General features: G+C 60.3%; 8 long non-coding RNA genes across 8 annotated transcripts in view; all 8 read left to right on the plus strand.

The window, feature by feature from the left end:
* LOC142359805 (uncharacterized) overlaps positions 1 to 671 on the plus strand; it is a 1,822-nt gene extending 1,151 nt beyond the window's left edge. The window contains exon 2 of the long non-coding RNA XR_012762640.1: positions 1 to 671. This exon is cut by the window's left edge and continues 42 nt beyond it. This is a non-coding gene — a long non-coding RNA (uncharacterized LOC142359805).
* Positions 672 to 12,851: 12,180 nt separating this feature from the next.
* LOC142359809 (uncharacterized) lies at positions 12,852 to 14,673 on the plus strand. Its single transcript, XR_012762644.1, has 2 exons — positions 12,852 to 13,288; positions 13,961 to 14,673. It is a non-coding gene; the product is annotated as an uncharacterized LOC142359809 (long non-coding RNA).
* Positions 14,674 to 19,852: 5,179 nt separating this feature from the next.
* Positions 19,853 to 21,674, plus strand: LOC142359808 (uncharacterized). Its single transcript, XR_012762643.1, has 2 exons — positions 19,853 to 20,289; positions 20,962 to 21,674. It is a non-coding gene; the product is annotated as an uncharacterized LOC142359808 (long non-coding RNA).
* A 5,177-nt stretch (positions 21,675 to 26,851) lies between these two features.
* Positions 26,852 to 28,673, plus strand: LOC142359806 (uncharacterized). Its single transcript, XR_012762641.1, has 2 exons — positions 26,852 to 27,288; positions 27,961 to 28,673. It is a non-coding gene; the product is annotated as an uncharacterized LOC142359806 (long non-coding RNA).
* A 12,175-nt stretch (positions 28,674 to 40,848) lies between these two features.
* On the plus strand, positions 40,849 to 42,670 carry LOC142359802 (uncharacterized). The gene is made up of 2 exons (XR_012762637.1): positions 40,849 to 41,285; positions 41,958 to 42,670. It is a non-coding gene; the product is annotated as an uncharacterized LOC142359802 (long non-coding RNA).
* Positions 42,671 to 47,849: 5,179 nt separating this feature from the next.
* On the plus strand, positions 47,850 to 49,671 carry LOC142359801 (uncharacterized). The gene is made up of 2 exons (XR_012762636.1): positions 47,850 to 48,286; positions 48,959 to 49,671. It is a non-coding gene; the product is annotated as an uncharacterized LOC142359801 (long non-coding RNA).
* Positions 49,672 to 54,850: 5,179 nt separating this feature from the next.
* Positions 54,851 to 56,672, plus strand: LOC142359800 (uncharacterized). The gene is made up of 2 exons (XR_012762635.1): positions 54,851 to 55,287; positions 55,960 to 56,672. It is a non-coding gene; the product is annotated as an uncharacterized LOC142359800 (long non-coding RNA).
* Positions 56,673 to 61,793: 5,121 nt separating this feature from the next.
* LOC142359811 (uncharacterized) lies at positions 61,794 to 63,599 on the plus strand. Its single transcript, XR_012762646.1, has 2 exons — positions 61,794 to 62,214; positions 62,887 to 63,599. It is a non-coding gene; the product is annotated as an uncharacterized LOC142359811 (long non-coding RNA).
* The last annotated feature ends 1,962 nt before the right edge of the window (positions 63,600 to 65,561 follow it).

Below are 65,561 nucleotides of genomic sequence, written 5' to 3' on the forward strand. Positions count from 1 at the left end.
CAGCGCATCGCTCTGGGAGCCGACTGACCGAGTGTTCCCCGCTGGAGCAACGGGCGCAGCTGCAGGAAGGAGTGCCGAGGTGTCGGAGGGGCAGAGGGAGCGTCGGGGGCCCCGAGCCCTGGAGCAAGAGCGGCTCCCGGGACTGGCTGGGTGCATGACAACAAACACCTGCGGTCCCTTTTGCCCTCCCGGCTGCGTTTGTGCTTGGTTTGCACGGGACGAGGGGCTGTGCCAGAGCGCAGGGGAGGAGGGGACAGGGTGTGGGGCTGGGGCAACGTCCCCCTGTTCCTGCTGTGCTCCAGCTGTGGGCCGGGGGAGCCCCAGGTGCAGGCAGCGGGGCTGATGGTGATGGCCCCTCCCTCTGCCGGTGGAGGGCCCGGTGCTGCCGTGCCCCGGGTGGCTGTGGAGGGGCCAGTGAGAGCCAAGGTGTCACCAAAAATCCGGGAACAAAACCTCGTAACACCAACGTAGTGTTAAAAGGCAGGCATTCTTTATTGCAGCGCTGGATGCACGGGGGATAATTCCACCAAACGTGCATACCTCATACCTTTTCCGTGCAGTTTATACAGATCAAAAATACACATATTTTATTCATGCATATTCAGTATTACTCTCTTTGGCGATTGGTGTAAACTTTCCTCGCTTCTTACGTAAATGGTTGCGCAGACTCAGTTACCCTCTTCTATTTTTTCTTTTTGAGTAGGTGATATTACTTGAGTAGGGGGTCAGTGAATCGGTGGTCGCGATCTCCCCCTGCCAGAATCACCTTTTACCTGCTGGGCTCGCAATCTTGGCAAACCTGGTCAGTTTCTTCAGTCCGTTTCACAGAACCACACTCTTGACAAAAACACAATTACCCACTATGGTTAACGTTAATGGTTACCTAGAGACTAGGCCCTCTGTTCCCAGACCTAATGTCCAGGTGGGTAGGGCTGTGCCAGGAACATAGCAGCACTGTTCATGTTTACGGTCAACTGATTCTTTCACCCTGGTTACAGAGGGAGGAGCAGAGCCGTGGGCGGGCTGCGGCTGCAGCGAGGGAGAAGGTGAGCGCGGGGCGGGCGGGGCGGTCGATGGAGCGGCGGGTCCCGGGGAAAGCCCCGAGGCGGGCGGGGGTACCTGCCGAGTGGGGTCCGTGTGGGAGGCAAGGAGCGGCGGGGGTCCGGCGCCGTTTCGGGCACGGTGTCCCCGCAAGCCGAGGCCCGCAGCTCCCGCGGCGTGCTGGGAGCTGTAGTGCTGGGGCGCGGGGCTCGCCGTTGGCCGCGCTGCTCCCCGGGGCATGCCGGGAGGTGTAGTCTTCCGGCTGCCGGGCGGCCGAGCCGTGCTGGCCAGGGCATGCCGGGAGGTGTCGTTTTCAGGGACTCGGCTGCCGGGCAGCCGCAGTGCTCTCGGGCATGTGCGGGGAGGCATTGCCCTTGGTCCCGCCACAGCCTCCGCTGCGCGGGACGAAGGGTAGTTCTGTGGCCGGTTCCGTGTGTTTTTCTGCAGCCTTCCCGCTGCGCCCGGTGCCCAGAAAGCGGTGCGGCCGCGCCTGGAGAGCGCGTGCCGCAGGGCTCGCTGCTGCCACCCGGTGAGCAAAGTGCGGTACTGCTGCTCGGGTGGCGCCAATGCGCGGTGTCGGCGTCCGTCCGAGCTCGCTGCTGCCACCCGGTGACCAAAGTTGGGTACTGCGGCTCTGGTGGCGTTCATGCGCGGTGGCGCCGTGCCCAAGAGCTCGCTGCTGCCACCGGGTGACGAAAGTGCGGTACTGCCGCTCGAGTGGCGGAGGTGCTGTGCGCGCTGGGAGGAGCCGTGCCCTGTGTGTCCGGCGCTGCAATAAAAAATGCCTGCCCGCTTGCTGAAATGCTACAACGGCTTCAGAGAGTCTTTGTGTTTGCCCAAGGACGGCATCGTGGGCTCCAGCCGTGGGCCGGGGCCGGGGGAGCCCCAGGTGCGGGCAGCGGGGCTGATGGCGACGGCCCCTCCCTCTGCCGGTGGAGGGCCCGGTGCTGCCGTGCCCCGGGTGGCCGTGGAGGGGCCGGTGCGAGCCGAGGGAGGAGTGGAGCTTTAGCCGGGCTGCGGCTGCAGCGAGGGAGAAGGTGAGCGCGGGGTTGGGGGGGGTGGATGGATGGATCGGCGGGTCCCGGAGAAAAGCCCCCGGCAGGGCGGGGTCCGTGTCGGGGAAAAGGAGCGGCGGGGGTGCGGCGCCGTGTCGGAGCCGCCAGTCGGGGGCTGCCCGGAGCGGGAGGCGCGCGGCAGGGCGCTGCCCGGAGCCGTACCGGGGTGCCGCCCCGTGCCGGCGGCGCGGACTGCCCGGAGCCGGAGCCGCGGAGCGCCGCCGCGCCGTACGCGCTGTCGCCGCCCCCTGGCCGCAATGCAATACTGCAGCCCGGCGTTCGGCGCAGGGTCTGGCCCCTCCGGCGCGCCGTCGGCGCGTGGCGCATGCGCGGTGCGGCGGAGCAGCATGGCGGCACTCTGGTGGCGGGTGCAGGGGAGCAGAGAGGCCAGCGGTGAGGCGCGGGCTCCCTTCCGGCGGGTGCGGGGTTGCGTGGTAGCTGCCCGCGGGTGGTGGGACGGGCAGCTTGGAGCCGCCCGCTGCGGCAGGCTGCTGGTGCGCTGGAGGCGAGCCGAGTGCGGGCAGCCCCGGGGCCAGAGGCGGGAGGTGACGGAAGGGAAGAGGGGAAGGAGGCGGGCACCCCCGCAACTCGGCAGAGCTCCCCCGGCCTCGCTCGCCCCGCGCAGCCGCCGCCAGCTCCAGCACGTCTCCTGAAGCCTGTCCCGGAGCCCCCAGCCTCCCCCAGGGCCCGTGGTGCGCGCGGCACGCTGGCCTTCGAGTGTGCCTCAGTCTCCCTTAACGCGGTCGCCGCTGCTTCTTTCTGTGTGGCAGGGGCCGCGCTGAGGACGCGTTTGTCCGTTCGTGCCCTGGGGATGCCGTTGTCTGCGCCCGCTCCGGGCTTGTGTGGGCTGTGTGTGCCGGGCCTCGCTGTCCTGTCGGCATGGGGGTGAAAAGGGAGAGGCGGAGCACTGAGTGGCTGCGGCCAGGAGGTGGCGTGGCTGAAGCTGGAGAGTCCGGAGGAGGCTGAAGAAGAAGAAGAAGAAATGGAAGGCCACCTGGCTGGCAGCTGCCTGGTGCCGCAAGCAGGAGAAAGCCTGCCTCTCTCTGCAGGTGAGGAAGGCTCCCTCTTGGTAGCCCGCAGCAGGCCAGGCTGCCAGCGTGCCCCGCAGGGTCTGTATGTGTCACCAGCAGCGCTGTACGGTTGTGGAGCGCGCGAGCGAGTGAGCGAGGCTACGTGCCTAGGGAGCCTCGTCTCCTAAGAGGTGCAAGACATGCGCGTTTTCTCTTAGGTGGAGGACAGCCAAGCGACCAGAGTTACGGAAGAGGAAGGGAGGAGAGCAGGAGAGAGAAGCATCTGAAGCGGCAGAGTCTCTCGGCAGTGCTGAGAGCGAGAGCTGCGGTGAGTGCCGGGCCCTCGGGGCCCTGTCGCCCCTCTTCTGTGTCCCGAGCTGTCCCCTGGATCCTTCTCTCTGCCATGCTGCTGTGATTTTTTTTTTTTTTTTTCCCCTGGCTTTTGTTTTCCTTTCCCTGTACTTCCCGTCTTCTGTCTGTGTTTGTGTCCTGCTCCCTGTCCCTGTTTTTCTCCCTCCAGAATTTCTCTAGCCGGCTCCCTGTCTGTATTTCTCTGTCGTGCTGCCTGTCCGGTCATTTCTTGCTATACGTCCCACAGAATCACAGAATGGTAGGGGTTGGAAGGGACCTCTGGGGATCATCTAGTCAAACCCCCCTGCCGAAGCAGGGTCGCCTACAGCAGGCTGCACAGGACCTTGTCCCTGTTCAGCCGGCTCTCCCTTTTTGCCTTTCTCTCCTTCTCTGTCCTGCTTCATGGCCCTTTCTTCTCTTTCTCTCCCTCTCTGTTCTCCAGCCCCTTGCTGGTTTGCTTTGGGGTTTCCCTGCACCACCCCCCCCCCCCCGCCCCCTTCTTGGTCTCTTTGTATAGATCTGACCCTTTCTTTGTTTCTCAGTCCCTTTTTTCCTGTTCACTGTCCTTTTTCTCTCTCTGTGTGTCCTGCACTCCGTTGCCACCTTTGTCTCTCCTTTCTTCTTCATGTCTTCTCCCTGCCCCCATCTCTCTCTCCCTCTTTCGCACTTGCTGGCCCTACATTTTTGTGCTCCGGTCTCTGCAAGGCTCCTCGTCCCTGTTTTTCTTGATTTCTCTACCTCTCTGGCGTTTTCTTTCGACCCTTCTTTCTCTCTGAGCTCCTTAGTCTTCTCCCTTGTCTTATTTTCCTCTTCCTAGTGCTCTGCCCTGCTCCCCATCGCTTATTTTCTCTCTCCGTTTCTCTGCCCTGCTCCCCTTCCCTCTCTTTCTTTCTCCGTCCCCCTCTGCTGCTCCACAGCAGTTTTTCCTTTCTCCAGCTCTCTGACCTGCTCCCCGCCCACCCAGGTTGACAGTCCCAGGTTTTGTTCTGCGTCTCCATCCTGCCGCTCTCCTGATCTATCTTTCTGTGCCCTGCTCTTTCTGTCTCTTTTCCTGTGTACCTGCTGCGTTTTTTCTCCATCTCTGTTCAGCTCCCTGTCCCTTTCCTTTTTCCTCTTGCTGTTTTTTCTGCCTTTCTCTCTCTGCGCCATTCGCTCTCCCAGCCTTTCTTTCTCTATCCCCCTGTGCAGCTAGCTGTCCCTTCTTTCCTTTCTCTCTTCCTTGGTATTTTTTTCTTTCTCCATATCTCTCTCCCACTGCCCGTCACAGTTGTTCCCCCCCCCCCCCCCCCAATGCTGTCCTGCTCTCTGTCCCTTTTCTCTCTCTGTCATTCTGTCCTGCTCCCTGTGTCTGTTTTTTAATTCCTCCCTCAATGTCTCTCAGCCCGGTGCTGTTTTTTCCCTTCTTCTCTGCTGCCCAGCTGAGGCTTTTCCCCCTCCGTCTCTGTCCTGCTCCCCCATCTCTTATTTTTGCCTGTCTTTCACTTTATCCTGCCTCCCTGTCCCCTTTTGCTCTCTCAGTGTCACCTTGTCCCTCTCCCTGTCCCTGTCTTTCTCTGACAATCTGTCCTGCTCCTTGTCCTTCTCTTTCGCTTCTCTATTATTCCCCATCCTTCTTCTGGCCTTTCTTCTTTCTCTTTCTTTTCTACTGGTCCAGTACCTCTTTTTCTACCGCTGTCCTGCTCCCTGGCCCTTGTTTCTTCTCGCTGTCCCTCTGTCTTGCTTCCTGTCCCCGGTTTATCTGTCTCTCTTTCTCTGTCCTGCTGCCTGTCTGGTCATATCTTGCTGTACCTCCCTGTCCAGCCGGCTCTCCCTTTTTGCCTTTCTCTCCTTCTCTGTCCTGCTTCCCGGCCCGTTCTTCTCTCCCTCTGTCCTCTAGCCCCTTGCTGGTTTGTGTTGGGCTTCCAACCCTAACCACCCCCTTCTTCGTCTGACTCTTTCTTTGTTTCTTAGTACCTTTTTTCCTGTTCCCTGTCCTTCTTCTCTCTCTGTCAGTGTGTCCTGCACTCCGTGGGACGGGGGTGGGAGGCTGAAAAAGGGTGGGAAGCTGGGGGGGGGGAGTGGAGGCTGGAAAGAGGTAGGAGGTTGCAGAGGGGGTGGGAAGCTGAATTAAGTAGAGGCCAAGCAAAATGGGAGGTAGGAGGCTGCCGAGGAGGGGGGAGTAGAGGTCAGAAAAATAGGAGGCTGGAAAGGGGTGGGAGGCTGCAGAGGGGTGGGAGGCCAGGGGCAAGAGTAGAGGCCAGAAAAAAAAGGAGGCCGGAAAGGGGTGGGAGGCTGCAGAGGGGTGGGAGGCCGGGGACGAGAGTAGAGGCCAGAAAAAAAAAGGAGGCCGGAAAAGGGCGGGAGGCTGTAGAGGGGGGGGAGGCCGAGGGCGAGAGTAGAGGCCAGGAAAAAAAAAAGGAGGCCAGAAAGGGGTGGGAGACCAGGGGCGAGAGTAGTGGCCAGAAAAACAGGAGGCTGGAAAGGGATGGGAGGCTGGGGGGTGTAAATAGAGGCCAGAAAGGCCCTCTTCTTCTGGCTTCTTCCCTGTCTTTGTCTCTCTTTCCTGCCTTGTTTATTCCTCTGATTCCCGTTCTCTCTCGATCTGTGTGTTCTGCTTCCCACTCATCATATTGTCTCATTTTCTCTGTCCTGTTCCTGCATATAGTGTGCAGTGAGGCTTCTTGTCTAGGAAGCCGCGTCTCGTATGAGCTCTAAGACACGCACGTGCATTTTGTCTCAGGTGGAGGAGAGCCAAACGATTGGAGTTACGGAAGAAGAAGGGAAGAGAGAAGGAGAGAGAAGCATCTGAAGTGTCAAAGTCTCCCGGCAGCACCGAGAGTGAGAGCTGCGGTGAGTCCTGGGCCCTCGGGGCCCTGTCACCCCTCTTCTGCATCCTGGGCCCTCCCCTGGCTTCCTCTCTTTCCCACGCTGCTACGATTAGTTTTTTTTTCTGCTCTTGTGTACCTTCTTTCTCCATCTGTCTCTGACTTGTCCCCATCTTTTAGGTCCTCCCTCTTTCTGCCCTGCAGCCCGTGGCATTTTTTTCCTTCTTCCCCTCTTTCTGTTCAGCTCCCGGTTACTAGTTCTGCTTTCCTTCTACTCTGTAGCCTGTCAGTACTTTTGCTGTCTTTGGTGCTTTCTGTCTGGCTCCCTGTCCCTTGATTCGAGGCCTTCCTTCTCGGCTCCGTAGCACGTCACAGATCTACTGCTTTCTCCGTGTCTGTTCTATTCTATTTCCTCATCTCTCTTTGTCCAGGTCCCTGCCACTATTCTTTTTTGCACTGTCGTGCTGCGGGGTTTTTTTTTTTTGCTTCTCCTTCCTGCTCCCCATTCTTCATTTTCGGTCTCTGTCCTGCTCCTTCTTCTTTCTGCTGCTGCTCTTCCTGTCTCCATGCTACTTCTTTCTTCATCTCTGTGGGACTCCCTGTCCCCATCCTTCTCTCGCTGTCCCTTTCCCTGCTTCGTGCTTTCTCGTTGCACCGCCGCTGTCCAGCCATCTGTCACTTTTCTCCTCTCTTGTAGTGGCCTGCACCCTGCTCCTCATTTTTGGCACCCTCTGCCGAGCAGCGCATCGCTCTGGGAGCCGACTGACCGAGTGTTCCCCGCTGGAGCAACGGGCGCAGCTGCAGGAAGGAGTGCCGAGGTGTCGGAGGGGCAGAGGGAGCGTCGGGGGCCCCGAGCCCTGGAGCAAGAGCGGCTCCCGGGACTGGCTGGGTGCATGACAACAAACACCTGCGGTCCCTTTTGCCCTGCCGGCTGCGTTTGTGCTTGGTTTGCACGGGACGAGGGGCTGTGCCAGAGCGCAGGGGAGGAGGGGACAGGGTGTGGGGCTGGGGCAACGTCCCCCTGTTCCTGCTGTGCTCCAGCTGTGGGCCGGGGGAGCCCCAGGTGCAGGCAGCGGGGCTGATGGTGATGGCCCCTCCCTCTGCCGGTGGAGGGCCCGGTGCTGCCGTGCCCCGGGTGGCTGTGGAGGGGCCAGTGAGAGCCAAGGTGTCACCAAAAATCCGGGAACAAAACCTCGTAACACCAACGTAGTGTTAAAAGGCAGGCATTCTTTATTGCAGCGCTGGATGCACGGGGGATAATTCCACCAAACGTGCATACCTCATACCTTTTCCGTGCAGTTTATACAGATCAAAAATACACATATTTTATTCATGCATATTCAGTATTACTCTCTTTGGCGATTGGTGTAAACTTTCCTCGCTTCTTACGTAAATGGTTGCGCAGACTCAGTTACCCTCTTCTATTTTTTCTTTTTGAGTAGGTGATATTACTTGAGTAGGGGGTCAGTGAATCGGTGGTCGCGATCTCCCCCTGCCAGAATCACCTTTTACCTGCTGGGCTCGCAATCTTGGCAAACCTGGTCAGTTTCTTCAGTCCGTTTCACAGAACCACACTCTTGACAAAAACACAATTACCCACTATGGTTAACGTTAATGGTTACCTAGAGACTAGGCCCTCTGTTCCCAGACCTAATGTCCAGGTGGGTAGGGCTGTGCCAGGAACATAGCAGCACTGTTCATGTTTACGGTCAACTGATTCTTTCACCCTGGTTACAGAGGGAGGAGCAGAGCCGTGGGCGGGCTGCGGCTGCAGCGAGGGAGAAGGTGAGCGCGGGGCGGGCGGGGCGGTCGATGGAGCGGCGGGTCCCGGGGAAAGCCCCGAGGCGGGCGGGGGTACCTGCCGAGTGGGGTCCGTGTGGGAGGCAAGGAGCGGCGGGGGTCCGGCGCCGTTTCGGGCACGGTGTCCCCGCAAGCCGAGGCCCGCAGCTCCCGCGGCGTGCTGGGAGCTGTAGTGCTGGGGCGCGGGGCTCGCGGTTGGCCGCGCTGCTCCCCGGGGCATGCCGGGAGGTGTAGTCTTCCGGCTGCCGGGCGGCCGAGCCGTGCTGGCCAGGGCATGCCGGGAGGTGTCGTTTTCAGGGACTCGGCTGCCGGGCAGCCGCAGTGCTCTCGGGCATGTGCGGGGAGGCATTGCCCTTGGTCCCGCCACAGCCTCCGCTGCGCGGGACGAAGGGTAGTTCTGTGGCCGGTTCCGTGTGTTTTTCTGCAGCCTTCCCGCTGCGCCCGGTGCCCAGAAAGCGGTGCGGCCGCGCCTGGAGAGCGCGTGCCGCAGGGCTCGCTGCTGCCACCCGGTGAGCAAAGTGCGGTACTGCTGCTCGGGTGGCGCCAATGCGCGGTGTCGGCGTCCGTCCGAGCTCGCTGCTGCCACCCGGTGACCAAAGTTGGGTACTGCGGCTCTGGTGGCGTTCATGCGCGGTGGCGCCGTGCCCAAGAGCTCGCTGCTGCCACCGGGTGACGAAAATGCGGTACTGCCGCTCGAGTGGCGGAGGTGCTGTGCGCGCTGGGAGGAGCCGTGCCCTGTGTGTCCGGCGCTGCAATAAAAAATGCCTGCCCGCTTGCTGAAATGCTACAACGGCTTCAGAGAGTCTTTGTGTTTGCCCAAGGACGGCATCGTGGGCTCCAGCCGTGGGCCGGGGCCGGGGGAGCCCCAGGTGCGGGCAGCGGGGCTGATGGCGACGGCCTCTCCCTCTGCCGGTGGAGGGCCCGGTGCTGCCGTGCCCCGGGTGGCCGTGGAGGGGCCGGTGCGAGCCGAGGGAGGAGTGGAGCTTTAGCCGGGCTGCGGCTGCAGCGAGGGAGAAGGTGAGCGCGGGGTTGGGGGGGGTGGATGGATGGATCGGCGGGTCCCGGAGAAAAGCCCCCGGCAGGGCGGGGTCCGTGTCGGGGAAAAGGAGCGGCGGGGGTGCGGCGCCGTGTCGGAGCCGCCAGTCGGGGGCTGCCCGGAGCGGGAGGCGCGCGGCAGGGCGCTGCCCGGAGCCGTACCGGGGTGCCGCCCCGTGCCGGCGGCGCGGACTGCCCGGAGCCGGAGCCGCGGAGCGCCGCCGCGCCGTACGCGCTGTCGCCGCCCCCTGGCCGCAATGCAATACTGCAGCCCGGCGTTCGGCGCAGGGTCTGGCCCCTCCGGCGCGCCGTCGGCGCGTGGCGCATGCGCGGTGCGGCGGAGCAGCATGGCGGCACTCTGGTGGCGGGTGCAGGGGAGCAGAGAGGCCAGCGGTGAGGCGCGGGCTCCCTTCCGGCGGGTGCGGGGTTGCGTGGTAGCTGCCCGCGGGTGGTGGGACGGGCAGCTTGGAGCCGCCCGCTGCGGCAGGCTGCTGGTGCGCTGGAGGCGAGCCGAGTGCGGGCAGCCCCGGGGCCAGAGGCGGGAGGTGACGGAAGGGAAGAGGGGAAGGAGGCGGGCACCCCCGCAACTCGGCAGAGCTCCCCCGGCCTCGCTCGCCCCGCGCAGCCGCCGCCAGCTCCAGCACGTCTCCTGAAGCCTGTCCCGGAGCCCCCAGCCTCCCCCAGGGCCCGTGGTGCGCGCGGCACGCTGGCCTTCGAGTGTGCCTCAGTCTCCCTTAACGCGGTCGCCGCTGCTTCTTTCTGTGTGGCAGGGGCCGCGCTGAGGACGCGTTTGTCCGTTCGTGCCCTGGGGATGCCGTTGTCTGCGCCCGCTCCGGGCTTGTGTGGGCTGTGTGTGCCGGGCCTCGCTGTCCTGTCGGCATGGGGGTGAAAAGGGAGAGGCGGAGCACTGAGTGGCTGCGGCCAGGAGGTGGCGTGGCTGAAGCTGGAGAGTCCGGAGGAGGCTGAAGAAGAAGAAGAAGAAATGGAAGGCCACCTGGCTGGCAGCTGCCTGGTGCCGCAAGCAGGAGAAAGCCTGCCTCTCTCTGCAGGTGAGGAAGGCTCCCTCTTGGTAGCCCGCAGCAGGCCAGGCTGCCAGCGTGCCCCGCAGGGTCTGTATGTGTCACCAGCAGCGCTGTACGGTTGTGGAGCGCGCGAGCGAGTGAGCGAGGCTACGTGCCTAGGGAGCCTCGTCTCCTAAGAGGTGCAAGACATGCGCGTTTTCTCTTAGGTGGAGGACAGCCAAGCGACCAGAGTTACGGAAGAGGAAGGGAGGAGAGCAGGAGAGAGAAGCATCTGAAGCGGCAGAGTCTCTCGGCAGTGCTGAGAGCGAGAGCTGCGGTGAGTGCCGGGCCCTCGGGGCCCTGTCGCCCCTCTTCTGTGTCCCGAGCTGTCCCCTGGATCCTTCTCTCTGCCATGCTGCTGTGATTTTTTTTTTTTTTTTTCCCCTGGCTTTTGTTTTCCTTTCCCTGTACTTCCCGTCTTCTGTCTGTGTTTGTGTCCTGCTCCCTGTCCCTGTTTTTCTCCCTCCAGAATTTCTCTAGCCGGCTCCCTGTCTGTATTTCTCTGTCGTGCTGCCTGTCCGGTCATTTCTTGCTATACGTCCCACAGAATCACAGAATGGTAGGGGTTGGAAGGGACCTCTGGGGATCATCTAGTCAAACCCCCCTGCCGAAGCAGGGTCGCCTACAGCAGGCTGCACAGGACCTTGTCCCTGTTCAGCCGGCTCTCCCTTTTTGCCTTTCTCTCCTTCTCTGTCCTGCTTCATGGCCCTTTCTTCTCTTTCTCTCCCTCTCTGTTCTCCAGCCCCTTGCTGGTTTGCTTTGGGGTTTCCCTGCACCACCCCCCCCCCCCCCGCCCCCTTCTTGGTCTCTTTGTATAGATCTGACCCTTTCTTTGTTTCTCAGTCCCTTTTTTCCTGTTCACTGTCCTTTTTCTCTCTCTGTGTGTCCTGCACTCCGTTGCCACCTTTGTCTCTCCTTTCTTCTTCATGTCTTCTCCCTGCCCCCATCTCTCTCTCCCTCTTTCGCACTTGCTGGCCCTACATTTTTGTGCTCCGGTCTCTGCAAGGCTCCTCGTCCCTGTTTTTCTTGATTTCTCTACCTCTCTGGCGTTTTCTTTCGACCCTTCTTTCTCTCTGAGCTCCTTAGTCTTCTCCCTTGTCTTATTTTCCTCTTCCTAGTGCTCTGCCCTGCTCCCCATCGCTTATTTTCTCTCTCCGTTTCTCTGCCCTGCTCCCCTTCCCTCTCTTTCTTTCTCCGTCCCCCTCTGCTGCTCCACAGCAGTTTTTCCTTTCTCCAGCTCTCTGACCTGCTCCCCGCCCACCCAGGTTGACAGTCCCAGGTTTTGTTCTGCGTCTCCATCCTGCCGCTCTCCTGATCTATCTTTCTGTGCCCTGCTCTTTCTGTCTCTTTTCCTGTGTACCTGCTGCGTTTTTTCTCCATCTCTGTTCAGCTCCCTGTCCCTTTCCTTTTTCCTCTTGCTGTTTTTTCTGCCTTTCTCTCTCTGCGCCATTCGCTCTCCCAGCCTTTCTTTCTCTATCCCCCTGTGCAGCTAGCTGTCCCTTCTTTCCTTTCTCTCTTCCTTGGTATTTTTTTCTTTCTCCATATCTCTCTCCCACTGCCCGTCACAGTTGTTCCCCCCCCCCCCCCCCCCAATGCTGTCCTGCTCTCTGTCCCTTTTCTCTCTCTGTCATTCTGTCCTGCTCCCTGTGTCTGTTTTTTAATTCCTCCCTCAATGTCTCTCAGCCCGGTGCTGTTTTTTCCCTTCTTCTCTGCTGCCCAGCTGAGGCTTTTCCCCCTCCGTCTCTGTCCTGCTCCCCCATCTCTTATTTTTGCCTGTCTTTCACTTTATCCTGCCTCCCTGTCCCCTTTTGCTCTCTCAGTGTCACCTTGTCCCTCTCCCTGTCCCTGTCTTTCTCTGACAATCTGTCCTGCTCCTTGTCCTTCTCTTTCGCTTCTCTATTATTCCCCATCCTTCTTCTGGCCTTTCTTCTTTCTCTTTCTTTTCTACTGGTCCAGTACCTCTTTTTCTACCGCTGTCCTGCTCCCTGGCCCTTGTTTCTTCTCGCTGTCCCTCTGTCTTGCTTCCTGTCCCCGGTTTATCTGTCTCTCTTTCTCTGTCCTGCTGCCTGTCTGGTCATATCTTGCTGTACCTCCCTGTCCAGCCGGCTCTCCCTTTTTGCCTTTCTCTCCTTCTCTGTCCTGCTTCCCGGCCCGTTCTTCTCTCCCTCTGTCCTCTAGCCCCTTGCTGGTTTGTGTTGGGCTTCCAACCCTAACCACCCCCTTCTTCGTCTGACTCTTTCTTTGTTTCTTAGTACCTTTTTTCCTGTTCCCTGTCCTTCTTCTCTCTCTGTCAGTGTGTCCTGCACTCCGTGGGACGGGGGTGGGAGGCTGAAAAAGGGTGGGAAGCTGGGGGGGGGGAGTGGAGGCTGGAAAGAGGTAGGAGGTTGCAGAGGGGGTGGGAAGCTGAATTAAGTAGAGGCCAAGCAAAATGGGAGGTAGGAGGCTGCCGAGGAGGGGGGAGTAGAGGTCAGAAAAATAGGAGGCTGGAAAGGGGTGGGAGGCTGCAGAGGGGTGGGAGGCCAGGGGCAAGAGTAGAGGCCAGAAAAAAAAGGAGGCCGGAAAGGGGTGGGAGGCTGCAGAGGGGTGGGAGGCCGGGGACGAGAGTAGAGGCCAGAAAAAAAAAGGAGGCCGGAAAAGGGCGGGAGGCTGTAGAGGGGGGGGAGGCCGAGGGCGAGAGTAGAGGCCAGGAAAAAAAAAAGGAGGCCAGAAAGGGGTGGGAGACCAGGGGCGAGAGTAGTGGCCAGAAAAACAGGAGGCTGGAAAGGGATGGGAGGCTGGGGGGTGTAAATAGAGGCCAGAAAGGCCCTCTTCTTCTGGCTTCTTCCCTGTCTTTGTCTCTCTTTCCTGCCTTGTTTATTCCTCTGATTCCCGTTCTCTCTCGATCTGTGTGTTCTGCTTCCCACTCATCATATTGTCTCATTTTCTCTGTCCTGTTCCTGCATATAGTGTGCAGTGAGGCTTCTTGTCTAGGAAGCCGCGTCTCGTATGAGCTCTAAGACACGCACGTGCATTTTGTCTCAGGTGGAGGAGAGCCAAACGATTGGAGTTACGGAAGAAGAAGGGAAGAGAGAAGGAGAGAGAAGCATCTGAAGTGTCAAAGTCTCCCGGCAGCACCGAGAGTGAGAGCTGCGGTGAGTCCTGGGCCCTCGGGGCCCTGTCACCCCTCTTCTGCATCCTGGGCCCTCCCCTGGCTTCCTCTCTTTCCCACGCTGCTACGATTAGTTTTTTTTTCTGCTCTTGTGTACCTTCTTTCTCCATCTGTCTCTGACTTGTCCCCATCTTTTAGGTCCTCCCTCTTTCTGCCCTGCAGCCCGTGGCATTTTTTTCCTTCTTCCCCTCTTTCTGTTCAGCTCCCGGTTACTAGTTCTGCTTTCCTTCTACTCTGTAGCCTGTCAGTACTTTTGCTGTCTTTGGTGCTTTCTGTCTGGCTCCCTGTCCCTTGATTCGAGGCCTTCCTTCTCGGCTCCGTAGCACGTCACAGATCTACTGCTTTCTCCGTGTCTGTTCTATTCTATTTCCTCATCTCTCTTTGTCCAGGTCCCTGCCACTATTCTTTTTTGCACTGTCGTGCTGCGGGGTTTTTTTTTTTTGCTTCTCCTTCCTGCTCCCCATTCTTCATTTTCGATCTCTGTCCTGCTCCTTCTTCTTTCTGCTGCTGCTCTTCCTGTCTCCATGCTACTTCTTTCTTCATCTCTGTGGGACTCCCTGTCCCCATCCTTCTCTCGCTGTCCCTTTCCCTGCTTCGTGCTTTCTCGTTGCACCGCCGCTGTCCAGCCATCTGTCACTTTTCTCCTCTCTTGTAGTGGCCTGCACCCTGCTCCTCATTTTTGGCACCCTCTGCCGAGCAGCGCATCGCTCTGGGAGCCGACTGACCGAGTGTTCCCCGCTGGAGCAACGGGCGCAGCTGCAGGAAGGAGTGCCGAGGTGTCGGAGGGGCAGAGGGAGCGTCGGGGGCCCCGAGCCCTGGAGCAAGAGCGGCTCCCGGGACTGGCTGGGTGCATGACAACAAACACCTGCGGTCCCTTTTGCCCTCCCGGCTGCGTTTGTGCTTGGTTTGCACGGGACGAGGGGCTGTGCCAGAGCGCAGGGGAGGAGGGGACAGGGTGTGGGGCTGGGGCAACGTCCCCCTGTTCCTGCTGTGCTCCAGCTGTGGGCCGGGGGAGCCCCAGGTGCAGGCAGCGGGGCTGATGGTGATGGCCCCTCCCTCTGCCGGTGGAGGGCCCGGTGCTGCCGTGCCCCGGGTGGCTGTGGAGGGGCCAGTGAGAGCCAAGGTGTCACCAAAAATCCGGGAACAAAACCTCGTAACACCAACGTAGTGTTAAAAGGCAGGCATTCTTTATTGCAGCGCTGGATGCACGGGGGATAATTCCACCAAACGTGCATACCTCATACCTTTTCCGTGCAGTTTATACAGATCAAAAATACACATATTTTATTCATGCATATTCAGTATTACTCTCTTTGGCGATTGGTGTAAACTTTCCTCGCTTCTTACGTAAATGGTTGCGCAGACTCAGTTACCCTCTTCTATTTTTTCTTTTTGAGTAGGTGATATTACTTGAGTAGGGGGTCAGTGAATCGGTGGTCGCGATCTCCCCCTGCCAGAATCACCTTTTACCTGCTGGGCTCGCAATCTTGGCAAACCTGGTCAGTTTCTTCAGTCCGTTTCACAGAACCACACTCTTGACAAAAACACAATTACCCACTATGGTTAACGTTAATGGTTACCTAGAGACTAGGCCCTCTGTTCCCAGACCTAATGTCCAGGTGGGTAGGGCTGTGCCAGGAACATAGCAGCACTGTTCATGTTTACGGTCAACTGATTCTTTCACCCTGGTTACAGAGGGAGGAGCAGAGCCGTGGGCGGGCTGCGGCTGCAGCGAGGGAGAAGGTGAGCGCGGGGCGGGCGGGGCGGTCGATGGAGCGGCGGGTCCCGGGGAAAGCCCCGAGGCGGGCGGGGGTACCTGCCGAGTGGGGTCCGTGTGGGAGGCAAGGAGCGGCGGGGGTCCGGCGCCGTTTCGGGCACGGTGTCCCCGCAAGCCGAGGCCCGCAGCTCCCGCGGCGTGCTGGGAGCTGTAGTGCTGGGGCGCGGGGCTCGCGGTTGGCCGCGCTGCTCCCCGGGGCATGCCGGGAGGTGTAGTCTTCCGGCTGCCGGGCGGCCGAGCCGTGCTGGCCAGGGCATGCCGGGAGGTGTCGTTTTCAGGGACTCGGCTGCCGGGCAGCCGCAGTGCTCTCGGGCATGTGCGGGGAGGCATTGCCCTTGGTCCCGCCACAGCCTCCGCTGCGCGGGACGAAGGGTAGTTCTGTGGCCGGTTCCGTGTGTTTTTCTGCAGCCTTCCCGCTGCGCCCGGTGCCCAGAAAGCGGTGCGGCCGCGCCTGGAGAGCGCGTGCCGCAGGGCTCGCTGCTGCCACCCGGTGAGCAAAGTGCGGTACTGCTGCTCGGGTGGCGCCAATGCGCGGTGTCGGCGTCCGTCCGAGCTCGCTGCTGCCACCCGGTGACCAAAGTTGGGTACTGCGGCTCTGGTGGCGTTCATGCGCGGTGGCGCCGTGCCCAAGAGCTCGCTGCTGCCACCGGGTGACGAAAGTGCGGTACTGCCGCTCGAGTGGCGGAGGTGCTGTGCGCGCTGGGAGGAGCCGTGCCCTGTGTGTCCGGCGCTGCAATAAAAAATGCCTGCCCGCTTGCTGAAATGCTACAACGGCTTCAGAGAGTCTTTGTGTTTGCCCAAGGACGGCATCGTGGGCTCCAGCCGTGGGCCGGGGCCGGGGGAGCCCCAGGTGCGGGCAGCGGGGCTGATGGCGACGGCCCCTCCCTCTGCCGGTGGAGGGCCCGGTGCTGCCGTGCCCCGGGTGGCCGTGGAGGGGCCGGTGCGAGCCGAGGGAGGAGTGGAGCTTTAGCCGGGCTGCGGCTGCAGCGAGGGAGAAGGTGAGCGCGGGGTTGGGGGGGGTGGATGGATGGATCGGCGGGTCCCGGAGAAAAGCCCCCGGCAGGGCGGGGTCCGTGTCGGGGAAAAGGAGCGGCGGGGGTGCGGCGCCGTGTCGGAGCCGCCAGTCGGGGGCTGCCCGGAGCGGGAGGCGCGCGGCAGGGCGCTGCCCGGAGCCGTACCGGGGTGCCGCCCCGTGCCGGCGGCGCGGACTGCCCGGAGCCGGAGCCGCGGAGCGCCGCCGCGCCGTACGCGCTGTCGCCGCCCCCTGGCCGCAATGCAATACTGCAGCCCGGCGTTCGGCGCAGGGTCTGGCCCCTCCGGCGCGCCGTCGGCACGTGGCGCATGCGCGGTGCGGCGGAGCAGCATGGCGGCACTCTGGTGGCGGGTGCAGGGGAGCAGAGAGGCCAGCGGTGAGGCGCGGGCTCCCTTCCGGCGGGTGCGGGGTTGCGTGGTAGCTGCCCGCGGGTGGTGGGACGGGCAGCTTGGAGCCGCCCGCTGCGGCAGGCTGCTGGTGCGCTGGAGGCGAGCCGAGTGCGGGCAGCCCCGGGGCCAGAGGCGGGAGGTGACGGAAGGGAAGAGGGGAAGGAGGCGGGCACCCCCGCAACTCGGCAGAGCTCCCCCGGCCTCGCTCGCCCCGCGCAGCCGCCGCCAGCTCCAGCACGTCTCCTGAAGCCTGTCCCGGAGCCCCCAGCCTCCCCCAGGGCCCGTGGTGCGCGCGGCACGCTGGCCTTCGAGTGTGCCTCAGTCTCCCTTAACGCGGTCGCCGCTGCTTCTTTCTGTGTGGCAGGGGCCGCGCTGAGGACGCGTTTGTCCGTTCGTGCCCTGGGGATGCCGTTGTCTGCGCCCGCTCCGGGCTTGTGTGGGCTGTGTGTGCCGGGCCTCGCTGTCCTGTCGGCATGGGGGTGAAAAGGGAGAGGCGGAGCACTGAGTGGCTGCGGCCAGGAGGTGGCGTGGCTGAAGCTGGAGAGTCCGGAGGAGGCTGAAGAAGAAGAAGAAGAAATGGAAGGCCACCTGGCTGGCAGCTGCCTGGTGCCGCAAGCAGGAGAAAGCCTGCCTCTCTCTGCAGGTGAGGAAGGCTCCCTCTTGGTAGCCCGCAGCAGGCCAGGCTGCCAGCGTGCCCCGCAGGGTCTGTATGTGTCACCAGCAGCGCTGTACGGTTGTGGAGCGCGCGAGCGAGTGAGCGAGGCTACGTGCCTAGGGAGCCTCGTCTCCTAAGAGGTGCAAGACATGCGCGTTTTCTCTTAGGTGGAGGACAGCCAAGCGACCAGAGTTACGGAAGAGGAAGGGAGGAGAGCAGGAGAGAGAAGCATCTGAAGCGGCAGAGTCTCTCGGCAGTGCTGAGAGCGAGAGCTGCGGTGAGTGCCGGGCCCTCGGGGCCCTGTCGCCCCTCTTCTGTGTCCCGAGCTGTCCCCTGGATCCTTCTCTCTGCCATGCTGCTGTGATTTTTTTTTTTTTTTTTCCCCTGGCTTTTGTTTTCCTTTCCCTGTACTTCCCGTCTTCTGTCTGTGTTTGTGTCCTGCTCCCTGTCCCTGTTTTTCTCCCTCCAGAATTTCTCTAGCCGGCTCCCTGTCTGTATTTCTCTGTCGTGCTGCCTGTCCGGTCATTTCTTGCTATACGTCCCACAGAATCACAGAATGGTAGGGGTTGGAAGGGACCTCTGGGGATCATCTAGTCAAACCCCCCTGCCGAAGCAGGGTCGCCTACAGCAGGCTGCACAGGACCTTGTCCCTGTTCAGCCGGCTCTCCCTTTTTGCCTTTCTCTCCTTCTCTGTCCTGCTTCATGGCCCTTTCTTCTCTTTCTCTCCCTCTCTGTTCTCCAGCCCCTTGCTGGTTTGCTTTGGGGTTTCCCTGCACCACCCCCCCCCCCCCGCCCCCTTCTTGGTCTCTTTGTATAGATCTGACCCTTTCTTTGTTTCTCAGTCCCTTTTTTCCTGTTCACTGTCCTTTTTCTCTCTCTGTGTGTCCTGCACTCCGTTGCCACCTTTGTCTCTCCTTTCTTCTTCATGTCTTCTCCCTGCCCCCATCTCTCTCTCCCTCTTTCGCACTTGCTGGCCCTACATTTTTGTGCTCCGGTCTCTGCAAGGCTCCTCGTCCCTGTTTTTCTTGATTTCTCTACCTCTCTGGCGTTTTCTTTCGACCCTTCTTTCTCTCTGAGCTCCTTAGTCTTCTCCCTTGTCTTATTTTCCTCTTCCTAGTGCTCTGCCCTGCTCCCCATCGCTTATTTTCTCTCTCCGTTTCTCTGCCCTGCTCCCCTTCCCTCTCTTTCTTTCTCCGTCCCCCTCTGCTGCTCCACAGCAGTTTTTCCTTTCTCCAGCTCTCTGACCTGCTCCCCGCCCACCCAGGTTGACAGTCCCAGGTTTTGTTCTGCGTCTCCATCCTGCCGCTCTCCTGATCTATCTTTCTGTGCCCTGCTCTTTCTGTCTCTTTTCCTGTGTACCTGCTGCGTTTTTTCTCCATCTCTGTTCAGCTCCCTGTCCCTTTCCTTTTTCCTCTTGCTGTTTTTTCTGCCTTTCTCTCTCTGCGCCATTCGCTCTCCCAGCCTTTCTTTCTCTATCCCCCTGTGCAGCTAGCTGTCCCTTCTTTCCTTTCTCTCTTCCTTGGTATTTTTTTCTTTCTCCATATCTCTCTCCCACTGCCCGTCACAGTTGTTCCCCCCCCCCCCCCCCCCAATGCTGTCCTGCTCTCTGTCCCTTTTCTCTCTCTGTCATTCTGTCCTGCTCCCTGTGTCTGTTTTTTAATTCCTCCCTCAATGTCTCTCAGCCCGGTGCTGTTTTTTCCCTTCTTCTCTGCTGCCCAGCTGAGGCTTTTCCCCCTCCGTCTCTGTCCTGCTCCCCCATCTCTTATTTTTGCCTGTCTTTCACTTTATCCTGCCTCCCTGTCCCCTTTTGCTCTCTCAGTGTCACCTTGTCCCTCTCCCTGTCCCTGTCTTTCTCTGACAATCTGTCCTGCTCCTTGTCCTTCTCTTTCGCTTCTCTATTATTCCCCATCCTTCTTCTGGCCTTTCTTCTTTCTCTTTCTTTTCTACTGGTCCAGTACCTCTTTTTCTACCGCTGTCCTGCTCCCTGGCCCTTGTTTCTTCTCGCTGTCCCTCTGTCTTGCTTCCTGTCCCCGGTTTATCTGTCTCTCTTTCTCTGTCCTGCTGCCTGTCTGGTCATATCTTGCTGTACCTCCCTGTCCAGCCGGCTCTCCCTTTTTGCCTTTCTCTCCTTCTCTGTCCTGCTTCCCGGCCCGTTCTTCTCTCCCTCTGTCCTCTAGCCCCTTGCTGGTTTGTGTTGGGCTTCCAACCCTAACCACCCCCTTCTTCGTCTGACTCTTTCTTTGTTTCTTAGTACCTTTTTTCCTGTTCCCTGTCCTTCTTCTCTCTCTGTCAGTGTGTCCTGCACTCCGTGGGACGGGGGTGGGAGGCTGAAAAAGGGTGGGAAGCTGGGGGGGGGGAGTGGAGGCTGGAAAGAGGTAGGAGGTTGCAGAGGGGGTGGGAAGCTGAATTAAGTAGAGGCCAAGCAAAATGGGAGGTAGGAGGCTGCCGAGGAGGGGGGAGTAGAGGTCAGAAAAATAGGAGGCTGGAAAGGGGTGGGAGGCTGCAGAGGGGTGGGAGGCCAGGGGCAAGAGTAGAGGCCAGAAAAAAAAGGAGGCCGGAAAGGGGTGGGAGGCTGCAGAGGGGTGGGAGGCCGGGGACGAGAGTAGAGGCCAGAAAAAAAAAGGAGGCCGGAAAAGGGCGGGAGGCTGTAGAGGGGGGGGAGGCCGAGGGCGAGAGTAGAGGCCAGGAAAAAAAAAAGGAGGCCAGAAAGGGGTGGGAGACCAGGGGCGAGAGTAGTGGCCAGAAAAACAGGAGGCTGGAAAGGGATGGGAGGCTGGGGGGTGTAAATAGAGGCCAGAAAGGCCCTCTTCTTCTGGCTTCTTCCCTGTCTTTGTCTCTCTTTCCTGCCTTGTTTATTCCTCTGATTCCCGTTCTCTCTCGATCTGTGTGTTCTGCTTCCCACTCATCATATTGTCTCATTTTCTCTGTCCTGTTCCTGCATATAGTGTGCAGTGAGGCTTCTTGTCTAGGAAGCCGCGTCTCGTATGAGCTCTAAGACACGCACGTGCATTTTGTCTCAGGTGGAGGAGAGCCAAACGATTGGAGTTACGGAAGAAGAAGGGAAGAGAGAAGGAGAGAGAAGCATCTGAAGTGTCAAAGTCTCCCGGCAGCACCGAGAGTGAGAGCTGCGGTGAGTCCTGGGCCCTCGGGGCCCTGTCACCCCTCTTCTGCATCCTGGGCCCTCCCCTGGCTTCCTCTCTTTCCCACGCTGCTACGATTAGTTTTTTTTTCTGCTCTTGTGTACCTTCTTTCTCCATCTGTCTCTGACTTGTCCCCATCTTTTAGGTCCTCCCTCTTTCTGCCCTGCAGCCCGTGGCATTTTTTTCCTTCTTCCCCTCTTTCTGTTCAGCTCCCGGTTACTAGTTCTGCTTTCCTTCTACTCTGTAGCCTGTCAGTACTTTTGCTGTCTTTGGTGCTTTCTGTCTGGCTCCCTGTCCCTTGATTCGAGGCCTTCCTTCTCGGCTCCGTAGCACGTCACAGATCTACTGCTTTCTCCGTGTCTGTTCTATTCTATTTCCTCATCTCTCTTTGTCCAGGTCCCTGCCACTATTCTTTTTTGCACTGTCGTGCTGCGGGGTTTTTTTTTTTTGCTTCTCCTTCCTGCTCCCCATTCTTCATTTTCGATCTCTGTCCTGCTCCTTCTTCTTTCTGCTGCTGCTCTTCCTGTCTCCATGCTACTTCTTTCTTCATCTCTGTGGGACTCCCTGTCCCCATCCTTCTCTCGCTGTCCCTTTCCCTGCTTCGTGCTTTCTCGTTGCACCGCCGCTGTCCAGCCATCTGTCACTTTTCTCCTCTCTTGTAGTGGCCTGCACCCTGCTCCTCATTTTTGGCACCCTCTGCCGAGCAGCGCATCGCTCTGGGAGCCGACTGACCGAGTGTTCCCCGCTGGAGCAACGGGCGCAGCTGCAGGAAGGAGTGCCGAGGTGTCGGAGGGGCAGAGGGAGCGTCGGGGGCCCCGAGCCCTGGAGCAAGAGCGGCTCCCGGGACTGGCTGGGTGCATGACAACAAACACCTGCGGTCCCTTTTGCCCTCCCGGCTGCGTTTGTGCTTGGTTTGCACGGGACGAGGGGCTGTGCCAGAGCGCAGGGGAGGAGGGGACAGGGTGTGGGGCTGGGGCAACGTCCCCCTGTTCCTGCTGTGCTCCAGCTGTGGGCCGGGGGAGCCCCAGGTGCAGGCAGCGGGGCTGATGGTGATGGCCCCTCCCTCTGCCGGTGGAGGGCCCGGTGCTGCCGTGCCCCGGGTGGCTGTGGAGGGGCCAGTGAGAGCCAAGGTGTCACCAAAAATCCGGGAACAAAACCTCGTAACACCAACGTAGTGTTAAAAGGCAGGCATTCTTTATTGCAGCGCTGGATGCACGGGGGATAATTCCACCAAACGTGCATACCTCATACCTTTTCCGTGCAGTTTATACAGATCAAAAATACACATATTTTATTCATGCATATTCAGTATTACTCTCTTTGGCGATTGGTGTAAACTTTCCTCGCTTCTTACGTAAATGGTTGCGCAGACTCAGTTACCCTCTTCTATTTTTTCTTTTTGAGTAGGTGATATTACTTGAGTAGGGGGTCAGTGAATCGGTGGTCGCGATCTCCCCCTGCCAGAATCACCTTTTACCTGCTGGGCTCGCAATCTTGGCAAACCTGGTCAGTTTCTTCAGTCCGTTTCACAGAACCACACTCTTGACAAAAACACAATTACCCACTATGGTTAACGTTAATGGTTACCTAGAGACTAGGCCCTCTGTTCCCAGACCTAATGTCCAGGTGGGTAGGGCTGTGCCAGGAACATAGCAGCACTGTTCATGTTTACGGTCAACTGATTCTTTCACCCTGGTTACAGAGGGAGGAGCAGAGCCGTGGGCGGGCTGCGGCTGCAGCGAGGGAGAAGGTGAGCGCGGGGCGGGCGGGGCGGTCGATGGAGCGGCGGGTCCCGGGGAAAGCCCCGAGGCGGGCGGGGGTACCTGCCGAGTGGGGTCCGTGTGGGAGGCAAGGAGCGGCGGGGGTCCGGCGCCGTTTCGGGCACGGTGTCCCCGCAAGCCGAGGCCCGCAGCTCCCGCGGCGTGCTGGGAGCTGTAGTGCTGGGGCGCGGGGCTCGCGGTTGGCCGCGCTGCTCCCCGGGGCATGCCGGGAGGTGTAGTCTTCCGGCTGCCGGGCGGCCGAGCCGTGCTGGCCAGGGCATGCCGGGAGGTGTCGTTTTCAGGGACTCGGCTGCCGGGCAGCCGCAGTGCTCTCGGGCATGTGCGGGGAGGCATTGCCCTTGGTCCCGCCACAGCCTCCGCTGCGCGGGACGAAGGGTAGTTCTGTGGCCGGTTCCGTGTGTTTTTCTGCAGCCTTCCCGCTGCGCCCGGTGCCCAGAAAGCGGTGCGGCCGCGCCTGGAGAGCGCGTGCCGCAGGGCTCGCTGCTGCCACCCGGTGAGCAAAGTGCGGTACTGCTGCTCGGGTGGCGCCAATGCGCGGTGTCGGCGTCCGTCCGAGCTCGCTGCTGCCACCCGGTGACCAAAGTTGGGTACTGCGGCTCTGGTGGCGTTCATGCGCGGTGGCGCCGTGCCCAAGAGCTCGCTGCTGCCACCGGGTGACGAAAGTGCGGTACTGCCGCTCGAGTGGCGGAGGTGCTGTGCGCGCTGGGAGGAGCCGTGCCCTGTGTGTCCGGCGCTGCAATAAAAAATGCCTGCCCGCTTGCTGAAATGCTACAACGGCTTCAGAGAGTCTTTGTGTTTGCCCAAGGACGGCATCGTGGGCTCCAGCCGTGGGCCGGGGCCGGGGGAGCCCCAGGTGCGGGCAGCGGGGCTGATGGCGACGGCCCCTCCCTCTGCCGGTGGAGGGCCCGGTGCTGCCGTGCCCCGGGTGGCCGTGGAGGGGCCGGTGCGAGCCGAGGGAGGAGTGGAGCTTTAGCCGGGCTGCGGCTGCAGCGAGGGAGAAGGTGAGCGCGGGGTTGGGGGGGGTGGATGGATGGATCGGCGGGTCCCGGAGAAAAGCCCCCGGCAGGGCGGGGTCCGTGTCGGGGAAAAGGAGCGGCGGGGGTGCGGCGCCGTGTCGGAGCCGCCAGTCGGGGGCTGCCCGGAGCGGGAGGCGCGCGGCAGGGCGCTGCCCGGAGCCGTACCGGGGTGCCGCCCCGTGCCGGCGGCGCGGACTGCCCGGAGCCGGAGCCGCGGAGCGCCGCCGCGCCGTACGCGCTGTCGCCGCCCCCTGGCCGCAATGCAATACTGCAGCCCGGCGTTCGGCGCAGGGTCTGGCCCCTCCGGCGCGCCGTCGGCACGTGGCGCATGCGCGGTGCGGCGGAGCAGCATGGCGGCACTCTGGTGGCGGGTGCAGGGGAGCAGAGAGGCCAGCGGTGAGGCGCGGGCTCCCTTCCGGCGGGTGCGGGGTTGCGTGGTAGCTGCCCGCGGGTGGTGGGACGGGCAGCTTGGAGCCGCCCGCTGCGGCAGGCTGCTGGTGCGCTGGAGGCGAGCCGAGTGCGGGCAGCCCCGGGGCCAGAGGCGGGAGGTGACGGAAGGGAAGAGGGGAAGGAGGCGGGCACCCCCGCAACTCGGCAGAGCTCCCCCGGCCTCGCTCGCCCCGCGCAGCCGCCGCCAGCTCCAGCACGTCTCCTGAAGCCTGTCCCGGAGCCCCCAGCCTCCCCCAGGGCCCGTGGTGCGCGCGGCACGCTGGCCTTCGAGTGTGCCTCAGTCTCCCTTAACGCGGTCGCCGCTGCTTCTTTCTGTGTGGCAGGGGCCGCGCTGAGGACGCGTTTGTCCGTTCGTGCCCTGGGGATGCCGTTGTCTGCGCCCGCTCCGGGCTTGTGTGGGCTGTGTGTGCCGGGCCTCGCTGTCCTGTCGGCATGGGGGTGAAAAGGGAGAGGCGGAGCACTGAGTGGCTGCGGCCAGGAGGTGGCGTGGCTGAAGCTGGAGAGTCCGGAGGAGGCTGAAGAAGAAGAAGAAGAAATGGAAGGCCACCTGGCTGGCAGCTGCCTGGTGCCGCAAGCAGGAGAAAGCCTGCCTCTCTCTGCAGGTGAGGAAGGCTCCCTCTTGGTAGCCCGCAGCAGGCCAGGCTGCCAGCGTGCCCCGCAGGGTCTGTATGTGTCACCAGCAGCGCTGTACGGTTGTGGAGCGCGCGAGCGAGTGAGCGAGGCTACGTGCCTAGGGAGCCTCGTCTCCTAAGAGGTGCAAGACATGCGCGTTTTCTCTTAGGTGGAGGACAGCCAAGCGACCAGAGTTACGGAAGAGGAAGGGAGGAGAGCAGGAGAGAGAAGCATCTGAAGCGGCAGAGTCTCTCGGCAGTGCTGAGAGCGAGAGCTGCGGTGAGTGCCGGGCCCTCGGGGCCCTGTTGCCCCTCTTCTGTGTCCCGAGCTGTCCCCTGGATCCTTCTCTCTGCCATGCTGCTGTGATTTTTTTTTTTTTTTTTCCCCTGGCTTTTGTTTTCCTTTCCCTGTACTTCCCGTCTTCTGTCTGTGTTTGTGTCCTGCTCCCTGTCCCTGTTTTTCTCCCTCCAGAATTTCTCTAGCCGGCTCCCTGTCTGTATTTCTCTGTCGTGCTGCCTGTCCGGTCATTTCTTGCTATACGTCCCACAGAATCACAGAATGGTAGGGGTTGGAAGGGACCTCTGGGGATCATCTAGTCAAACCCCCCTGCCGAAGCAGGGTCGCCTACAGCAGGCTGCACAGGACCTTGTCCCTGTTCAGCCGGCTCTCCCTTTTTGCCTTTCTCTCCTTCTCTGTCCTGCTTCATGGCCCTTTCTTCTCTTTCTCTCCCTCTCTGTTCTCCAGCCCCTTGCTGGTTTGCTTTGGGGTTTCCCTGCACCACCCCCCCCCCCCCCGCCCCCTTCTTGGTCTCTTTGTATAGATCTGACCCTTTCTTTGTTTCTCAGTCCCTTTTTTCCTGTTCACTGTCCTTTTTCTCTCTCTGTGTGTCCTGCACTCCGTTGCCACCTTTGTCTCTCCTTTCTTCTTCATGTCTTCTCCCTGCCCCCATCTCTCTCTCCCTCTTTCGCACTTGCTGGCCCTACATTTTTGTGCTCCGGTCTCTGCAAGGCTCCTCGTCCCTGTTTTTCTTGATTTCTCTACCTCTCTGGCGTTTTCTTTCGACCCTTCTTTCTCTCTGAGCTCCTTAGTCTTCTCCCTTGTCTTATTTTCCTCTTCCTAGTGCTCTGCCCTGCTCCCCATCGCTTATTTTCTCTCTCCGTTTCTCTGCCCTGCTCCCCTTCCCTCTCTTTCTTTCTCCGTCCCCCTCTGCTGCTCCACAGCAGTTTTTCCTTTCTCCAGCTCTCTGACCTGCTCCCCGCCCACCCAGGTTGACAGTCCCAGGTTTTGTTCTGCGTCTCCATCCTGCCGCTCTCCTGATCTATCTTTCTGTGCCCTGCTCTTTCTGTCTCTTTTCCTGTGTACCTGCTGCGTTTTTTCTCCATCTCTGTTCAGCTCCCTGTCCCTTTCCTTTTTCCTCTTGCTGTTTTTTCTGCCTTTCTCTCTCTGCGCCATTCGCTCTCCCAGCCTTTCTTTCTCTATCCCCCTGTGCAGCTAGCTGTCCCTTCTTTCCTTTCTCTCTTCCTTGGTATTTTTTTCTTTCTCCATATCTCTCTCCCACTGCCCGTCACAGTTGTTCCCCCCCCCCCCCCCAATGCTGTCCTGCTCTCTGTCCCTTTTCTCTCTCTGTCATTCTGTCCTGCTCCCTGTGTCTGTTTTTTAATTCCTCCCTCAATGTCTCTCAGCCCGGTGCTGTTTTTTCCCTTCTTCTCTGCTGCCCAGCTGAGGCTTTTCCCCCTCCGTCTCTGTCCTGCTCCCCCATCTCTTATTTTTGCCTGTCTTTCACTTTATCCTGCCTCCCTGTCCCCTTTTGCTCTCTCAGTGTCACCTTGTCCCTCTCCCTGTCCCTGTCTTTCTCTGACAATCTGTCCTGCTCCTTGTCCTTCTCTTTCGCTTCTCTATTATTCCCCATCCTTCTTCTGGCCTTTCTTCTTTCTCTTTCTTTTCTACTGGTCCAGTACCTCTTTTTCTACCGCTGTCCTGCTCCCTGGCCCTTGTTTCTTCTCGCTGTCCCTCTGTCTTGCTTCCTGTCCCCGGTTTATCTGTCTCTCTTTCTCTGTCCTGCTGCCTGTCTGGTCATATCTTGCTGTACCTCCCTGTCCAGCCGGCTCTCCCTTTTTGCCTTTCTCTCCTTCTCTGTCCTGCTTCCCGGCCCGTTCTTCTCTCCCTCTGTCCTCTAGCCCCTTGCTGGTTTGTGTTGGGCTTCCAACCCTAACCACCCCCTTCTTCGTCTGACTCTTTCTTTGTTTCTTAGTACCTTTTTTCCTGTTCCCTGTCCTTCTTCTCTCTCTGTCAGTGTGTCCTGCACTCCGTGGGACGGGGGTGGGAGGCTGAAAAAGGGTGGGAAGCTGGGGGGGGGGAGTGGAGGCTGGAAAGAGGTAGGAGGTTGCAGAGGGGGTGGGAAGCTGAATTAAGTAGAGGCCAAGCAAAATGGGAGGTAGGAGGCTGCCGAGGAGGGGGGAGTAGAGGTCAGAAAAATAGGAGGCTGGAAAGGGGTGGGAGGCTGCAGAGGGGTGGGAGGCCAGGGGCAAGAGTAGAGGCCAGAAAAAAAAGGAGGCCGGAAAGGGGTGGGAGGCTGCAGAGGGGTGGGAGGCCGGGGACGAGAGTAGAGGCCAGAAAAAAAAAGGAGGCCGGAAAAGGGCGGGAGGCTGTAGAGGGGGGGGAGGCCGAGGGCGAGAGTAGAGGCCAGGAAAAAAAAAAGGAGGCCAGAAAGGGGTGGGAGACCAGGGGCGAGAGTAGTGGCCAGAAAAACAGGAGGCTGGAAAGGGATGGGAGGCTGGGGGGTGTAAATAGAGGCCAGAAAGGCCCTCTTCTTCTGGCTTCTTCCCTGTCTTTGTCTCTCTTTCCTGCCTTGTTTATTCCTCTGATTCCCGTTCTCTCTCGATCTGTGTGTTCTGCTTCCCACTCATCATATTGTCTCATTTTCTCTGTCCTGTTCCTGCATATAGTGTGCAGTGAGGCTTCTTGTCTAGGAAGCCGCGTCTCGTATGAGCTCTAAGACACGCACGTGCATTTTGTCTCAGGTGGAGGAGAGCCAAACGATTGGAGTTACGGAAGAAGAAGGGAAGAGAGAAGGAGAGAGAAGCATCTGAAGTGTCAAAGTCTCCCGGCAGCACCGAGAGTGAGAGCTGCGGTGAGTCCTGGGCCCTCGGGGCCCTGTCACCCCTCTTCTGCATCCTGGGCCCTCCCCTGGCTTCCTCTCTTTCCCACGCTGCTACGATTAGTTTTTTTTTCTGCTCTTGTGTACCTTCTTTCTCCATCTGTCTCTGACTTGTCCCCATCTTTTAGGTCCTCCCTCTTTCTGCCCTGCAGCCCGTGGCATTTTTTTCCTTCTTCCCCTCTTTCTGTTCAGCTCCCGGTTACTAGTTCTGCTTTCCTTCTACTCTGTAGCCTGTCAGTACTTTTGCTGTCTTTGGTGCTTTCTGTCTGGCTCCCTGTCCCTTGATTCGAGGCCTTCCTTCTCGGCTCCGTAGCACGTCACAGATCTACTGCTTTCTCCGTGTCTGTTCTATTCTATTTCCTCATCTCTCTTTGTCCAGGTCCCTGCCACTATTCTTTTTTGCACTGTCGTGCTGCGGGGTTTTTTTTTTTTGCTTCTCCTTCCTGCTCCCCATTCTTCATTTTCGGTCTCTGTCCTGCTCCTTCTTCTTTCTGCTGCTGCTCTTCCTGTCTCCATGCTACTTCTTTCTTCATCTCTGTGGGACTCCCTGTCCCCATCCTTCTCTCGCTGTCCCTTTCCCTGCTTCGTGCTTTCTCGTTGCACCGCCGCTGTCCAGCCATCTGTCACTTTTCTCCTCTCTTGTAGTGGCCTGCACCCTGCTCCTCATTTTTGGCACCCTCTGCCGAGCAGCGCATCGCTCTGGGAGCCGACTGACCGAGTGTTCCCCGCTGGAGCAACGGGCGCAGCTGCAGGAAGGAGTGCCGAGGTGTCGGAGGGGCAGAGGGAGCGTCGGGGGCCCCGAGCCCTGGAGCAAGAGCGGCTCCCGGGACTGGCTGGGTGCATGACAACAAACACCTGCGGTCCCTTTTGCCCTCCCGGCTGCGTTTGTGCTTGGTTTGCACGGGACGAGGGGCTGTGCCAGAGCGCAGGGGAGGAGGGGACAGGGTGTGGGGCTGGGGCAACGTCCCCCTGTTCCTGCTGTGCTCCAGCTGTGGGCCGGGGGAGCCCCAGGTGCAGGCAGCGGGGCTGATGGTGATGGCCCCTCCCTCTGCCGGTGGAGGGCCCGGTGCTGCCGTGCCCCGGGTGGCTGTGGAGGGGCCAGTGAGAGCCAAGGTGTCACCAAAAATCCGGGAACAAAACCTCGTAACACCAACGTAGTGTTAAAAGGCAGGCATTCTTTATTGCAGCGCTGGATGCACGGGGGATAATTCCACCAAACGTGCATACCTCATACCTTTTCCGTGCAGTTTATACAGATCAAAAATACACATATTTTATTCATGCATATTCAGTATTACTCTCTTTGGCGATTGGTGTAAACTTTCCTCGCTTCTTACGTAAATGGTTGCGCAGACTCAGTTACCCTCTTCTATTTTTTCTTTTTGAGTAGGTGATATTACTTGAGTAGGGGGTCAGTGAATCGGTGGTCGCGATCTCCCCCTGCCAGAATCACCTTTTACCTGCTGGGCTCGCAATCTTGGCAAACCTGGTCAGTTTCTTCAGTCCGTTTCACAGAACCACACTCTTGACAAAAACACAATTACCCACTATGGTTAACGTTAATGGTTACCTAGAGACTAGGCCCTCTGTTCCCAGACCTAATGTCCAGGTGGGTAGGGCTGTGCCAGGAACATAGCAGCACTGTTCATGTTTACGGTCAACTGATTCTTTCACCCTGGTTACAGAGGGAGGAGCAGAGCCGTGGGCGGGCTGCGGCTGCAGCGAGGGAGAAGGTGAGCGCGGGGCGGGCGGGGCGGTCGATGGAGCGGCGGGTCCCGGGGAAAGCCCCGAGGCGGGCGGGGGTACCTGCCGAGTGGGGTCCGTGTGGGAGGCAAGGAGCGGCGGGGGTCCGGCGCCGTTTCGGGCACGGTGTCCCCGCAAGCCGAGGCCCGCAGCTCCCGCGGCGTGCTGGGAGCTGTAGTGCTGGGGCGCGGGGCTCGCCGTTGGCCGCGCTGCTCCCCGGGGCATGCCGGGAGGTGTAGTCTTCCGGCTGCCGGGCGGCCGAGCCGTGCTGGCCAGGGCATGCCGGGAGGTGTCGTTTTCAGGGACTCGGCTGCCGGGCAGCCGCAGTGCTCTCGGGCATGTGCGGGGAGGCATTGCCCTTGGTCCCGCCACAGCCTCCGCTGCGCGGGACGAAGGGTAGTTCTGTGGCCGGTTCCGTGTGTTTTTCTGCAGCCTTCCCGCTGCGCCCGGTGCCCAGAAAGCGGTGCGGCCGCGCCTGGAGAGCGCGTGCCGCAGGGCTCGCTGCTGCCACCCGGTGAGCAAAGTGCGGTACTGCTGCTCGGGTGGCGCCAATGCGCGGTGTCGGCGTCCGTCCGAGCTCGCTGCTGCCACCCGGTGACCAAAGTTGGGTACTGCGGCTCTGGTGGCGTTCATGCGCGGTGGCGCCGTGCCCAAGAGCTCGCTGCTGCCACCGGGTGACGAAAATGCGGTACTGCCGCTCGAGTGGCGGAGGTGCTGTGCGCGCTGGGAGGAGCCGTGCCCTGTGTGTCCGGCGCTGCAATAAAAAATGCCTGCCCGCTTGCTGAAATGCTACAACGGCTTCAGAGAGTCTTTGTGTTTGCCCAAGGACGGCATCGTGGGCTCCAGCCGTGGGCCGGGGCCGGGGGAGCCCCAGGTGCGGGCAGCGGGGCTGATGGCGACGGCCCCTCCCTCTGCCGGTGGAGGGCCCGGTGCTGCCGTGCCCCGGGTGGCCGTGGAGGGGCCGGTGCGAGCCGAGGGAGGAGTGGAGCTTTAGCCGGGCTGCGGCTGCAGCGAGGGAGAAGGTGAGCGCGGGGTTGGGGGGGGTGGATGGATGGATCGGCGGGTCCCGGAGAAAAGCCCCCGGCAGGGCGGGGTCCGTGTCGGGGAAAAGGAGCGGCGGGGGTGCGGCGCCGTGTCGGAGCCGCCAGTCGGGGGCTGCCCGGAGCGGGAGGCGCGCGGCAGGGCGCTGCCCGGAGCCGTACCGGGGTGCCGCCCCGTGCCGGCGGCGCGGACTGCCCGGAGCCGGAGCCGCGGAGCGCCGCCGCGCCGTACGCGCTGTCGCCGCCCCCTGGCCGCAATGCAATACTGCAGCCCGGCGTTCGGCGCAGGGTCTGGCCCCTCCGGCGCGCCGTCGGCGCGTGGCGCATGCGCGGTGCGGCGGAGCAGCATGGCGGCACTCTGGTGGCGGGTGCAGGGGAGCAGAGAGGCCAGCGGTGAGGCGCGGGCTCCCTTCCGGCGGGTGCGGGGTTGCGTGGTAGCTGCCCGCGGGTGGTGGGACGGGCAGCTTGGAGCCGCCCGCTGCGGCAGGCTGCTGGTGCGCTGGAGGCGAGCCGAGTGCGGGCAGCCCCGGGGCCAGAGGCGGGAGGTGACGGAAGGGAAGAGGGGAAGGAGGCGGGCACCCCCGCAACTCGGCAGAGCTCCCCCGGCCTCGCTCGCCCCGCGCAGCCGCCGCCAGCTCCAGCACGTCTCCTGAAGCCTGTCCCGGAGCCCCCAGCCTCCCCCAGGGCCCGTGGTGCGCGCGGCACGCTGGCCTTCGAGTGTGCCTCAGTCTCCCTTAACGCGGTCGCCGCTGCTTCTTTCTGTGTGGCAGGGGCCGCGCTGAGGACGCGTTTGTCCGTTCGTGCCCTGGGGATGCCGTTGTCTGCGCCCGCTCCGGGCTTGTGTGGGCTGTGTGTGCCGGGCCTCGCTGTCCTGTCGGCATGGGGGTGAAAAGGGAGAGGCGGAGCACTGAGTGGCTGCGGCCAGGAGGTGGCGTGGCTGAAGCTGGAGAGTCCGGAGGAGGCTGAAGAAGAAGAAGAAGAAATGGAAGGCCACCTGGCTGGCAGCTGCCTGGTGCCGCAAGCAGGAGAAAGCCTGCCTCTCTCTGCAGGTGAGGAAGGCTCCCTCTTGGTAGCCCGCAGCAGGCCAGGCTGCCAGCGTGCCCCGCAGGGTCTGTATGTGTCACCAGCAGCGCTGTACGGTTGTGGAGCGCGCGAGCGAGTGAGCGAGGCTACGTGCCTAGGGAGCCTCGTCTCCTAAGAGGTGCAAGACATGCGCGTTTTCTCTTAGGTGGAGGACAGCCAAGCGACCAGAGTTACGGAAGAGGAAGGGAGGAGAGCAGGAGAGAGAAGCATCTGAAGCGGCAGAGTCTCTCGGCAGTGCTGAGAGCGAGAGCTGCGGTGAGTGCCGGGCCCTCGGGGCCCTGTCGCCCCTCTTCTGTGTCCCGAGCTGTCCCCTGGATCCTTCTCTCTGCCATGCTGCTGTGATTTTTTTTTTTTTTTTTCCCCTGGCTTTTGTTTTCCTTTCCCTGTACTTCCCGTCTTCTGTCTGTGTTTGTGTCCTGCTCCCTGTCCCTGTTTTTCTCCCTCCAGAATTTCTCTAGCCGGCTCCCTGTCTGTATTTCTCTGTCGTGCTGCCTGTCCGGTCATTTCTTGCTATACGTCCCACAGAATCACAGAATGGTAGGGGTTGGAAGGGACCTCTGGGGATCATCTAGTCAAACCCCCCTGCCGAAGCAGGGTCGCCTACAGCAGGCTGCACAGGACCTTGTCCCTGTTCAGCCGGCTCTCCCTTTTTGCCTTTCTCTCCTTCTCTGTCCTGCTTCATGGCCCTTTCTTCTCTTTCTCTCCCTCTCTGTTCTCCAGCCCCTTGCTGGTTTGCTTTGGGGTTTCCCTGCACCACCCCCCCCCCCCCGCCCCCTTCTTGGTCTCTTTGTATAGATCTGACCCTTTCTTTGTTTCTCAGTCCCTTTTTTCCTGTTCACTGTCCTTTTTCTCTCTCTGTGTGTCCTGCACTCCGTTGCCACCTTTGTCTCTCCTTTCTTCTTCATGTCTTCTCCCTGCCCCCATCTCTCTCTCCCTCTTTCGCACTTGCTGGCCCTACATTTTTGTGCTCCGGTCTCTGCAAGGCTCCTCGTCCCTGTTTTTCTTGATTTCTCTACCTCTCTGGCGTTTTCTTTCGACCCTTCTTTCTCTCTGAGCTCCTTAGTCTTCTCCCTTGTCTTATTTTCCTCTTCCTAGTGCTCTGCCCTGCTCCCCATCGCTTATTTTCTCTCTCCGTTTCTCTGCCCTGCTCCCCTTCCCTCTCTTTCTTTCTCCGTCCCCCTCTGCTGCTCCACAGCAGTTTTTCCTTTCTCCAGCTCTCTGACCTGCTCCCCGCCCACCCAGGTTGACAGTCCCAGGTTTTGTTCTGCGTCTCCATCCTGCCGCTCTCCTGATCTATCTTTCTGTGCCCTGCTCTTTCTGTCTCTTTTCCTGTGTACCTGCTGCGTTTTTTCTCCATCTCTGTTCAGCTCCCTGTCCCTTTCCTTTTTCCTCTTGCTGTTTTTTCTGCCTTTCTCTCTCTGCGCCATTCGCTCTCCCAGCCTTTCTTTCTCTATCCCCCTGTGCAGCTAGCTGTCCCTTCTTTCCTTTCTCTCTTCCTTGGTATTTTTTTCTTTCTCCATATCTCTCTCCCACTGCCCGTCACAGTTGTTCCCCCCCCCCCCCCCAATGCTGTCCTGCTCTCTGTCCCTTTTCTCTCTCTGTCATTCTGTCCTGCTCCCTGTGTCTGTTTTTTAATTCCTCCCTCAATGTCTCTCAGCCCGGTGCTGTTTTTTCCCTTCTTCTCTGCTGCCCAGCTGAGGCTTTTCCCCCTCCGTCTCTGTCCTGCTCCCCCATCTCTTATTTTTGCCTGTCTTTCACTTTATCCTGCCTCCCTGTCCCCTTTTGCTCTCTCAGTGTCACCTTGTCCCTCTCCCTGTCCCTGTCTTTCTCTGACAATCTGTCCTGCTCCTTGTCCTTCTCTTTCGCTTCTCTATTATTCCCCATCCTTCTTCTGGCCTTTCTTCTTTCTCTTTCTTTTCTACTGGTCCAGTACCTCTTTTTCTACCGCTGTCCTGCTCCCTGGCCCTTGTTTCTTCTCGCTGTCCCTCTGTCTTGCTTCCTGTCCCCGGTTTATCTGTCTCTCTTTCTCTGTCCTGCTGCCTGTCTGGTCATATCTTGCTGTACCTCCCTGTCCAGCCGGCTCTCCCTTTTTGCCTTTCTCTCCTTCTCTGTCCTGCTTCCCGGCCCGTTCTTCTCTCCCTCTGTCCTCTAGCCCCTTGCTGGTTTGTGTTGGGCTTCCAACCCTAACCACCCCCTTCTTCGTCTGACTCTTTCTTTGTTTCTTAGTACCTTTTTTCCTGTTCCCTGTCCTTCTTCTCTCTCTGTCAGTGTGTCCTGCACTCCGTGGGACGGGGGTGGGAGGCTGAAAAAGGGTGGGAAGCTGGGGGGGGGGAGTGGAGGCTGGAAAGAGGTAGGAGGTTGCAGAGGGGGTGGGAAGCTGAATTAAGTAGAGGCCAAGCAAAATGGGAGGTAGGAGGCTGCCGAGGAGGGGGGAGTAGAGGTCAGAAAAATAGGAGGCTGGAAAGGGGTGGGAGGCTGCAGAGGGGTGGGAGGCCAGGGGCAAGAGTAGAGGCCAGAAAAAAAAGGAGGCCGGAAAGGGGTGGGAGGCTGCAGAGGGGTGGGAGGCCGGGGACGAGAGTAGAGGCCAGAAAAAAAAAGGAGGCCGGAAAAGGGCGGGAGGCTGTAGAGGGGGGGGAGGCCGAGGGCGAGAGTAGAGGCCAGGAAAAAAAAAAGGAGGCCAGAAAGGGGTGGGAGACCAGGGGCGAGAGTAGTGGCCAGAAAAACAGGAGGCTGGAAAGGGATGGGAGGCTGGGGGGTGTAAATAGAGGCCAGAAAGGCCCTCTTCTTCTGGCTTCTTCCCTGTCTTTGTCTCTCTTTCCTGCCTTGTTTATTCCTCTGATTCCCGTTCTCTCTCGATCTGTGTGTTCTGCTTCCCACTCATCATATTGTCTCATTTTCTCTGTCCTGTTCCTGCATATAGTGTGCAGTGAGGCTTCTTGTCTAGGAAGCCGCGTCTCGTATGAGCTCTAAGACACGCACGTGCATTTTGTCTCAGGTGGAGGAGAGCCAAACGATTGGAGTTACGGAAGAAGAAGGGAAGAGAGAAGGAGAGAGAAGCATCTGAAGTGTCAAAGTCTCCCGGCAGCACCGAGAGTGAGAGCTGCGGTGAGTCCTGGGCCCTCGGGGCCCTGTCACCCCTCTTCTGCATCCTGGGCCCTCCCCTGGCTTCCTCTCTTTCCCACGCTGCTACGATTAGTTTTTTTTTCTGCTCTTGTGTACCTTCTTTCTCCATCTGTCTCTGACTTGTCCCCATCTTTTAGGTCCTCCCTCTTTCTGCCCTGCAGCCCGTGGCATTTTTTTCCTTCTTCCCCTCTTTCTGTTCAGCTCCCGGTTACTAGTTCTGCTTTCCTTCTACTCTGTAGCCTGTCAGTACTTTTGCTGTCTTTGGTGCTTTCTGTCTGGCTCCCTGTCCCTTGATTCGAGGCCTTCCTTCTCGGCTCCGTAGCACGTCACAGATCTACTGCTTTCTCCGTGTCTGTTCTATTCTATTTCCTCATCTCTCTTTGTCCAGGTCCCTGCCACTATTCTTTTTTGCACTGTCGTGCTGCGGGGTTTTTTTTTTTTGCTTCTCCTTCCTGCTCCCCATTCTTCATTTTCGGTCTCTGTCCTGCTCCTTCTTCTTTCTGCTGCTGCTCTTCCTGTCTCCATGCTACTTCTTTCTTCATCTCTGTGGGACTCCCTGTCCCCATCCTTCTCTCGCTGTCCCTTTCCCTGCTTCGTGCTTTCTCGTTGCACCGCCGCTGTCCAGCCATCTGTCACTTTTCTCCTCTCTTGTAGTGGCCTGCACCCTGCTCCTCATTTTTGGCACCCTCTGCCGAGCAGCGCATCGCTCTGGGAGCCGACTGACCGAGTGTTCCCCGCTGGAGCAACGGGCGCAGCTGCAGGAAGGAGTGCCGAGGTGTCGGAGGGGCAGAGGGAGCGTCGGGGGCCCCGAGCCCTGGAGCAAGAGCGGCTCCCGGGACTGGCTGGGTGCATGACAACAAACACCTGCGGTCCCTTTTGCCCTCCCGGCTGCGTTTGTGCTTGGTTTGCACGGGACGAGGGGCTGTGCCAGAGCGCAGGGGAGGAGGGGACAGGGTGTGGGGCTGGGGCAACGTCCCCCTGTTCCTGCTGTGCTCCAGCTGTGGGCCGGGGGAGCCCCAGGTGCAGGCAGCGGGGCTGATGGTGATGGCCCCTCCCTCTGCCGGTGGAGGGCCCGGTGCTGCCGTGCCCCGGGTGGCTGTGGAGGGGCCAGTGAGAGCCAAGGTGTCACCAAAAATCCGGGAACAAAACCTCGTAACACCAACGTAGTGTTAAAAGGCAGGCATTCTTTATTGCAGCGCTGGATGCACGGGGGATAATTCCACCAAACGTGCATACCTCATACCTTTTCCGTGCAGTTTATACAGATCAAAAATACACATATTTTATTCATGCATATTCAGTATTACTCTCTTTGGCGATTGGTGTAAACTTTCCTCGCTTCTTACGTAAATGGTTGCGCAGACTCAGTTACCCTCTTCTATTTTTTCTTTTTGAGTAGGTGATATTACTTGAGTAGGGGGTCAGTGAATCGGTGGTCGCGATCTCCCCCTGCCAGAATCACCTTTTACCTGCTGGGCTCGCAATCTTGGCAAACCTGGTCAGTTTCTTCAGTCCGTTTCACAGAACCACACTCTTGACAAAAACACAATTACCCACTATGGTTAACGTTAATGGTTACCTAGAGACTAGGCCCTCTGTTCCCAGACCTAATGTCCAGGTGGGTAGGGCTGTGCCAGGAACATAGCAGCACTGTTCATGTTTACGGTCAACTGATTCTTTCACCCTGGTTACAGAGGGAGGAGCAGAGCCGTGGGCGGGCTGCGGCTGCAGCGAGGGAGAAGGTGAGCGCGGGGCGGGCGGGGCGGTCGATGGAGCGGCGGGTCCCGGGGAAAGCCCCGAGGCGGGCGGGGGTACCTGCCGAGTGGGGTCCGTGTGGGAGGCAAGGAGCGGCGGGGGTCCGGCGCCGTTTCGGGCACGGTGTCCCCGCAAGCCGAGGCCCGCAGCTCCCGCGGCGTGCTGGGAGCTGTAGTGCTGGGGCGCGGGGCTCGCCGTTGGCCGCGCTGCTCCCCGGGGCATGCCGGGAGGTGTAGTCTTCCGGCTGCCGGGCGGCCGAGCCGTGCTGGCCAGGGCATGCCGGGAGGTGTCGTTTTCAGGGACTCGGCTGCCGGGCAGCCGCAGTGCTCTCGGGCATGTGCGGGGAGGCATTGCCCTTGGTCCCGCCACAGCCTCCGCTGCGCGGGACGAAGGGTAGTTCTGTGGCCGGTTCCGTGTGTTTTTCTGCAGCCTTCCCGCTGCGCCCGGTGCCCAGAAAGCGGTGCGGCCGCGCCTGGAGAGCGCGTGCCGCAGGGCTCGCTGCTGCCACCCGGTGAGCAAAGTGCGGTACTGCTGCTCGGGTGGCGCCAATGCGCGGTGTCGGCGTCCGTCCGAGCTCGCTGCTGCCACCCGGTGACCAAAGTTGGGTACTGCGGCTCTGGTGGCGTTCATGCGCGGTGGCGCCGTGCCCAAGAGCTCGCTGCTGCCACCGGGTGACGAAAGTGCGGTACTGCCGCTCGAGTGGCGGAGGTGCTGTGCGCGCTGGGAGGAGCCGTGCCCTGTGTGTCCGGCGCTGCAATAAAAAATGCCTGCCCGCTTGCTGAAATGCTACAACGGCTTCAGAGAGTCTTTGTGTTTGCCCAAGGACGGCATCGTGGGCTCCAGCCGTGGGCCGGGGCCGGGGGAGCCCCAGGTGCGGGCAGCGGGGCTGATGGCGACGGCCTCTCCCTCTGCCGGTGGAGGGCCCGGTGCTGCCGTGCCCCGGGTGGCCGTGGAGGGGCCGGTGCGAGCCGAGGGAGGAGTGGAGCTTTAGCCGGGCTGCGGCTGCAGCGAGGGAGAAGGTGAGCGCGGGGTTGGGGGGGGTGGATGGATGGATCGGCGGGTCCCGGAGAAAAGCCCCCGGCAGGGCGGGGTCCGTGTCGGGGAAAAGGAGCGGCGGGGGTGCGGCGCCGTGTCGGAGCCGCCAGTCGGGGGCTGCCCGGAGCGGGAGGCGCGCGGCAGGGCGCTGCCCGGAGCCGTACCGGGGTGCCGCCCCGTGCCGGCGGCGCGGACTGCCCGGAGCCGGAGCCGCGGAGCGCCGCCGCGCCGTACGCGCTGTCGCCGCCCCCTGGCCGCAATGCAATACTGCAGCCCGGCGTTCGGCGCAGGGTCTGGCCCCTCCGGCGCGCCGTCGGCGCGTGGCGCATGCGCGGTGCGGCGGAGCAGCATGGCGGCACTCTGGTGGCGGGTGCAGGGGAGCAGAGAGGCCAGCGGTGAGGCGCGGGCTCCCTTCCGGCGGGTGCGGGGTTGCGTGGTAGCTGCCCGCGGGTGGTGGGACGGGCAGCTTGGAGCCGCCCGCTGCGGCAGGCTGCTGGTGCGCTGGAGGCGAGCCGAGTGCGGGCAGCCCCGGGGCCAGAGGCGGGAGGTGACGGAAGGGAAGAGGGGAAGGAGGCGGGCACCCCCGCAACTCGGCAGAGCTCCCCCGGCCTCGCTCGCCCCGCGCAGCCGCCGCCAGCTCCAGCACGTCTCCTGAAGCCTGTCCCGGAGCCCCCAGCCTCCCCCAGGGCCCGTGGTGCGCGCGGCACGCTGGCCTTCGAGTGTGCCTCAGTCTCCCTTAACGCGGTCGCCGCTGCTTCTTTCTGTGTGGCAGGGGCCGCGCTGAGGACGCGTTTGTCCGTTCGTGCCCTGGGGATGCCGTTGTCTGCGCCCGCTCCGGGCTTGTGTGGGCTGTGTGTGCCGGGCCTCGCTGTCCTGTCGGCATGGGGGTGAAAAGGGAGAGGCGGAGCACTGAGTGGCTGCGGCCAGGAGGTGGCGTGGCTGAAGCTGGAGAGTCCGGAGGAGGCTGAAGAAGAAGAAGAAGAAATGGAAGGCCACCTGGCTGGCAGCTGCCTGGTGCCGCAAGCAGGAGAAAGCCTGCCTCTCTCTGCAGGTGAGGAAGGCTCCCTCTTGGTAGCCCGCAGCAGGCCAGGCTGCCAGCGTGCCCCGCAGGGTCTGTATGTGTCACCAGCAGCGCTGTACGGTTGTGGAGCGCGCGAGCGAGTGAGCGAGGCTACGTGCCTAGGGAGCCTCGTCTCCTAAGAGGTGCAAGACATGCGCGTTTTCTCTTAGGTGGAGGACAGCCAAGCGACCAGAGTTACGGAAGAGGAAGGGAGGAGAGCAGGAGAGAGAAGCATCTGAAGCGGCAGAGTCTCTCGGCAGTGCTGAGAGCGAGAGCTGCGGTGAGTGCCGGGCCCTCGGGGCCCTGTCGCCCCTCTTCTGTGTCCCGAGCTGTCCCCTGGATCCTTCTCTCTGCCATGCTGCTGTGATTTTTTTTTTTTTTTTTCCCCTGGCTTTTGTTTTCCTTTCCCTGTACTTCCCGTCTTCTGTCTGTGTTTGTGTCCTGCTCCCTGTCCCTGTTTTTCTCCCTCCAGAATTTCTCTAGCCGGCTCCCTGTCTGTATTTCTCTGTCGTGCTGCCTGTCCGGTCATTTCTTGCTATACGTCCCACAGAATCACAGAATGGTAGGGGTTGGAAGGGACCTCTGGGGATCATCTAGTCAAACCCCCCTGCCGAAGCAGGGTCGCCTACAGCAGGCTGCACAGGACCTTGTCCCTGTTCAGCCGGCTCTCCCTTTTTGCCTTTCTCTCCTTCTCTGTCCTGCTTCATGGCCCTTTCTTCTCTTTCTCTCCCTCTCTGTTCTCCAGCCCCTTGCTGGTTTGCTTTGGGGTTTCCCTGCACCACCCCCCCCCCCCCGCCCCCTTCTTGGTCTCTTTGTATAGATCTGACCCTTTCTTTGTTTCTCAGTCCCTTTTTTCCTGTTCACTGTCCTTTTTCTCTCTCTGTGTGTCCTGCACTCCGTTGCCACCTTTGTCTCTCCTTTCTTCTTCATGTCTTCTCCCTGCCCCCATCTCTCTCTCCCTCTTTCGCACTTGCTGGCCCTACATTTTTGTGCTCCGGTCTCTGCAAGGCTCCTCGTCCCTGTTTTTCTTGATTTCTCTACCTCTCTGGCGTTTTCTTTCGACCCTTCTTTCTCTCTGAGCTCCTTAGTCTTCTCCCTTGTCTTATTTTCCTCTTCCTAGTGCTCTGCCCTGCTCCCCATCGCTTATTTTCTCTCTCCGTTTCTCTGCCCTGCTCCCCTTCCCTCTCTTTCTTTCTCCGTCCCCCTCTGCTGCTCCACAGCAGTTTTTCCTTTCTCCAGCTCTCTGACCTGCTCCCCGCCCACCCAGGTTGACAGTCCCAGGTTTTGTTCTGCGTCTCCATCCTGCCGCTCTCCTGATCTATCTTTCTGTGCCCTGCTCTTTCTGTCTCTTTTCCTGTGTACCTGCTGCGTTTTTTCTCCATCTCTGTTCAGCTCCCTGTCCCTTTCCTTTTTCCTCTTGCTGTTTTTTCTGCCTTTCTCTCTCTGCGCCATTCGCTCTCCCAGCCTTTCTTTCTCTATCCCCCTGTGCAGCTAGCTGTCCCTTCTTTCCTTTCTCTCTTCCTTGGTATTTTTTTCTTTCTCCATATCTCTCTCCCACTGCCCGTCACAGTTGTTCCCCCCCCCCCCCCCCAATGCTGTCCTGCTCTCTGTCCCTTTTCTCTCTCTGTCATTCTGTCCTGCTCCCTGTGTCTGTTTTTTAATTCCTCCCTCAATGTCTCTCAGCCCGGTGCTGTTTTTTCCCTTCTTCTCTGCTGCCCAGCTGAGGCTTTTCCCCCTCCGTCTCTGTCCTGCTCCCCCATCTCTTATTTTTGCCTGTCTTTCACTTTATCCTGCCTCCCTGTCCCCTTTTGCTCTCTCAGTGTCACCTTGTCCCTCTCCCTGTCCCTGTCTTTCTCTGACAATCTGTCCTGCTCCTTGTCCTTCTCTTTCGCTTCTCTATTATTCCCCATCCTTCTTCTGGCCTTTCTTCTTTCTCTTTCTTTTCTACTGGTCCAGTACCTCTTTTTCTACCGCTGTCCTGCTCCCTGGCCCTTGTTTCTTCTCGCTGTCCCTCTGTCTTGCTTCCTGTCCCCGGTTTATCTGTCTCTCTTTCTCTGTCCTGCTGCCTGTCTGGTCATATCTTGCTGTACCTCCCTGTCCAGCCGGCTCTCCCTTTTTGCCTTTCTCTCCTTCTCTGTCCTGCTTCCCGGCCCGTTCTTCTCTCCCTCTGTCCTCTAGCCCCTTGCTGGTTTGTGTTGGGCTTCCAACCCTAACCACCCCCTTCTTCGTCTGACTCTTTCTTTGTTTCTTAGTACCTTTTTTCCTGTTCCCTGTCCTTCTTCTCTCTCTGTCAGTGTGTCCTGCACTCCGTGGGACGGGGGTGGGAGGCTGAAAAAGGGTGGGAAGCTGGGGGGGGGGAGTGGAGGCTGGAAAGAGGTAGGAGGTTGCAGAGGGGGTGGGAAGCTGAATTAAGTAGAGGCCAAGCAAAATGGGAGGTAGGAGGCTGCCGAGGAGGGGGGAGTAGAGGTCAGAAAAATAGGAGGCTGGAAAGGGGTGGGAGGCTGCAGAGGGGTGGGAGGCCAGGGGCAAGAGTAGAGGCCAGAAAAAAAAGGAGGCCGGAAAGGGGTGGGAGGCTGCAGAGGGGTGGGAGGCCGGGGACGAGAGTAGAGGCCAGAAAAAAAAAGGAGGCCGGAAAAGGGCGGGAGGCTGTAGAGGGGGGGGAGGCCGAGGGCGAGAGTAGAGGCCAGGAAAAAAAAAAGGAGGCCAGAAAGGGGTGGGAGACCAGGGGCGAGAGTAGTGGCCAGAAAAACAGGAGGCTGGAAAGGGATGGGAGGCTGGGGGGTGTAAATAGAGGCCAGAAAGGCCCTCTTCTTCTGGCTTCTTCCCTGTCTTTGTCTCTCTTTCCTGCCTTGTTTATTCCTCTGATTCCCGTTCTCTCTCGATCTGTGTGTTCTGCTTCCCACTCATCATATTGTCTCATTTTCTCTGTCCTGTTCCTGCATATAGTGTGCAGTGAGGCTTCTTGTCTAGGAAGCCGCGTCTCGTATGAGCTCTAAGACACGCACGTGCATTTTGTCTCAGGTGGAGGAGAGCCAAACGATTGGAGTTACGGAAGAAGAAGGGAAGAGAGAAGGAGAGAGAAGCATCTGAAGTGTCAAAGTCTCCCGGCAGCACCGAGAGTGAGAGCTGCGGTGAGTCCTGGGCCCTCGGGGCCCTGTCACCCCTCTTCTGCATCCTGGGCCCTCCCCTGGCTTCCTCTCTTTCCCACGCTGCTACGATTAGTTTTTTTTTCTGCTCTTGTGTACCTTCTTTCTCCATCTGTCTCTGACTTGTCCCCATCTTTTAGGTCCTCCCTCTTTCTGCCCTGCAGCCCGTGGCATTTTTTTCCTTCTTCCCCTCTTTCTGTTCAGCTCCCGGTTACTAGTTCTGCTTTCCTTCTACTCTGTAGCCTGTCAGTACTTTTGCTGTCTTTGGTGCTTTCTGTCTGGCTCCCTGTCCCTTGATTCGAGGCCTTCCTTCTCGGCTCCGTAGCACGTCACAGATCTACTGCTTTCTCCGTGTCTGTTCTATTCTATTTCCTCATCTCTCTTTGTCCAGGTCCCTGCCACTATTCTTTTTTGCACTGTCGTGCTGCGGGGTTTTTTTTTTTTGCATCTCCTTCCTGCTCCCCATTCTTCATTTTCGGTCTCTGTCCTGCTCCTTCTTCTTTCTGCTGCTGCTCTTCCTGTCTCCATGCTACTTCTTTCTTCATCTCTGTGGGACTCCCTGTCCCCATCCTTCTCTCGCTGTCCCTTTCCCTGCTTCGTGCTTTCTCGTTGCACCGCCGCTGTCCAGCCATCTGTCACTTTTCTCCTCTCTTGTAGTGGCCTGCACCCTGCTCCTCATTTTTGGCACCCTCTGCCGAGCAGCGCGTCGCTCTGGGAGCCGACTGACCGAGTGTTCCCCGCTGGAGCAACGGGCGCAGCTGCAGGAAGGAGTGCCGAGGTGTCGGAGGGGCAGAGGGAGCGTCGGGGGCCCCGAGCCCTGGAGCAAGAGCGGCTCCCGGGACTGGCTGGGTGCATGACAACAAACACCTGCGGTCCCTTTTGCCCTCCCGGCTGCGTTTGTGCTTGGTTTGCACGGGACGAGGGGCTGTGCCAGAGCGCAGGGGAGGAGGGGACAGGGTGTGGGGCTGGGGCAACGTCCCCCTGTTCCTGCTGTGCTCCAGCTGTGGGCCGGGGGAGCCCCAGGTGCAGGCAGCGGGGCTGATGGTGATGGCCCCTCCCTCTGCCGGTGGAGGGCCCGGTGCTGCCGTGCCCCGGGTGGCTGTGGAGGGGCCAGTGAGAGCCAAGGTGTCACCAAAAATCCGGGAACAAAACCTCGTAACACCAACGTAGTGTTAAAAGGCAGGCATTCTTTATTGCAGCGCTGGATGCACGGGGGATAATTCCACCAAACGTGCATACCTCATACCTTTTCCGTGCAGTTTATACAGATCAAAAATACACATATTTTATTCATGCATATTCAGTATTACTCTCTTTGGCGATTGGTGTAAACTTTCCTCGCTTCTTACGTAAATGGTTGCGCAGACTCAGTTACCCTCTTCTATTTTTTCTTTTTGAGTAGGTGATATTACTTGAGTAGGGGGTCAGTGAATCGGTGGTCGCGATCTCCCCCTGCCAGAATCACCTTTTACCTGCTGGGCTCGCAATCTTGGCAAACCTGGTCAGTTTCTTCAGTCCGTTTCACAGAACCACACTCTTGACAAAAACACAATTACCCACTATGGTTAACGTTAATGGTTACCTAGAGACTAGGCCCTCTGTTCCCAGACCTAATGTCCAGGTGGGTAGGGCTGTGCCAGGAACATAGCAGCACTGTTCATGTTTACGGTCAACTGATTCTTTCACCCTGGTTACAGAGGGAGGAGCAGAGCCGTGGGCGGGCTGCGGCTGCAGCGAGGGAGAAGGTGAGCGCGGGGCGGGCGGGGCGGTCGATGGAGCGGCGGGTCCCGGGGAAAGCCCCGAGGCGGGCGGGGGTACCTGCCGAGTGGGGTCCGTGTGGGAGGCAAGGAGCGGCGGGGGTCCGGCGCCGTTTCGGGCACGGTGTCCCCGCAAGCCGAGGCCCGCAGCTCCCGCGGCGTGCTGGGAGCTGTAGTGCTGGGGCGCGGGGCTCGCGGTTGGCCGCGCTGCTCCCCGGGGCATGCCGGGAGGTGTAGTCTTCCGGCTGCCGGGCGGCCGAGCCGTGCTGGCCAGGGCATGCCGGGAGGTGTCGTTTTCAGGGACTCGGCTGCCGGGCAGCCGCAGTGCTCTCGGGCATGTGCGGGGAGGCATTGCCCTTGGTCCCGCCACAGCCTCCGCTGCGCGGGACGAAGGGTAGTTCTGTGGCCGGTTCCGTGTGTTTTTCTGCAGCCTTCCCGCTGCGCCCGGTGCCCAGAAAGCGGTGCGGCCGCGCCTGGAGAGCGCGTGCCGCAGGGCTCGCTGCTGCCACCCGGTGAGCAAAGTGCGGTACTGCTGCTCGGGTGGCGCCAATGCGCGGTGTCGGCGTCCGTCCGAGCTCGCTGCTGCCACCCGGTGACCAAAGTTGGGTACTGCGGCTCTGGTGGCGTTCATGCGCGGTGGCGCCGTGCCCAAGAGCTCGCTGCTGCCACCGGGTGACGAAAGTGCGGTACTGCCGCTCGAGTGGCGGAGGTGCTGTGCGCGCTGGGAGGAGCCGTGCCCTGTGTGTCCGGCGCTGCAATAAAAAATGCCTGCCCGCTTGCTGAAATGCTACAACGGCTTCAGAGAGTCTTTGTGTTTGCCCAAGGACGGCATCGTGGGCTCCAGCCGTGGGCCGGGGCCGGGGGAGCCCCAGGTGCGGGCAGCGGGGCTGATGGCGACGGCCCCTCCCTCTGCCGGTGGAGGGCCCGGTGCTGCCGTGCCCCGGGTGGCCGTGGAGGGGCCGGTGCGAGCCGAGGGAGGAGTGGAGCTTTAGCCGGGCTGCGGCTGCAGCGAGGGAGAAGGTGAGCGCGGGGTTGGGGGGGGTGGATGGATGGATCGGCGGGTCCCGGAGAAAAGCCCCCGGCAGGGCGGGGTCCGTGTCGGGGAAAAGGAGCGGCGGGGGTGCGGCGCCGTGTCGGAGCCGCCAGTCGGGGGCTGCCCGGAGCGGGAGGCGCGCGGCAGGGCGCTGCCCGGAGCCGTACCGGGGTGCCGCCCCGTGCCGGCGGCGCGGACTGCCCGGAGCCGGAGCCGCGGAGCGCCGCCGCGCCGTACGCGCTGTCGCCGCCCCCTGGCCGCAATGCAATACTGCAGCCCGGCGTTCGGCGCAGGGTCTGGCCCCTCCGGCGCGCCGTCGGCGCGTGGCGCATGCGCGGTGCGGCGGAGCAGCATGGCGGCACTCTGGTGGCGGGTGCAGGGGAGCAGAGAGGCCAGCGGTGAGGCGCGGGCTCCCTTCCGGCGGGTGCGGGGTTGCGTGGTAGCTGCCCGCGGGTGGTGGGACGGGCAGCTTGGAGCCGCCCGCTGCGGCAGGCTGCTGGTGCGCTGGAGGCGAGCCGAGTGCGGGCAGCCCCGGGGCCAGAGGCGGGAGGTGACGGAAGGGAAGAGGGGAAGGAGGCGGGCACCCCCGCAACTCGGCAGAGCTCCCCCGGCCTCGCTCGCCCCGCGCAGCCGCCGCCAGCTCCAGCACGTCTCCTGAAGCCTGTCCCGGAGCCCCCAGCCTCCCCCAGGGCCCGTGGTGCGCGCGGCACGCTGGCCTTCGAGTGTGCCTCAGTCTCCCTTAACGCGGTCGCCGCTGCTTCTTTCTGTGTGGCAGGGGCCGCGCTGAGGACGCGTTTGTCCGTTCGTGCCCTGGGGATGCCGTTGTCTGCGCCCGCTCCGGGCTTGTGTGGGCTGTGTGTGCCGGGCCTCGCTGTCCTGTCGGCATGGGGGTGAAAAGGGAGAGGCGGAGCACTGAGTGGCTGCGGCCAGGAGGTGGCGTGGCTGAAGCTGGAGAGTCCGGAGGAGGCTGAAGAAGAAGAAGAAGAAATGGAAGGCCACCTGGCTGGCAGCTGCCTGGTGCCGCAAGCAGGAGAAAGCCTGCCTCTCTCTGCAGGTGAGGAAGGCTCCCTCTTGGTAGCCCGCAGCAGGCCAGGCTGCCAGCGTGCCCCGCAGGGTCTGTATGTGTCACCAGCAGCGCTGTACGGTTGTGGAGCGCGCGAGCGAGTGAGCGAGGCTACGTGCCTAGGGAGCCTCGTCTCCTAAGAGGTGCAAGACATGCGCGTTTTCTCTTAGGTGGAGGACAGCCAAGCGACCAGAGTTACGGAAGAGGAAGGGAGGAGAGCAGGAGAGAGAAGCATCTGAAGCGGCAGAGTCTCTCGGCAGTGCTGAGAGCGAGAGCTGCGGTGAGTGCCGGGCCCTCGGGGCCCTGTCGCCCCTCTTCTGTGTCCCGAGCTGTCCCCTGGATCCTTCTCTCTGCCATGCTGCTGTGATTTTTTTTTTTTTTTTTCCCCTGGCTTTTGTTTTCCTTTCCCTGTACTTCCCGTCTTCTGTCTGTGTTTGTGTCCTGCTCCCTGTCCCTGTTTTTCTCCCTCCAGAATTTCTCTAGCCGGCTCCCTGTCTGTATTTCTCTGTCGTGCTGCCTGTCCGGTCATTTCTTGCTATACGTCCCACAGAATCACAGAATGGTAGGGGTTGGAAGGGACCTCTGGGGATCATCTAGTCAAACCCCCCTGCCGAAGCAGGGTCGCCTACAGCAGGCTGCACAGGACCTTGTCCCTGTTCAGCCGGCTCTCCCTTTTTGCCTTTCTCTCCTTCTCTGTCCTGCTTCATGGCCCTTTCTTCTCTTTCTCTCCCTCTCTGTTCTCCAGCCCCTTGCTGGTTTGCTTTGGGGTTTCCCTGCACCACCCCCCCCCCCCCGCCCCCTTCTTGGTCTCTTTGTATAGATCTGACCCTTTCTTTGTTTCTCAGTCCCTTTTTTCCTGTTCACTGTCCTTTTTCTCTCTCTGTGTGTCCTGCACTCCGTTGCCACCTTTGTCTCTCCTTTCTTCTTCATGTCTTCTCCCTGCCCCCATCTCTCTCTCCCTCTTTCGCACTTGCTGGCCCTACATTTTTGTGCTCCGGTCTCTGCAAGGCTCCTCGTCCCTGTTTTTCTTGATTTCTCTACCTCTCTGGCGTTTTCTTTCGACCCTTCTTTCTCTCTGAGCTCCTTAGTCTTCTCCCTTGTCTTATTTTCCTCTTCCTAGTGCTCTGCCCTGCTCCCCATCGCTTATTTTCTCTCTCCGTTTCTCTGCCCTGCTCCCCTTCCCTCTCTTTCTTTCTCCGTCCCCCTCTGCTGCTCCACAGCAGTTTTTCCTTTCTCCAGCTCTCTGACCTGCTCCCCGCCCACCCAGGTTGACAGTCCCAGGTTTTGTTCTGCGTCTCCATCCTGCCGCTCTCCTGATCTATCTTTCTGTGCCCTGCTCTTTCTGTCTCTTTTCCTGTGTACCTGCTGCGTTTTTTCTCCATCTCTGTTCAGCTCCCTGTCCCTTTCCTTTTTCCTCTTGCTGTTTTTTCTGCCTTTCTCTCTCTGCGCCATTCGCTCTCCCAGCCTTTCTTTCTCTATCCCCCTGTGCAGCTAGCTGTCCCTTCTTTCCTTTCTCTCTTCCTTGGTATTTTTTTCTTTCTCCATATCTCTCTCCCACTGCCCGTCACAGTTGTTCCCCCCCCCCCCCCCCCCAATGCTGTCCTGCTCTCTGTCCCTTTTCTCTCTCTGTCATTCTGTCCTGCTCCCTGTGTCTGTTTTTTAATTCCTCCCTCAATGTCTCTCAGCCCGGTGCTGTTTTTTCCCTTCTTCTCTGCTGCCCAGCTGAGGCTTTTCCCCCTCCGTCTCTGTCCTGCTCCCCCATCTCTTATTTTTGCCTGTCTTTCACTTTATCCTGCCTCCCTGTCCCCTTTTGCTCTCTCAGTGTCACCTTGTCCCTCTCCCTGTCCCTGTCTTTCTCTGACAATCTGTCCTGCTCCTTGTCCTTCTCTTTCGCTTCTCTATTATTCCCCATCCTTCTTCTGGCCTTTCTTCTTTCTCTTTCTTTTCTACTGGTCCAGTACCTCTTTTTCTACCGCTGTCCTGCTCCCTGGCCCTTGTTTCTTCTCGCTGTCCCTCTGTCTTGCTTCCTGTCCCCGGTTTATCTGTCTCTCTTTCTCTGTCCTGCTGCCTGTCTGGTCATATCTTGCTGTACCTCCCTGTCCAGCCGGCTCTCCCTTTTTGCCTTTCTCTCCTTCTCTGTCCTGCTTCCCGGCCCGTTCTTCTCTCCCTCTGTCCTCTAGCCCCTTGCTGGTTTGTGTTGGGCTTCCAACCCTAACCACCCCCTTCTTCGTCTGACTCTTTCTTTGTTTCTTAGTACCTTTTTTCCTGTTCCCTGTCCTTCTTCTCTCTCTGTCAGTGTGTCCTGCACTCCGTGGGACGGGGGTGGGAGGCTGAAAAAGGGTGGGAAGCTGGGGGGGGGGAGTGGAGGCTGGAAAGAGGTAGGAGGTTGCAGAGGGGGTGGGAAGCTGAATTAAGTAGAGGCCAAGCAAAATGGGAGGTAGGAGGCTGCCGAGGAGGGGGGAGTAGAGGTCAGAAAAATAGGAGGCTGGAAAGGGGTGGGAGGCTGCAGAGGGGTGGGAGGCCAGGGGCAAGAGTAGAGGCCAGAAAAAAAAGGAGGCCGGAAAGGGGTGGGAGGCTGCAGAGGGGTGGGAGGCCGGGGACGAGAGTAGAGGCCAGAAAAAAAAAGGAGGCCGGAAAAGGGCGGGAGGCTGTAGAGGGGGGGGAGGCCGAGGGCGAGAGTAGAGGCCAGGAAAAAAAAAAGGAGGCCAGAAAGGGGTGGGAGACCAGGGGCGAGAGTAGTGGCCAGAAAAACAGGAGGCTGGAAAGGGATGGGAGGCTGGGGGGTGTAAATAGAGGCCAGAAAGGCCCTCTTCTTCTGGCTTCTTCCCTGTCTTTGTCTCTCTTTCCTGCCTTGTTTATTCCTCTGATTCCCGTTCTCTCTCGATCTGTGTGTTCTGCTTCCCACTCATCATATTGTCTCATTTTCTCTGTCCTGTTCCTGCATATAGTGTGCAGTGAGGCTTCTTGTCTAGGAAGCCGCGTCTCGTATGAGCTCTAAGACACGCACGTGCATTTTGTCTCAGGTGGAGGAGAGCCAAACGATTGGAGTTACGGAAGAAGAAGGGAAGAGAGAAGGAGAGAGAAGCATCTGAAGTGTCAAAGTCTCCCGGCAGCACCGAGAGTGAGAGCTGCGGTGAGTCCTGGGCCCTCGGGGCCCTGTCACCCCTCTTCTGCATCCTGGGCCCTCCCCTGGCTTCCTCTCTTTCCCACGCTGCTACGATTAGTTTTTTTTTCTGCTCTTGTGTACCTTCTTTCTCCATCTGTCTCTGACTTGTCCCCATCTTTTAGGTCCTCCCTCTTTCTGCCCTGCAGCCCGTGGCATTTTTTTCCTTCTTCCCCTCTTTCTGTTCAGCTCCCGGTTACTAGTTCTGCTTTCCTTCTACTCTGTAGCCTGTCAGTACTTTTGCTGTCTTTGGTGCTTTCTGTCTGGCTCCCTGTCCCTTGATTCGAGGCCTTCCTTCTCGGCTCCGTAGCACGTCACAGATCTACTGCTTTCTCCGTGTCTGTTCTATTCTATTTCCTCATCTCTCTTTGTCCAGGTCCCTGCCACTATTCTTTTTTGCACTGTCGTGCTGCGGGGTTTTTTTTTTTTGCTTCTCCTTCCTGCTCCCCATTCTTCATTTTCGGTCTCTGTCCTGCTCCTTCTTCTTTCTGCTGCTGCTCTTCCTGTCTCCATGCTACTTCTTTCTTCATCTCTGTGGGACTCCCTGTCCCCATCCTTCTCTCGCTGTCCCTTTCCCTGCTTCGTGCTTTCTCGTTGCACCGCCGCTGTCCAGCCATCTGTCACTTTTCTCCTCTCTTGTAGTGGCCTGCACCCTGCTCCTCATTTTTGGCACCCTCTGCCGAGCAGCGCATCGCTCTGGGAGCCGACTGACCGAGTGTTCCCCGCTGGAGCAACGGGCGCAGCTGCAGGAAGGAGTGCCGAGGTGTCGGAGGGGCAGAGGGAGCGTCGGGGGCCCCGAGCCCTGGAGCAAGAGCGGCTCCCGGGACTGGCTGGGTGCATGACAACAAACACCTGCGGTCCCTTTTGCCCTCCCGGCTGCGTTTGTGCTTGGTTTGCACGGGACGAGGGGCTGTGCCAGAGCGCAGGGGAGGAGGGGACAGGGTGTGGGGCTGGGGCAACGTCCCCCTGTTCCTGCTGTGCTCCAGCTGTGGGCCGGGGGAGCCCCAGGTGCAGGCAGCGGGGCTGATGGTGATGGCCCCTCCCTCTGCCGGTGGAGGGCCCGGTGCTGCCGTGCCCCGGGTGGCTGTGGAGGGGCCAGTGAGAGCCAAGGTGTCACCAAAAATCCGGGAACAAAACCTCGTAACACCAACGTAGTGTTAAAAGGCAGGCATTCTTTATTGCAGCGCTGGATGCACGGGGGATAATTCCACCAAACGTGCATACCTCATACCTTTTCCGTGCAGTTTATACAGATCAAAAATACACATATTTTATTCATGCATATTCAGTATTACTCTCTTTGGCGATTGGTGTAAACTTTCCTCGCTTCTTACGTAAATGGTTGCGCAGACTCAGTTACCCTCTTCTATTTTTTCTTTTTGAGTAGGTGATATTACTTGAGTAGGGGGTCAGTGAATCGGTGGTCGCGATCTCCCCCTGCCAGAATCACCTTTTACCTGCTGGGCTCGCAATCTTGGCAAACCTGGTCAGTTTCTTCAGTCCGTTTCACAGAACCACACTCTTGACAAAAACACAATTACCCACTATGGTTAACGTTAATGGTTACCTAGAGACTAGGCCCTCTGTTCCCAGACCTAATGTCCAGGTGGGTAGGGCTGTGCCAGGAACATAGCAGCACTGTTCATGTTTACGGTCAACTGATTCTTTCACCCTGGTTACAGAGGGAGGAGCAGAGCCGTGGGCGGGCTGCGGCTGCAGCGAGGGAGAAGGTGAGCGCGGGGCGGGCGGGGCGGTCGATGGAGCGGCGGGTCCCGGGGAAAGCCCCGAGGCGGGCGGGGGTACCTGCCGAGTGGGGTCCGTGTGGGAGGCAAGGAGCGGCGGGGGTCCGGCGCCGTTTCGGGCACGGTGTCCCCGCAAGCCGAGGCCCGCAGCTCCCGCGGCGTGCTGGGAGCTGTAGTGCTGGGGCGCGGGGCTCGCGGTTGGCCGCGCTGCTCCCCGGGGCATGCCGGGAGGTGTAGTCTTCCGGCTGCCGGGCGGCCGAGCCGTGCTGGCCAGGGCATGCCGGGAGGTGTCGTTTTCAGGGACTCGGCTGCCGGGCAGCCGCAGTGCTCTCGGGCATGTGCGGGGAGGCATTGCCCTTGGTCCCGCCACAGCCTCCGCTGCGCGGGACGAAGGGTAGTTCTGTGGCCGGTTCCGTGTGTTTTTCTGCAGCCTTCCCGCTGCGCCCGGTGCCCAGAAAGCGGTGCGGCCGCGCCTGGAGAGCGCGTGCCGCAGGGCTCGCTGCTGCCACCCGGTGAGCAAAGTGCGGTACTGCTGCTCGGGTGGCGCCAATGCGCGGTGTCGGCGTCCGTCCGAGCTCGCTGCTGCCACCCGGTGACCAAAGTTGGGTACTGCGGCTCTGGTGGCGTTCATGCGCGGTGGCGCCGTGCCCAAGAGCTCGCTGCTGCCACCGGGTGACGAAAGTGCGGTACTGCCGCTCGAGTGGCGGAGGTGCTGTGCGCGCTGGGAGGAGCCGTGCCCTGTGTGTCCGGCGCTGCAATAAAAAATGCCTGCCCGCTTGCTGAAATGCTACAACGGCTTCAGAGAGTCTTTGTGTTTGCCCAAGGACGGCATCGTGGGCTCCAGCCGTGGGCCGGGGCCGGGGGAGCCCCAGGTGCGGGCAGCGGGGCTGATGGCGACGGCCCCTCCCTCTGCCGGTGGAGGGCCCGGTGCTGCCGTGCCCCGGGTGGCCGTGGAGGGGCCGGTGCGAGCCGAGGGAGGAGTGGAGCTTTAGCCGGGCTGCGGCTGCAGCGAGGGAGAAGGTGAGCGCGGGGTTGGGGGGGGTGGATGGATGGATCGGCGGGTCCCGGAGAAAAGCCCCCGGCAGGGCGGGGTCCGTGTCGGGGAAAAGGAGCGGCGGGGGTGCGGCGCCGTGTCGGAGCCGCCAGTCGGGGGCTGCCCGGAGCGGGAGGCGCGCGGCAGGGCGCTGCCCGGAGCCGTACCGGGGTGCCGCCCCGTGCCGGCGGCGCGGACTGCCCGGAGCCGGAGCCGCGGAGCGCCGCCGCGCCGTACGCGCTGTCGCCGCCCCCTGGCCGCAATGCAATACTGCAGCCCGGCGTTCGGCGCAGGGTCTGGCCCCTCCGGCGCGCCGTCGGCGCGTGGCGCATGCGCGGTGCGGCGGAGCAGCATGGCGGCACTCTGGTGGCGGGTGCAGGGGAGCAGAGAGGCCAGCGGTGAGGCGCGGGCTCCCTTCCGGCGGGTGCGGGGTTGCGTGGTAGCTGCCCGCGGGTGGTGGGACGGGCAGCTTGGAGCCGCCCGCTGCGGCAGGCTGCTGGTGCGCTGGAGGCGAGCCGAGTGCGGGCAGCCCCGGGGCCAGAGGCGGGAGGTGACGGAAGGGAAGAGGGGAAGGAGGCGGGCACCCCCGCAACTCGGCAGAGCTCCCCCGGCCTCGCTCGCCCCGCGCAGCCGCCGCCAGCTCCAGCACGTCTCCTGAAGCCTGTCCCGGAGCCCCCAGCCTCCCCCAGGGCCCGTGGTGCGCGCGGCACGCTGGCCTTCGAGTGTGCCTCAGTCTCCCTTAACGCGGTCGCCGCTGCTTCTTTCTGTGTGGCAGGGGCCGCGCTGAGGACGCGTTTGTCCGTTCGTGCCCTGGGGATGCCGTTGTCTGCGCCCGCTCCGGGCTTGTGTGGGCTGTGTGTGCCGGGCCTCGCTGTCCTGTCGGCATGGGGGTGAAAAGGGAGAGGCGGAGCACTGAGTGGCTGCGGCCAGGAGGTGGCGTGGCTGAAGCTGGAGAGTCCGGAGGAGGCTGAAGAAGAAGAAGAAGAAATGGAAGGCCACCTGGCTGGCAGCTGCCTGGTGCCGCAAGCAGGAGAAAGCCTGCCTCTCTCTGCAGGTGAGGAAGGCTCCCTCTTGGTAGCCCGCAGCAGGCCAGGCTGCCAGCGTGCCCCGCAGGGTCTGTATGTGTCACCAGCAGCGCTGTACGGTTGTGGAGCGCGCGAGCGAGTGAGCGAGGCTACGTGCCTAGGGAGCCTCGTCTCCTAAGAGGTGCAAGACATGCGCGTTTTCTCTTAGGTGGAGGACAGCCAAGCGACCAGAGTTACGGAAGAGGAAGGGAGGAGAGCAGGAGAGAGAAGCATCTGAAGCGGCAGAGTCTCTCGGCAGTGCTGAGAGCGAGAGCTGCGGTGAGTGCCGGGCCCTCGGGGCCCTGTCGCCCCTCTTCTGTGTCCCGAGCTGTCCCCTGGATCCTTCTCTCTGCCATGCTGCTGTGATTTTTTTTTTTTTTTTTCCCCTGGCTTTTGTTTTCCTTTCCCTGTACTTCCCGTCTTCTGTCTGTGTTTGTGTCCTGCTCCCTGTCCCTGTTTTTCTCCCTCCAGAATTTCTCTAGCCGGCTCCCTGTCTGTATTTCTCTGTCGTGCTGCCTGTCCGGTCATTTCTTGCTATACGTCCCACAGAATCACAGAATGGTAGGGGTTGGAAGGGACCTCTGGGGATCATCTAGTCAAACCCCCCTGCCGAAGCAGGGTCGCCTACAGCAGGCTGCACAGGACCTTGTCCCTGTTCAGCCGGCTCTCCCTTTTTGCCTTTCTCTCCTTCTCTGTCCTGCTTCATGGCCCTTTCTTCTCTTTCTCTCCCTCTCTGTTCTCCAGCCCCTTGCTGGTTTGCTTTGGGGTTTCCCTGCACCACCCCCCCCCCCCCCGCCCCCTTCTTGGTCTCTTTGTATAGATCTGACCCTTTCTTTGTTTCTCAGTCCCTTTTTTCCTGTTCACTGTCCTTTTTCTCTCTCTGTGTGTCCTGCACTCCGTTGCCACCTTTGTCTCTCCTTTCTTCTTCATGTCTTCTCCCTGCCCCCATCTCTCTCTCCCTCTTTCGCACTTGCTGGCCCTACATTTTTGTGCTCCGGTCTCTGCAAGGCTCCTCGTCCCTGTTTTTCTTGATTTCTCTACCTCTCTGGCGTTTTCTTTCGACCCTTCTTTCTCTCTGAGCTCCTTAGTCTTCTCCCTTGTCTTATTTTCCTCTTCCTAGTGCTCTGCCCTGCTCCCCATCGCTTATTTTCTCTCTCCGTTTCTCTGCCCTGCTCCCCTTCCCTCTCTTTCTTTCTCCGTCCCCCTCTGCTGCTCCACAGCAGTTTTTCCTTTCTCCAGCTCTCTGACCTGCTCCCCGCCCACCCAGGTTGACAGTCCCAGGTTTTGTTCTGCGTCTCCATCCTGCCGCTCTCCTGATCTATCTTTCTGTGCCCTGCTCTTTCTGTCTCTTTTCCTGTGTACCTGCTGCGTTTTTTCTCCATCTCTGTTCAGCTCCCTGTCCCTTTCCTTTTTCCTCTTGCTGTTTTTTCTGCCTTTCTCTCTCTGCGCCATTCGCTCTCCCAGCCTTTCTTTCTCTATCCCCCTGTGCAGCTAGCTGTCCCTTCTTTCCTTTCTCTCTTCCTTGGTATTTTTTTCTTTCTCCATATCTCTCTCCCACTGCCCGTCACAGTTGTTCCCCCCCCCCCCCCCCCAATGCTGTCCTGCTCTCTGTCCCTTTTCTCTCTCTGTCATTCTGTCCTGCTCCCTGTGTCTGTTTTTTAATTCCTCCCTCAATGTCTCTCAGCCCGGTGCTGTTTTTTCCCTTCTTCTCTGCTGCCCAGCTGAGGCTTTTCCCCCTCCGTCTCTGTCCTGCTCCCCCATCTCTTATTTTTGCCTGTCTTTCACTTTATCCTGCCTCCCTGTCCCCTTTTGCTCTCTCAGTGTCACCTTGTCCCTCTCCCTGTCCCTGTCTTTCTCTGACAATCTGTCCTGCTCCTTGTCCTTCTCTTTCGCTTCTCTATTATTCCCCATCCTTCTTCTGGCCTTTCTTCTTTCTCTTTCTTTTCTACTGGTCCAGTACCTCTTTTTCTACCGCTGTCCTGCTCCCTGGCCCTTGTTTCTTCTCGCTGTCCCTCTGTCTTGCTTCCTGTCCCCGGTTTATCTGTCTCTCTTTCTCTGTCCTGCTGCCTGTCTGGTCATATCTTGCTGTACCTCCCTGTCCAGCCGGCTCTCCCTTTTTGCCTTTCTCTCCTTCTCTGTCCTGCTTCCCGGCCCGTTCTTCTCTCCCTCTGTCCTCTAGCCCCTTGCTGGTTTGTGTTGGGCTTCCAACCCTAACCACCCCCTTCTTCGTCTGACTCTTTCTTTGTTTCTTAGTACCTTTTTTCCTGTTCCCTGTCCTTCTTCTCTCTCTGTCAGTGTGTCCTGCACTCCGTGGGACGGGGGTGGGAGGCTGAAAAAGGGTGGGAAGCTGGGGGGGGGGAGTGGAGGCTGGAAAGAGGTAGGAGGTTGCAGAGGGGGTGGGAAGCTGAATTAAGTAGAGGCCAAGCAAAATGGGAGGTAGGAGGCTGCCGAGGAGGGGGGAGTAGAGGTCAGAAAAATAGGAGGCTGGAAAGGGGTGGGAGGCTGCAGAGGGGTGGGAGGCCAGGGGCAAGAGTAGAGGCCAGAAAAAAAAGGAGGCCGGAAAGGGGTGGGAGGCTGCAGAGGGGTGGGAGGCCGGGGACGAGAGTAGAGGCCAGAAAAAAAAAGGAGGCCGGAAAAGGGCGGGAGGCTGTAGAGGGGGGGGAGGCCGAGGGCGAGAGTAGAGGCCAGGAAAAAAAAAAGGAGGCCAGAAAGGGGTGGGAGACCAGGGGCGAGAGTAGTGGCCAGAAAAACAGGAGGCTGGAAAGGGATGGGAGGCTGGGGGGTGTAAATAGAGGCCAGAAAGGCCCTCTTCTTCTGGCTTCTTCCCTGTCTTTGTCTCTCTTTCCTGCCTTGTTTATTCCTCTGATTCCCGTTCTCTCTCGATCTGTGTGTTCTGCTTCCCACTCATCATATTGTCTCATTTTCTCTGTCCTGTTCCTGCATATAGTGTGCAGTGAGGCTTCTTGTCTAGGAAGCCGCGTCTCGTATGAGCTCTAAGACACGCACGTGCATTTTGTCTCAGGTGGAGGAGAGCCAAACGATTGGAGTTACGGAAGAAGAAGGGAAGAGAGAAGGAGAGAGAAGCATCTGAAGTGTCAAAGTCTCCCGGCAGCACCGAGAGTGAGAGCTGCGGTGAGTCCTGGGCCCTCGGGGCCCTGTCACCCCTCTTCTGCATCCTGGGCCCTCCCCTGGCTTCCTCTCTTTCCCACGCTGCTACGATTAGTTTTTTTTTCTGCTCTTGTGTACCTTCTTTCTCCATCTGTCTCTGACTTGTCCCCATCTTTTAGGTCCTCCCTCTTTCTGCCCTGCAGCCCGTGGCATTTTTTTCCTTCTTCCCCTCTTTCTGTTCAGCTCCCGGTTACTAGTTCTGCTTTCCTTCTACTCTGTAGCCTGTCAGTACTTTTGCTGTCTTTGGTGCTTTCTGTCTGGCTCCCTGTCCCTTGATTCGAGGCCTTCCTTCTCGGCTCCGTAGCACGTCACAGATCTACTGCTTTCTCCGTGTCTGTTCTATTCTATTTCCTCATCTCTCTTTGTCCAGGTCCCTGCCACTATTCTTTTTTGCACTGTCGTGCTGCGGGGTTTTTTTTTTTTGCTTCTCCTTCCTGCTCCCCATTCTTCATTTTCGGTCTCTGTCCTGCTCCTTCTTCTTTCTGCTGCTGCTCTTCCTGTCTCCATGCTACTTCTTTCTTCATCTCTGTGGGACTCCCTGTCCCCATCCTTCTCTCGCTGTCCCTTTCCCTGCTTCGTGCTTTCTCGTTGCACCGCCGCTGTCCAGCCATCTGTCACTTTTCTCCTCTCTTGTAGTGGCCTGCACCCTGCTCCTCATTTTTGGCACCCTCTGCCGAGCAGCGCATCGCTCTGGGAGCCGACTGACCGAGTGTTCCCCGCTGGAGCAACGGGCGCAGCTGCAGGAAGGAGTGCCGAGGTGTCGGAGGGGCAGAGGGAGCGTCGGGGGCCCCGAGCCCTGGAGCAAGAGCGGCTCCCGGGACTGGCTGGGTGCATGACAACAAACACCTGCGGTCCCTTTTGCCCTCCCGGCTGCGTTTGTGCTTGGTTTGCACGGGACGAGGGGCTGTGCCAGAGCGCAGGGGAGGAGGGGACAGGGTGTGGGGCTGGGGCAACGTCCCCCTGTTCCTGCTGTGCTCCAGCTGTGGGCCGGGGGAGCCCCAGGTGCAGGCAGCGGGGCTGATGGTGATGGCCCCTCCCTCTGCCGGTGGAGGGCCCGGTGCTGCCGTGCCCCGGGTGGCTGTGGAGGGGCCAGTGAGAGCCAAGGTGTCACCAAAAATCCGGGAACAAAACCTCGTAACACCAACGTAGTGTTAAAAGGCAGGCATTCTTTATTGCAGCGCTGGATGCACGGGGGATAATTCCACCAAACGTGCATACCTCATACCTTTTCCGTGCAGTTTATACAGATCAAAAATACACATATTTTATTCATGCATATTCAGTATTACTCTCTTTGGCGATTGGTGTAAACTTTCCTCGCTTCTTACGTAAATGGTTGCGCAGACTCAGTTACCCTCTTCTATTTTTTCTTTTTGAGTAGGTGATATTACTTGAGTAGGGGGTCAGTGAATCGGTGGTCGCGATCTCCCCCTGCCAGAATCACCTTTTACCTGCTGGGCTCGCAATCTTGGCAAACCTGGTCAGTTTCTTCAGTCCGTTTCACAGAACCACACTCTTGACAAAAACACAATTACCCACTATGGTTAACGTTAATGGTTACCTAGAGACTAGGCCCTCTGTTCCCAGACCTAATGTCCAGGTGGGTAGGGCTGTGCCAGGAACATAGCAGCACTGTTCATGTTTACGGTCAACTGATTCTTTCACCCTGGTTACAGAGGGAGGAGCAGAGCCGTGGGCGGGCTGCGGCTGCAGCGAGGGAGAAGGTGAGCGCGGGGCGGGCGGGGCGGTCGATGGAGCGGCGGGTCCCGGGGAAAGCCCCGAGGCGGGCGGGGGTACCTGCCGAGTGGGGTCCGTGTGGGAGGCAAGGAGCGGCGGGGGTCCGGCGCCGTTTCGGGCACGGTGTCCCCGCAAGCCGAGGCCCGCAGCTCCCGCGGCGTGCTGGGAGCTGTAGTGCTGGGGCGCGGGGCTCGCGGTTGGCCGCGCTGCTCCCCGGGGCATGCCGGGAGGTGTAGTCTTCCGGCTGCCGGGCGGCCGAGCCGTGCTGGCCAGGGCATGCCGGGAGGTGTCGTTTTCAGGGACTCGGCTGCCGGGCAGCCGCAGTGCTCTCGGGCATGTGCGGGGAGGCATTGCCCTTGGTCCCGCCACAGCCTCCGCTGCGCGGGACGAAGGGTAGTTCTGTGGCCGGTTCCGTGTGTTTTTCTGCAGCCTTCCCGCTGCGCCCGGTGCCCAGAAAGCGGTGCGGCCGCGCCTGGAGAGCGCGTGCCGCAGGGCTCGCTGCTGCCACCCGGTGAGCAAAGTGCGGTACTGCTGCTCGGGTGGCGCCAATGCGCGGTGTCGGCGTCCGTCCGAGCTCGCTGCTGCCACCCGGTGACCAAAGTTGGGTACTGCGGCTCTGGTGGCGTTCATGCGCGGTGGCGCCGTGCCCAAGAGCTCGCTGCTGCCACCGGGTGACGAAAGTGCGGTACTGCCGCTCGAGTGGCGGAGGTGCTGTGCGCGCTGGGAGGAGCCGTGCCCTGTGTGTCCGGCGCTGCAATAAAAAATGCCTGCCCGCTTGCTGAAATGCTACAACGGCTTCAGAGAGTCTTTGTGTTTGCCCAAGGACGGCATCGTGGGCTCCAGCCGTGGGCCGGGGCCGGGGGAGCCCCAGGTGCGGGCAGCGGGGCTGATGGCGACGGCCCCTCCCTCTGCCGGTGGAGGGCCCGGTGCTGCCGTGCCCCGGGTGGCCGTGGAGGGGCCGGTGCGAGCCGAGGGAGGAGTGGAGCTTTAGCCGGGCTGCGGCTGCAGCGAGGGAGAAGGTGAGCGCGGGGTTGGGGGGGGTGGATGGATGGATCGGCGGGTCCCGGAGAAAAGCCCCCGGCAGGGCGGGGTCCGTGTCGGGGAAAAGGAGCGGCGGGGGTGCGGCGCCGTGTCGGAGCCGCCAGTCGGGGGCTGCCCGGAGCGGGAGGCGCGCGGCAGGGCGCTGCCCGGAGCCGTACCGGGGTGCCGCCCCGTGCCGGCGGCGCGGACTGCCCGGAGCCGGAGCCGCGGAGCGCCGCCGCGCCGTACGCGCTGTCGCCGCCCCCTGGCCGCAATGCAATACTGCAGCCCGGCGTTCGGCGCAGGGTCTGGCCCCTCCGGCGCGCCGTCGGCGCGTGGCGCATGCGCGGTGCGGCGGAGCAGCATGGCGGCACTCTGGTGGCGGGTGCAGGGGAGCAGAGAGGCCAGCGGTGAGGCGCGGGCTCCCTTCCGGCGGGTGCGGGGTTGCGTGGTAGCTGCCCGCGGGTGGTGGGACGGGCAGCTTGGAGCCGCCCGCTGCGGCAGGCTGCTGGTGCGCTGGAGGCGAGCCGAGTGCGGGCAGCCCCGGGGCCAGAGGCGGGAGGTGACGGAAGGGAAGAGGGGAAGGAGGCGGGCACCCCCGCAACTCGGCAGAGCTCCCCCGGCCTCGCTCGCCCCGCGCAGCCGCCGCCAGCTCCAGCACGTCTCCTGAAGCCTGTCCCGGAGCCCCCAGCCTCCCCCAGGGCCCGTGGTGCGCGCGGCACGCTGGCCTTCGAGTGTGCCTCAGTCTCCCTTAACGCGGTCGCCGCTGCTTCTTTCTGTGTGGCAGGGGCCGCGCTGAGGACGCGTTTGTCCGTTCGTGCCCTGGGGATGCCGTTGTCTGCGCCCGCTCCGGGCTTGTGTGGGCTGTGTGTGCCGGGCCTCGCTGTCCTGTCGGCATGGGGGTGAAAAGGGAGAGGCGGAGCACTGAGTGGCTGCGGCCAGGAGGTGGCGTGGCTGAAGCTGGAGAGTCCGGAGGAGGCTGAAGAAGAAGAAGAAGAAATGGAAGGCCACCTGGCTGGCAGCTGCCTGGTGCCGCAAGCAGGAGAAAGCCTGCCTCTCTCTGCAGGTGAGGAAGGCTCCCTCTTGGTAGCCCGCAGCAGGCCAGGCTGCCAGCGTGCCCCGCAGGGTCTGTATGTGTCACCAGCAGCGCTGTACGGTTGTGGAGCGCGCGAGCGAGTGAGCGAGGCTACGTGCCTAGGGAGCCTCGTCTCCTAAGAGGTGCAAGACATGCGCGTTTTCTCTTAGGTGGAGGACAGCCAAGCGACCAGAGTTACGGAAGAGGAAGGGAGGAGAGCAGGAGAGAGAAGCATCTGAAGCGGCAGAGTCTCTCGGCAGTGCTGAGAGCGAGAGCTGCGGTGAGTGCCGGGCCCTCGGGGCCCTGTCGCCCCTCTTCTGTGTCCCGAGCTGTCCCCTGGATCCTTCTCTCTGCCATGCTGCTGTGATTTTTTTTTTTTTTTTTCCCCTGGCTTTTGTTTTCCTTTCCCTGTACTTCCCGTCTTCTGTCTGTGTTTGTGTCCTGCTCCCTGTCCCTGTTTTTCTCCCTCCAGAATTTCTCTAGCCGGCTCCCTGTCTGTATTTCTCTGTCGTGCTGCCTGTCCGGTCATTTCTTGCTATACGTCCCACAGAATCACAGAATGGTAGGGGTTGGAAGGGACCTCTGGGGATCATCTAGTCAAACCCCCCTGCCGAAGCAGGGTCGCCTACAGCAGGCTGCACAGGACCTTGTCCCTGTTCAGCCGGCTCTCCCTTTTTGCCTTTCTCTCCTTCTCTGTCCTGCTTCATGGCCCTTTCTTCTCTTTCTCTCCCTCTCTGTTCTCCAGCCCCTTGCTGGTTTGCTTTGGGGTTTCCCTGCACCACCACCCCCCCCCCCCGCCCCCTTCTTGGTCTCTTTGTATAGATCTGACCCTTTCTTTGTTTCTCAGTCCCTTTTTTCCTGTTCACTGTCCTTTTTCTCTCTCTGTGTGTCCTGCACTCCGTTGCCACCTTTGTCTCTCCTTTCTTCTTCATGTCTTCTCCCTGCCCCCATCTCTCTCTCCCTCTTTCGCACTTGCTGGCCCTACATTTTTGTGCTCCGGTCTCTGCAAGGCTCCTCGTCCCTGTTTTTCTTGATTTCTCTACCTCTCTGGCGTTTTCTTTCGACCCTTCTTTCTCTCTGAGCTCCTTAGTCTTCTCCCTTGTCTTATTTTCCTCTTCCTAGTGCTCTGCCCTGCTCCCCATCGCTTATTTTCTCTCTCCGTTTCTCTGCCCTGCTCCCCTTCCCTCTCTTTCTTTCTCCGTCCCCCTCTGCTGCTCCACAGCAGTTTTTCCTTTCTCCAGCTCTCTGACCTGCTCCCCGCCCACCCAGGTTGACAGTCCCAGGTTTTGTTCTGCGTCTCCATCCTGCCGCTCTCCTGATCTATCTTTCTGTGCCCTGCTCTTTCTGTCTCTTTTCCTGTGTACCTGCTGCGTTTTTTCTCCATCTCTGTTCAGCTCCCTGTCCCTTTCCTTTTTCCTCTTGCTGTTTTTTCTGCCTTTCTCTCTCTGCGCCATTCGCTCTCCCAGCCTTTCTTTCTCTATCCCCCTGTGCAGCTAGCTGTCCCTTCTTTCCTTTCTCTCTTCCTTGGTATTTTTTTCTTTCTCCATATCTCTCTCCCACTGCCCGTCACAGTTGTTCCCCCCCCCCCCCCAATGCTGTCCTGCTCTCTGTCCCTTTTCTCTCTCTGTCATTCTGTCCTGCTCCCTGTGTCTGTTTTTTAATTCCTCCCTCAATGTCTCTCAGCCCGGTGCTGTTTTTTCCCTTCTTCTCTGCTGCCAGCTGAGGCTTTTCCCCCTCCGTCTCTGTCCTGCTCCCCCATCTCTTATTTTTGCCTGTCTTTCACTTTATCCTGCCTCCCTGTCCCCTTTTGCTCTCTCAGTGTCACCTTGTCCCTCTCCCTGTCCCTGTCTTTCTCTGACAATCTGTCCTGCTCCTTGTCCTTCTCTTTCGCTTCTCTATTATTCCCCATCCTTCTTCTGGCCTTTCTTCTTTCTCTTTCTTTTCTACTGGTCCAGTACCTCTTTTTCTACCGCTGTCCTGCTCCCTGGCCCTTGTTTCTTCTCGCTGTCCCTCTGTCTTGCTTCCTGTCCCCGGTTTATCTGTCTCTCTTTCTCTGTCCTGCTGCCTGTCTGGTCATATCTTGCTGTACCTCCCTGTCCAGCCGGCTCTCCCTTTTTGCCTTTCTCTCCTTCTCTGTCCTGCTTCCCGGCCCGTTCTTCTCTCCCTCTGTCCTCTAGCCCCTTGCTGGTTTGTGTTGGGCTTCCAACCCTAACCACCCCCTTCTTCGTCTGACTCTTTCTTTGTTTCTTAGTACCTTTTTTCCTGTTCCCTGTCCTTCTTCTCTCTCTGTCAGTGTGTCCTGCACTCCGTGGGACGGGGGTGGGAGGCTGAAAAAGGGTGGGAAGCTGGGGGGGGGGGAGTGGAGGCTGGAAAGAGGTAGGAGGTTGCAGAGGGGGTGGGAAGCTGAATTAAGTAGAGGCCAAGCAAAATGGGAGGTAGGAGGCTGCCGAGGAGGGGGGAGTAGAGGTCAGAAAAATAGGAGGCTGGAAAGGGGTGGGAGGCTGCAGAGGGGTGGGAGGCCAGGGGCAAGAGTAGAGGCCAGAAAAAAAAAGGAGGCCGGAAAAGGGCGGGAGGCTGTAGAGGGGGGGGAGGCCGAGGGCGAGAGTAGAGGCCAGGAAAAAAAAAAGGAGGCCAGAAAGGGGTGGGAGACCAGGGGCGAGAGTAGTGGCCAGAAAAACAGGAGGCTGGAAAGGGATGGGAGGCTGGGGGGTGTAAATAGAGGCCAGAAAGGCCCTCTTCTTCTGGCTTCTTCCCTGTCTTTGTCTCTCTTTCCTGCCTTGTTTATTCCTCTGATTCCCGTTCTCTCTCGATCTGTGTGTTCTGCTTCCCACTCATCATATTGTCTCATTTTCTCTGTCCTGTTCCTGCATATAGTGTGCAGTGAGGCTTCTTGTCTAGGAAGCCGCGTCTCGTATGAGCTCTAAGACACGCACGTGCATTTTGTCTCAGGTGGAGGAGAGCCAAACGATTGGAGTTACGGAAGAAGAAGGGAAGAGAGAAGGAGAGAGAAGCATCTGAAGTGTCAAAGTCTCCCGGCAGCACCGAGAGTGAGAGCTGCGGTGAGTCCTGGGCCCTCGGGGCCCTGTCACCCCTCTTCTGCATCCTGGGCCCTCCCCTGGCTTCCTCTCTTTCCCACGCTGCTACGATTAGTTTTTTTTTCTGCTCTTGTGTACCTTCTTTCTCCATCTGTCTCTGACTTGTCCCCATCTTTTAGGTCCTCCCTCTTTCTGCCCTGCAGCCCGTGGCATTTTTTTCCTTCTTCCCCTCTTTCTGTTCAGCTCCCGGTTACTAGTTCTGCTTTCCTTCTACTCTGTAGCCTGTCAGTACTTTTGCTGTCTTTGGTGCTTTCTGTCTGGCTCCCTGTCCCTTGATTCGAGGCCTTCCTTCTCGGCTCTGTAGCACGTCACAGATCTACTGCTTTCTCCGTGTCTGTTCTATTCTATTTCCTCATCTCTCTTTGTCCAGGTCCCTGCCACTATTCTTTTTTGCACTGTCGTGCTGCGGGGTTTTTTTTTTTTGCTTCTCCTTCCTGCTCCCCATTCTTCATTTTCGGTCTCTGTCCTGCTCCTTCTTCTTTCTGCTGCTGCTCTTCCTGTCTCCATGCTACTTCTTTCTTCATCTCTGTGGGACTCCCTGTCCCCATCCTTCTCTCGCTGTCCCTTTCCCTGCTTCGTGCTTTCTCGTTGCACCGCCGCTGTCCAGCCATCTGTCACTTTTCTCCTCTCTTGTAGTGGCCTGCACCCTGCTCCTCATTTTTGGCACCCTCTGCCGAGCAGCGCGTCGCTCTGGGAGCCGACTGACCGAGTGTTCCCCGCTGGAGCAACGGGCGCAGCTGCAGGAAGGAGTGCCGAGGTGTCGGAGGGGCAGAGGGAGCGTCGGGGGCCCCGAGCCCTGGAGCAAGAGCGGCTCCCGGGACTGGCTGGGTGCATGACAACAAACACCTGCGGTCCCTTTTGCCCTCCCGGCTGCGTTTGTGCTTGGTTTGCACGGGACGAGGGGCTGTGCCAGAGCGCAGGGGAGGAGGGGACAGGGTGTGGGGCTGGGGCAACGTCCCCCTGTTCCTGCTGTGCTCCAGCTGTGGGCCGGGGGAGCCCCAGGTGCAGGCAGCGGGGCTGATGGTGATGGCCCCTCCCTCTGCCGGTGGAGGGCCCGGTGCTGCCGTGCCCCGGGTGGCTGTGGAGGGGCCAGTGAGAGCCAAGGTGTCACCAAAAATCCGGGAACAAAACCTCGTAACACCAACGTAGTGTTAAAAGGCAGGCATTCTTTATTGCAGCGCTGGATGCACGGGGGATAATTCCACCAAACGTGCATACCTCATACCTTTTCCGTGCAGTTTATACAGATCAAAAATACACATATTTTATTCATGCATATTCAGTATTACTCTCTTTGGCGATTGGTGTAAACTTTCCTCGCTTCTTACGTAAATGGTTGCGCAGACTCAGTTACCCTCTTCTATTTTTTCTTTTTGAGTAGGTGATATTACTTGAGTAGGGGGTCAGTGAATCGGTGGTCGCCATCTCCCCCTGCCAGAATCACCTTTTACCTGCTGGGCTCGCAATCTTGGCAAACCTGGTCAGTTTCTTCAGTCCGTTTCACAGAACCACACTCTTGACAAAAACACAATTACCCACTATGGTTAACGTTAATGGTTACCTAGAGACTAGGCCCTCTGTTCCCAGACCTAATGTCCAGGTGGGTAGGGCTGTGCCAGGAACATAGCAGCACTGTTCATGTTTACGGTCAACTGATTCTTTCACCCTGGTTACAGAGGGAGGAGCAGAGCCGTGGGCGGGCTGCGGCTGCAGCGAGGGAGAAGGTGAGCGCGGGGCGGGCGGGGCGGTCGATGGAGCGGCGGGTCCCGGGGAAAGCCCCGAGGCGGGCGGGGGTACCTGCCGAGTGGGGTCCGTGTGGGAGGCAAGGAGCGGCGGGGGTCCGGCGCCGTTTCGGGCACGGTGTCCCCGCAAGCCGAGGCCCGCAGCTCCCGCGGCGTGCTGGGAGCTGTAGTGCTGGGGCGCGGGGCTCGCGGTTGGCCGCGCTGCTCCCCGGGGCATGCCGGGAGGTGTAGTCTTCCGGCTGCCGGGCGGCCGAGCCGTGCTGGCCAGGGCATGCCGGGAGGTGTCGTTTTCAGGGACTCGGCTGCCGGGCAGCCGCAGTGCTCTCGGGCATGTGCGGGGAGGCATTGCCCTTGGTCCCGCCACAGCCTCCGCTGCGCGGGACGAAGGGTAGTTCTGTGGCCGGTTCCGTGTGTTTTTCTGCAGCCTTCCCGCTGCGCCCGGTGCCCAGAAAGCGGTGCGGCCGCGCCTGGAGAGCGCGTGCCGCAGGGCTCGCTGCTGCCACCCGGTGAGCAAAGTGCGGTACTGCTGCTCGGGTGGCGCCAATGCGCGGTGTCGGCGTCCGTCCGAGCTCGCTGCTGCCACCCGGTGACCAAAGTTGGGTACTGCGGCTCTGGTGGCGTTCATGCGCGGTGGCGCCGTGCCCAAGAGCTCGCTGCTGCCACCGGGTGACGAAAATGCGGTACTGCCGCTCGAGTGGCGGAGGTGCTGTGCGCGCTGGGAGGAGCCGTGCCCTGTGTGTCCGGCGCTGCAATAAAAAATGCCTGCCCGCTTGCTGAAATGCTACAACGGCTTCAGAGAGTCTTTGTGTTTGCCCAAGGACGGCATCGTGGGCTCCAGCCGTGGGCCGGGGCCGGGGGAGCCCCAGGTGCGGGCAGCGGGGCTGATGGCGACGGCCCCTCCCTCTGCCGGTGGAGGGCCCGGTGCTGCCGTGCCCCGGGTGGCCGTGGAGGGGCCGGTGCGAGCCGAGGGAGGAGTGGAGCTTTAGCCGGGCTGCGGCTGCAGCGAGGGAGAAGGTGAGCGCGGGGTTGGGGGGGGTGGATGGATGGATCGGCGGGTCCCGGAGAAAAGCCCCCGGCAGGGCGGGGTCCGTGTCGGGGAAAAGGAGCGGCGGGGGTGCGGCGCCGTGTCGGAGCCGCCAGTCGGGGGCTGCCCGGAGCGGGAGGCGCGCGGCAGGGCGCTGCCCGGAGCCGTACCGGGGTGCCGCCCCGTGCCGGCGGCGCGGACTGCCCGGAGCCGGAGCCGCGGAGCGCCGCCGCGCCGTACGCGCTGTCGCCGCCCCCTGGCCGCAATGCAATACTGCAGCCCGGCGTTCGGCGCAGGGTCTGGCCCCTCCGGCGCGCCGTCGGCGCGTGGCGCATGCGCGGTGCGGCGGAGCAGCATGGCGGCACTCTGGTGGCGGGTGCAGGGGAGCAGAGAGGCCAGCGGTGAGGCGCGGGCTCCCTTCCGGCGGGTGCGGGGTTGCGTGGTAGCTGCCCGCGGGTGGTGGGACGGGCAGCTTGGAGCCGCCCGCTGCGGCAGGCTGCTGGTGCGCTGGAGGCGAGCCGAGTGCGGGCAGCCCCGGGGCCAGA

Source organism: Opisthocomus hoazin, unplaced genomic scaffold (assembly GCF_030867145.1).
Source record: "Opisthocomus hoazin isolate bOpiHoa1 unplaced genomic scaffold, bOpiHoa1.hap1 HAP1_SCAFFOLD_131, whole genome shotgun sequence".
In the NCBI taxonomy this organism is placed as follows: domain Eukaryota; kingdom Metazoa; phylum Chordata; class Aves; order Opisthocomiformes; family Opisthocomidae; genus Opisthocomus; species Opisthocomus hoazin.